The sequence below is a fragment of the Haliotis asinina genome, chromosome 1, assembly GCF_037392515.1.
Source record: "Haliotis asinina isolate JCU_RB_2024 chromosome 1, JCU_Hal_asi_v2, whole genome shotgun sequence".
Lineage (NCBI taxonomy): Eukaryota > Metazoa > Mollusca > Gastropoda > Lepetellida > Haliotidae > Haliotis > Haliotis asinina.
In genome coordinates, this window is record NC_090280.1 from 34,113,686 (window position 1) to 34,185,774 (window position 72,089).

At 39.4% G+C, this 72,089-nt stretch overlaps 3 protein-coding genes across 6 annotated transcripts; 1 reads left to right on the plus strand and 2 right to left on the minus strand.

Annotated features, from left to right (window-relative positions):
• Positions 1–3,095: 3,095 nt before the first annotated feature.
• LOC137278561 (uncharacterized) lies at positions 3,096–14,756 on the minus strand. Its single transcript, XM_067811012.1, has 3 exons — positions 14,686–14,756; positions 13,247–13,651; positions 3,096–3,667 (listed from the first exon to the last, which is right to left on the minus strand). The coding sequence occupies exons 1-3, from the start codon at positions 14,732–14,734 to the stop codon at positions 3,402–3,404; spliced, it is 720 nt and encodes a 239-aa protein (XP_067667113.1). The 5' UTR covers positions 14,735–14,756; the 3' UTR covers positions 3,096–3,401.
• A 10,899-nt stretch (positions 14,757–25,655) lies between these two features.
• LOC137290590 (uncharacterized) lies at positions 25,656–36,421 on the minus strand. Of its 4 annotated transcripts, none has more exons than XM_067821636.1 (19): positions 36,238–36,421; positions 33,380–33,527; positions 33,204–33,298; positions 32,835–32,951; positions 31,135–31,404; positions 30,896–31,024; positions 30,146–30,226; positions 29,772–29,828; positions 29,569–29,607; positions 29,349–29,381; positions 29,140–29,181; positions 28,737–28,775; positions 28,396–28,425; positions 28,235–28,273; positions 26,980–27,041; positions 26,467–26,569; positions 26,197–26,281; positions 25,981–26,050; positions 25,656–25,889 (listed from the first exon to the last, which is right to left on the minus strand). In XM_067821636.1, the coding sequence occupies exons 1-19, from the start codon at positions 36,364–36,366 to the stop codon at positions 25,883–25,885; spliced, it is 1,575 nt and encodes a 524-aa protein (XP_067677737.1). In that variant the 5' UTR covers positions 36,367–36,421; the 3' UTR covers positions 25,656–25,882. The 4 variants fall into 4 exon arrangements, with proteins under 4 accessions (XP_067677737.1, XP_067677755.1, XP_067677763.1 ...); XM_067821654.1 differs by lacking the exon at positions 36,238–36,421 and adding an exon at positions 33,748–33,847; XM_067821662.1 differs by lacking the exon at positions 36,238–36,421 and adding an exon at positions 33,690–33,724.
• Positions 36,422–37,077: 656 nt separating this feature from the next.
• LOC137271978 (uncharacterized) lies at positions 37,078–43,374 on the plus strand. Its single transcript, XM_067804359.1, has 13 exons — positions 37,078–37,141; positions 37,896–37,967; positions 38,185–38,259; positions 38,463–38,519; positions 38,991–39,050; positions 39,430–39,736; positions 39,893–40,018; positions 40,235–40,409; positions 40,577–40,701; positions 40,865–40,994; positions 41,480–41,602; positions 41,755–42,375; positions 42,543–43,374. Exons 6-13 carry the CDS (start codon positions 39,528–39,530, stop codon positions 42,585–42,587), a joined length of 1,554 nt encoding a protein of 517 aa, XP_067660460.1. The 5' UTR covers positions 37,078–37,141; positions 37,896–37,967; positions 38,185–38,259; positions 38,463–38,519; positions 38,991–39,050; positions 39,430–39,527; the 3' UTR covers positions 42,588–43,374.
• The last annotated feature ends 28,715 nt before the right edge of the window (positions 43,375–72,089 follow it).

A 72,089-nucleotide genomic window follows, 5' to 3' on the forward strand; every position in this document is an offset into this window, starting at 1 on the left:
TAAAATAACGATGTCACACCTGAGTTCACTCATTAAAGTAATTAACCCCTCTCCTGAAAATGGACTTGTCCGCCATAAACCCATACAGAAGAAAGGGCACAGAACAAGGACTCAAATATATTTGACCAGTCCTTTATAATAACAACTGATAATGATTTGACACATATTCAGTTACAGTTCATAATTCAGTCCATTTCTCACGCAGCAGCAGACTTTAGTCCATCCTTATAAGTTCGCCAGTAGCATCCAAGAACTGGAGTGGAGTCTTGACACCCTGGGAAAGCGGTTATACAGTTACAGTTGGCATTGCCAACAGAGCTAAATCACGGGAATGTAGCTGCGGCCTCAGGATCGTGTCTCAAGACCTCGTCGTTGTAGAGGACTGACATTGGAGTGATTAGTTTTTTTCTTGCTCTCTTTCTCAAGCTGACAATGAATTGCACTCTTCCAGTATCTTCTCCTGGCTGGTTGTGCTCTGTGAAATTTCTGACAAACTTTCTAAATGTTGTGTATATGCCCCTGTGTCATCCAGAGATAATGAACAAAGACACATACGCCTCTGTGTCATCCAGAGTGAGAGAGTGAGTTTAGTTTTACGCCGCACTGAGCAATATTCCAGCTATATGGCAGCAGTCTGTAAATAATCGAGTCTGGACCAGACAATCCAGTGATCAACAACATGTGCATCGATCTGCGCAACTGGGAACCGACGACATGTGTAAACCAAGTCCGCAAGTCTGACCACCCGATCCCGTTAGTCGCCTCTTACGACAAGCATGGGTTACCGAAGGCCAGTAGTCTAACCCGGACCTTCACATGTCAGATTCATTGAGAATTATATAGATTGAACATTGAGCATGTATGAGATAACACCATTGCCTTACATTGATTTACACACTTTTTGGCAATGCAGTAAATATTGCACCACATGATCTAGCTGAAAACGCACTGTGCAATTTGGAGAAATATCTTTGTTTATAATACCGTATATCGGGAAATTTTCAATGTATTACATTTCGAGTTTTGAGACTTTTGAGTCGACATAAATTTCGAGGCTTGGGGACCAACAATATACAAATATGTTTTACAATTTTAATTCCGAACTTAACGAAAGTGGCCAGAAACATCACATACCGGACCAATGTTCACTGAGCTTTCGGCAAAACTCCTCGTATTCCTACATGCATCAAGACCATGCCTGTTGAAAGTCAGCAACTGCCTATAAAGAATTAGGCCACTGTTTCCTGTAAAATTTCAAGAATTGGTCTTCATCAACTCATGCAAGTATTCTGAGTCTAAAGTACGGGATCGGTTTGTTGATGATGCATGATATCGTATCACGATTTTGTAGATGGATGCACACGGTGCCAGTCAAACGTTCGTGTCCTTTAGGGCGGTACATGTGTAGACAAAGGTAATAGGGATCAGTGCAGCGTTATTCAACACTCCCACCAATATCACGATGGGGTACACCAGAAATGGGCTTCACATATTGTAGCCATCTGGGAATCGAACTCGGTTCTTTGACGTGTCGAACAGACACTTTCACCAGGCTAACTTATTTTCCGCTGTATTGTCAGATTCGTGCAAGAGTCACGGTGACAGGTGTTCCCGTACTGCTGATTGTGTGGATTATCTCACTATATGCTATAACCAAATGTGTATATGCGCTGGTGGATACAGATTCAACACAAGGACTCTTGTATCGGTAAGAGATATATTTCGTATTGGACAGCATTGCAACGGAGATATTTAAACAATAAACTTACACAGGTGGGCCTCAGAACTTACACTGGTGATATAGTGCTGGACCTCAGGACTTACACTGGTGATTTAGTGCTGGACCTCAGGACTTACACTGGTGATATAGTGCTGGACCTCAGGACTTACACAAGTTTGGTGGTGCTGGACCTCAGTATTTACACCAGTGTGATAATGCTGGGCCTCAGAACTTACACTGGTGATATAGTGCTGGACCTCAGGACTTACACAAGTTTGGTGGTGCTGGACCTCAGTATTTACACCAGTGTGATAATGCTGGGCCTCGGTACATACATAAGTATGATCGTGTTGGATCTCAGTATTAACACAGGCGTGATAGTGCTGGACCTCCGCAGGTAGACAGGTGTGATAGTGCTGAACCTCGGTACTTACACAGATGTGATTGTGCTGGGCCTCGGTACTTACACAGGTTTGATAATGCTGAACCTCCGCACGTACGCAGGTGTGATAGTCCTGGGCCTCAGGGCCTCACGATCTAACACTTTTTAAGTTTTCCGCCTTTCTTTAAAGTGGTATGCCCATTTTTGAGTGTGAATTTAAGTAAGTAAAGAACAGTTTACTCGTTGTTCATTTGCGTTCACTTGTTTTTGTTTTTCAATCATTTTTGACACCTTTGACACTGCCATAACATTAATGTTATGATTCTTTGGAAAATAGCAAGTTTAAAGTTAAATTACATTTAAACCTGAAGTTTTCAATTTCAGGTTTAGGTTTTAAAACATTTATTTTTACTTTTGGGGGGGTATTTTTCATGTCATCATTAGACACTAATGTGGTGTGTATGATTGGTATGTTGCATAAGCATACAAGTTTGGGCAAGAATTGTCCACAAAATGTTTGCTTCATTTCAACTTTTTATCAAAAAAGTCATTATAGCAACGGCTGCTAAAAATGATTTTGGAAAATGTAGTCATGGTGGTGGCCTGTGTCAAATGTATGAAATGGAAAGGGTTGTTCGCCCTCACATATGTGGTTGTTTATAAGAGTATGTGTGTAATAAATGGCCATTTTCATTTTTTGTTTTATTTTTAGGATGAATGCTGTCATAATACCCGAGGCAACACTAGCTTGGTTCTGTTTTTAGCATCATTAAGTAATACATTTCCTTCTGACTTTGAATTATTGACTGTTTCTACTCTGTAGCTTCCAATATTTATTTCCAATAAAAAGAAATGAATAAAGAATGACGATTATTATCAGTATTTTAAATGTAAAAAAATTATTTATTTTGAATAAATTTATCCATATAGTTTCGTTTTTAGTTGCATACTGTTGACATCAATATCATTGATGAACATCTACAATTACTCAATGTCATTTGTTTACGTTTAGATAAAGGCTCATGCATAGTTTGAAGTGTAAATGATAGCTGTTAGATTCTGGTCGACGTCACCTGTCATCACTTGGCACCATCCAATACAGCAATCACGTCAGTAAAGTCTCTTGCATGTTGAAATTACTTCTGATGCCATTTATTCACAGGGTGTTTTAGACTTGGTGATGATATTTAGTGTCCCATGGGGGGCTGTTTAATAACTGATAACTCGTGCACCATCATTCCTATAGAAATTTCCGAATATCATATGCTTCACAAATCTGATAAAAATTAATCTGTTAATTCAGGCATATAATTTAATATCAGGGAAGATATGTGTCGCCCAGCCTGGTGTTGATAATAAATCTGTTCTGTTGAAGGGGGTTGTAAATAGTTCACAGTCACTGTCGACCCCGTTGAAACTGAGGCCGAAACATCTGTTCTTAAGGACACACTCCGTGATACAGAAGACTCGGGAGACGTCGGAGTAGGTCCTCAGTACAAACCCCCGGGTAAATCTCACCCCGTCAAGTTTCTCGATGTGAGGTGGGCTGGTGCAGTTGTCATATTCTGAATGTAGAACAGCACAGAAATGATTAGAACTGTGGAAACGTAAGGTAGCCACAGAGTGGTTTGGACTGTTGAACGAACTAAAGATCGAATGAATGAATGAATGAATGAATGAATAAATAAATGAATGAATGAATAAATGAATGAATGGTAAAAGTTGCAATTCATAAATATCTATTAAGTATAAGGTTCATTAATGATTTGGTTTGTTGTTTAGCACCATACTATGTGGTGGCGGTCCGGGCATACAATCTAGTGATCAACAACATGAGCACCGACCCACTCAACTGTGATACGAGGACATGTGTCTACCAAGACAGCGAGCCTGACTAGCTGATGCTGTTAGTCACCTGTTCAGACAAGCTTGGGCTGCTGAAAGATCACATATACTCTATGGGTTTGTCTAAACCTTCAATCGTGACAATTGTTTTAAAAAAATGAAAGCTTTATGTTTTCACAATCTAATGCCATTAAATTTTGTCACATGCTTTGTTTATTTTCCGAGATACAACTTTTTCCTATAGACGATTCTGTCAAAACTGCTTGTTGTGATAATAGTATGAAATCGTCCTGTTTCAAGCGGTGTCAAGCAAAGTGTTTTTGGTCATGATTAAACATATTTAACTACGAGTAGGAGATAGTCTTGATCTTTTAACATAATGAAAACAAACCATAATCTAATTCGTTCTCAAATTAGACTACAGACCGTGACGCCACATTATTGTCTTTGGCATTGCCACCATCACTGAATTGGATTTTACAGTGAACCGATGGATATTAGTCGCCACTGGCAAATTAACGATTTCTACTTGTAGACGCAGTTTTCTGTTTTTATATCCCTTCACATACAGAATCAAGGTAAAATCCTGAGCTTTTTGGCTCCTTATGAAGATTTGTTTGGTGAATATAGTTTTGTAGTTCACTTAAAGAGACTTAAACTGTTATCGCTTTTCGGTAAATATGAGTATTGAAACAACAGGGATTATTCGACGACACTTCATATTCAAGGCTCTGCTTGTATCCTGCTGAGTACAATGAGTGGGTAAGAACATTTCTATCTTACATTATAAAGACATTTGGTATAGGTCCTTTTAACGTTGAAAATAAGGACATGAGGCGGCAACCCAGCAACTGACTCTATTTCTTGTTGTTTGATAGGCACTTCGTACTTGAAAACCTTGTAAAGATGTCTACTTCAATCTCTTCACTAGATAGTAATAAAGTGCATGACATCCATACTTATGCCTATTTGGTCACATCAACTATATAACTGCGTGCTTATTCTGTGGGGGATGTTAAGATGGGAACATGAATTGCGATCGTAAGGATATGAAAATGCTAGTACGAAAAACATCAGTAGCCTTTTTGTATGAAAGTGCGTGAACAATGTACAACTCGTATAACTCACCGATGTGCGTGCTGATGTCAGGCAGGGGAGCACCCGTGGCGAACCACCTCCTCGTGGTGGGTTCTGGGTAACGCCAAGAGCTCGCCAACACCCCCGTTGTGGACCCGAGGGGATATTTGGTCCACCAACCCGTTTGCCGTGGGTTGCGGCCCTGTGTCGGTGGAGGACGGGAGTCTGGGGGGTGAGAGCACTAGGGACCTGTGACCGCGTTCCCTTTGCTCAACACACCCCTTCGACCCTTACTTCACCTAGACGGGTGGTTGAATGGGCCCGGTTCAACCAATCGCTGGTCACGCCAAGTGTTACATTTTGTAATGTAAACATTTGGAAATTTTATCCTTGTAAGTCTTGGCAATTTTTTGGACCCTCATAATTTCAAATATACACTTTCATGTTTTTGCCTAGAGTCCTATGCCCAGAAGGCGGTGACTCATGGGCCAATCTGGTGGAATGATTAAAATTTTTCTGCTGGAGTATGTCATCCGGGTATCCTTGGTGCTGCAAGCTGGAGATCCGCTTGTTTTTAGCATTGTCCTTGTGATACTCCGTGGTGGGTGGGGAGCTCGGATGATGAACCAAGAAATACTAACCATGGAATACCAAACCCCTACCAAAAAGACAAAACGTCCACTTGACATTGATCTTGATGATACTGAACACAGATCCACTAAAGCATTTGACTACTGGCCACGCTTTATTGTAATTGAAACGCAGTATAAGACACCATTGAAATTGAATCCTTTTGCGGTATCCAAGGGAATACAAGGAATTGCGGGTGAAGTAAAAACATCAGACGCTTGCGTTTAGGTGCTTTACTTGTTGAATGTAGTAAGCGGCAGCAAGCCGCGAACCTGATGGCGATTGAATCGTTTGTGAACATTCCTGTGTTGGTCTCAGCACACAGAACCTTGAACACCAGTAAAGGAATAATGCGAGACCGTGATCACTTGTTTGCTGATATGACATAATTTGATATCGTGTCAGAGATGAAGGATCAAGGAGTCACTTTTGTAAAGCGATTCAAAACTCGTAGAAATAATGAAACCCTTGAGACAAACACATACCTGTTTTCCTTTTCGTGTCCAATTGCTCCAAAATCAATAAAGGCTGGTTACTGTAACATCAATGTGGATACTTACATTCCTAATCCTTTAAGATGCTTTAAATGCCAAAGATACGGCCATGGTGTCAATACATGTAAATCATCTGTTACATGGGGCAGAGCCCCGAAAGGTTCAACAAACAAAATCCAGCTGTTAAACAAATTTGGATCGTTGGAGGACATGGATGTGTCCGAAAATATCCCCCACGCCCTCTAGAAAGGCAAGGGATAGATCTCCAATAAATCCCCCCCAAAAGATAGTTTATTCCAATAATATTGTACAGTGGAACTGCAGAGGACTGAGGACTAATTTGCATGAATTACAGCTAATAGTCCAAGATTTTACACCTTCAGCGTTATGTCTCCTAGAGACATATTTAAAACAAACAGATACATTTGACCTTCGTCATTTTAATTCATATCATTGTTTTTCACCTCCGGGTGATAGGGCCACTGGTGGATCATCCATTCTAGTCAGACAAAACGTTATTCAAAGCCCTGTTCCACTTATTACTAATATGCAGGCTGTTGCAGTGAGAATTACTTTACATGTAGCATTTACGCTATGCTCTCTCTGTATTTCGCCGTCTTCAGCTTTTGCCAAAACTGATCTTCAAGCTCTATATGACCAGCTCCCGAAGACCTGTATTATAATGGGAGATTTAAACGGACACAACCCACTCTGGGGTAGTGTGGACACATCCCACTCTGGGGTAGTGTAAATACAAACACTAAAGGTAAGTTGTTGGAGGACTTTTGTTCTGACAATGATTTATGTATTTATAATGATGGTTCCAACACATATTTACACCCTGGTACAGGGACCTATTCTGCTCTCGATTTGTCACTTACAAATTCAGAACTACTAAATGAATTCGAATGGTCAGTCCACGATGACCTGTGTGGAAGTGATCATTTTCCTACTATATTAAAAGCTGTAACTCCATCTGATGTACCTCCATCATCAAGGAGGAATTTTAAAAAGGCTAACTGGACTTTATATGAAACACTGTGTGCTGAAAAACTTAAACCCGAACGTTTTATTGACGTTCCTGATGCTATTAAATGTTTTTCTGAGGAACTGAATTCCATAGCTGATGAGTGTATACCAAAGTCCTCTGCAGTTCCACATATTCGAAAACCATGGTTCAGCGATGAATGCAAACAAGCTAGGAAGGCAAGGAAAAAAGCAGAACATTATTTCCTTCGCCATCCCATGGTGCATAATTTAAATAAATTTAAAATTTTAAATGCTAAAGGACGGCGTACTTTTAAACACAACAAATGCCAATCGTGGCAAAATTATGTATCCAAAATAAATTCTCGGACACCCATGTCCAAGGTATGGAACATGGTCCAGAAAATTAAAGGTAAGGGTACTAAATCTACTGTCCATCATCTTAAACATGGAGATCAATTACTTACTGATAAATCAGATGTTGCTAATAAACTGGGTGAAACCCTCGCTACACATTCTTCCTCTTCTAATTATGTACCTAAATTCCAGCAGTATCAAAAACAACAAGAAAAGAAAACTATTAATTTCAATTCTGATAATGGGGAAGATTATAATGAAACGTTTTCTATTCATGAACTCCATACTGCACTTGATCGAGCTCATGATACTGCTACAGGAGCTGACAACATACATTATCAAGTCCTGAAACATTTACCAGAATCCTGTCTGGAAACTCTCCTAAATATTTTTGATGGTATTTGGACATCGGGTAACTTTCCTCCTTCATGGCGTGACGCCATAGTAGTACCAATACCTAAACCTGGACGTGATCATACGGATCCATCCAATTATCGTCCGATTTCATTAACTAGCTGTGTTTGCAAGACCATTGAACGCATGATAAATAATCGACTTTTTTGGTACTTGGAAGCAAATAATCTTATCACAGACATACAATGTGGTTTCCGTAAAAACAGAAGTACTGTTGATCACTTAGTGCGTTTAGAATCATTTGTTAAAAACGCACTAATTAATAAACAACATGCTGTGTCTATCTTTTTTTACCTTGAAAAAGCATATGACACAACCTGGAAATGTGGCATTTTGATTGATTTACATGACTTTGGCTTGCGAGGTCGTTTGCCTCAATTTATTGCCAACTTTTTAAATGACAGACAATTCCAGGTCCGTGTGGGTTCTACCCTGTCTGATCTTTACAATCAGGATCAGGGTGTTCCACAAGGCAGTATTTTATCTGTCACTCTTTTTAGCATCAAGATCAACAGTTTATCAAAAGTTTTAAACGATTCAATTGATGGATCGTTATTTGTGGATGATTTTAATATTTCTTGTCGTGGTAAAAATATGCATACCATTGAACGGCAATTGCAGTTGTGTTTAAACAAAGTAGATAAATGGTGTCTTGAGAACGGCTTTAAATTTTCCAAATCGAAAACTAACTGCATACATTTTTGTCGTAAATACAAACCCCATAAAGACCCTGACCTGTCTCTAGATGAGGCGCCAATTAAAGTTGTGAAGGAAGCCAAGTTCTTGGGTCTAATCTTTGATTCACATTTAACGTTTTTACCACATATTAAATCACTTAAAACTAAATGCCTGAAAGCACTTGACTTGTTGAAAGTGATTTCAAATTCTAAATGGGAGGGGATCAAGCTACCCTTCTCCATCTGTATCGATCTCTCGTGCGTTCAAAACTTGATTATGGTTCCATTGTCTATGCTGGAGCCTACAAAAGCAACTTAAAACTATTAGATTCAGTCCATCATCAAGGTCTAAGACTTTGTCTTGGCTCCTTTAGAACTTCACCTGTTGACAGCCTGTATGTCGGCGCTGACGAACCATCTCTTGAGCAGCGACGTATAAAATTAGCTTTACAGTATGTACCAAAACTATATTCAAATGAGTCAAACCCTGCATATAATTGTGATTTCAATCCTCTGTATGAGGATTTATACAATAACAAATTTTCTCTTGTTCCACCTCTTGGTTTAAGAATAAAACCACTTATTTCTGCTGCCAGCATTGAGTTGGAAAACATAGCTCCTTCCCGTCTTCTTTCTTCTCCTCCTTGGCAGTTGGTTAGGCCACAAGTTGACCTAACATTAACGACTTCTAAAAACTCAGAAACGAATGAATTACAGTATAAACAAGAATATAATCAACTGAAACATAAATATAGCAATTATAAATCCTTATTTACAGATGGGTCCAAGGACGGTGGCGCTGTGGCCTGTCATTGGATCCAGAAAAATATCTTCTCGATTACCAGATAACAGTTCTATTTTTACAGCAGAAGCTAACGCCATACTAACAGCTCTTAAATATATTCAAAGACACCCTAAACGTACACAATATATAATCTATTCAGACTCTCTTTCTTGCCTTCAGGCTATTAAAAATATCTCTTGTAAACATCCACTTTTAATTGAAATTATTGAATTGTATAATAATCTTGCCACTAGCCAATACGACATCGTCTTTTGTTGGTTACCCAGCCACGTAGGCATTTCCGGTAACTTGCTGCCAAGGCAGCATTCAACAAATCTGTGACACCACTTCTTATTCCATACTCTGATTATAAAGTTAGCATTAGAACTTACATCCGTGATCTGATGCAGAAGAAGTGGGATACCCAAGTAGGTATATATAAATTACATGAGATAAAACCGTATATTGGTTACACCTACTTGGTGTTGTCAGTCCAGATTGGAAGAGGTTATTTTACGACGATGTCGTGTTGGTCATACTAGATATACTCATGTGCACCTTTCAAAAGGTGAGGATCCTCCATTTTGTATGCCTTGTGATGAGAGAGTCACAGTCAAGCATATTCTTCTTGACTGTGTTGAATTCTCCATCACAAGGGATAAGTATTTTACAGTTGAAACAATTAAGGATCTTTTTACCAGCGTCAGGTCTCATTTAATTATTGATTTTTGTAAAAGAAATTGATTTTGCGGTTGAATTTTGAAATTATGTTGTGTAAATAGATGTATTTTAAATTATTGGAAGTTTGGATTAGAAACTTGAATTGTTGGTGGCTGTACCCTCAAAGGGGGTTGAAGTATTGTACGGGTACGGAAGTCCCAAAACATTCACAGTATATTTAAACTTTCCATTGTTCTTAGTCGTAGTATATCTGTATTTTTAATTTTTGGCTAGATGTGTCTAAATTGCTAACAGCTGAGGGGAAGATGTAAATCCGAGTAGGGTCCATGCAGGTAGCAAAGGCACTGTAAGTCCCCATGGTCCCTAGTATGGTGATTTACCTTCTGTTGTTTTCAATGATCTATAGCCTGATTTTATATTGTATTGTCCGAATAGTGATATTATTTTTAACTTTCCACACTAGTTTTAATCTCATTTGTGATATTCTAGTTGTTTTACTGTCCTTCGCTGACAGGTTTTTATACTATACATGTATTTCATTTCAGTATTAAATGTTCTCGTCACGATATGGCTGAGATATTGCCGATGTGACGTTAAATATTAACTCACTCACTCACTTAGGCGTGGTTATTTATGAAAATCGTGAAGTCACGGGCTAAAGTCCGTTAGAATTATTTAGATTAGGATTTATTTTCATCAAGTTAGAAAATCAAAACTACTTTTTCTAGTGGCTAAATATGTCTTTCGATCATGGCCAAAAGGATTTTGCATGACGCAACTTGTAACATAACGACATCTTCCAGGGAGGCAAAGTGGGAGTCGAAGTGACATGAATATTGTAAGTAATATTATATTGACCTCCACCTCGCTTCCAAGAGTGAAATTGTTATGTTATATGCAATGTAATGCAAAATCCTACTGTCCATCAATAAAATACATATTTTACTACCAGTAGAAAATAATTTTGATTTTATAAGTCGGTGAAAACAGACTTAAATAGCGTTCATCCTCAGATAGGGCGTCGTTATTTATGAAAATCGTGAAGTCACGGACTAAAGTCCATTTCAATTAATGAGACTATGGTTTGTTTTCATCAAGTTAGAAAATCAAAACTACTTTCTACTAGTTGTTAAATATGTATTTGAATCATGACCAAAAGGGGTTTGCATGACACTACCTGCAACATAACATAACCGAGGTCGGGGTCAAAGTGAAAATACTGCGCGATAAATGTCTTCACTTGCTTAATTTACTTGGTTTGTAAATGTTCACTCACCAGTACGTAGACACTTGTCAATATACGCCTTTATATTTGGTCTCACAATTCTAATTACTTTATAACCATACTTGTATGCATTTTGAAACTTAATAAAAAGAAGCGATCTGCGAATGTATTACAGGAATGTAATACCAGGGATAATCCACAACTATATATAGGCTCCCTGGTAATATCTAGACATTTTATAGTTTGCCTATATCAATCATAATTCGCACGCACACCCTAGTGTATGTCGTCTGTATCATTACACTTCACGACGAAAACAATGATTCTGTTCAAAGTGTCGTCGCGATATGGCTGAGACATTGCCGATGTGACGTGAAATATTAATTCACTCACTCATTCTGTTGAAAGCTACGACAACGTAATAAACAGAAAATGCAAATATTAAAATTATAACAAAATTAAAGTTATAGGAGCAATGTCAATTACCTTGTTCGAGGAATGTATACTTCAATATCCACAAAAACGAGTGATATATAATTCATCTGCAGGTTTCCCAAGTGATGTGTCTTTTAACAGTCTAATATACAAAAACGTGATGTATCTTTTCAGGTTTTTCACATTGCTGTATGGTTTCATTGGTCACCCAAGATAGCACATCTGGCAACTAAATGTGCGTCATTCTTTTAAAAAAGCAATTTAGTTAGCCAATAATGAGCAATCAATCTATTGGCGGTTAATCCTTTGAAAGAAGGGTGTTGTTTTACATAGACACAGACACGACGGAGTGTATTCAGTATATATATAGATTAGTAAATGTATATACATAAACATTACCTTTTCACAAATCCCCATTTAAATCCGCATGAAAGTAATTAATGAGTTATCGGTTAATCCTTTTATAGATCCAGACACAAGAAATGCCAAGGGGGAACCTCTGTCGGGTAATCTAAGTGGCGTTATCACTAATTATACCTGTTATAAATTCGTTAACTGAGCATCAAGTGTATGATAACAAATAACGTGTAGGTTTATACCACCTAACACGGATTACAACCTACAGACAAGAAGTGATTTTGACAGAATGGTCTATGAAAACAAGGGTTGTAACTAGAAAACTAGGCAAAGCAGGAAACTAAACTAAAACATAGTAGATTGTGAGAACCAATAACTTTCATTTTTCACAACAGCTTTTGCGATTTCAGATTTGTACAAACCTGTAAACGAAATAGTATACCCCTGAACAGTAGATGAATTCAGCATAGACCCTCATATTTATACCTGCTATTACGTCACAGAGACGTGACGCTCTGATTGGTCGAAATTTCGTTTGCCGCTGAGAATTGTGCACTGTTGTCAAAAAGGTCGATTTAAGATAATTAAAGATCGAAGTGACCAGTTTTAATGACGGGGTTTCATTTATAACGATATCAATGTGTGATTTATGCATTTGAACCCCTCGAGTATATGTGATCTGTAATGAGTTAAGTCCGCTGCGTGTGACAACCAGGGGAGGCTAAGCTACGTTTACGATGCATGATGTAATAAGGGATTCTAGGGTTCGAGTAGGCCCATATAAATAGGATACCTTGCACTTCTTGAGCCAGCAGTATGTGACAAACATAGAGTACTGGAGATTTATGAAGTGTGTAACAGGGGTAACAGGGTCTTATTAAGCCCTCTGCGTTCACAGCAGGGAATTATTGGGTCTGTTAAGGGATGGTAGGGACCATGAAGACATTTCAAGGATATTTTATTCCTATTAATGTCTCTTAGGGATCTTTAAAATCCAAGCGGAAAAGTGGGAATATATAAGGAAAACAGGATTTATCAAATTTGGACAATCTGCTATGTAGGAGACCAACGGGATGTGACCTGGATACATTTTCCCCATAACACTCAGGTTGTGACAAGCATGGAGTACAACTGACTATTCTGACTTAAATCTAGAGAAGCTGCATGTTGAATCAACTTACCGAAAATAAATGAACCGCTCGGCGCATTCACAGTGAAGCTGTCGACGCCAGGAACTGTGTACCCAGCATCGCTGAAGAGAATGTCAGCATCCTTTAAGCTGCCACGACCAACTTTAAAATGCCCGTCTTCCCAAGACGTCCAAAACTGATCAAAGCCAGTTTGGGTGAAGACTTTCCCAGGGACGTCTGCATGCGTCCCAAATACATAGAATCGGTTTTTAGTGTTGGCCCAGCCTCCAAGTAGCATTCGGTACATCTCTTGGCCTCGGAAGTACAGTTTAATGTTGAAGTCCCAGCGCGCCATGATCCTGAAGGTGATCCAGTCCTTTCCCCGAATATCAAAGCCAAAGATCATGGGGTTGACAAATTCATTGTACCCTTGTGTGGTGAACGTTACTGAGGAGACTGTAAGGAACATGGCCGCGTATGTGAGTAATATTTATGGAATCATAGTGTGTGAATATAATGCCCTAGGTAACAGATCTAGAGGAGTGCAAGAGGGATTCGATGCGGATGTCAATACACACTGTTAGTTGGGTGGTTGTTTGGTTGGATCTTTAACGCCGCACTCAGAAATATCAACCGTATCAAGGCGGTCTGTAAATAATCGAGTCCGGACCAGACAATCCAGTGATCAACAGCATGAGCAACTATCTGCGCAAATGGGAACCGATATGTGTCAAGGAAATCAGCAAGTCTGACCACCCGATCCCGTTGGTCGCCCCTAACGACAAGCACAGTCGCCTTTTATGGCAAGCATGGGTTTCTGAAGACCTATTCTACTCCGGATCTCCAGGGGTCTTTAAATAATAGAGTTTCCGTAGCAACACCAATGACAAAGATAGAGAAAAGATAAATGGGGTTTTACGTCACGTTAAAGGTTAATGTATGACTGTGTGTAATCTGACGTAGAAAAAAGCAAGCAATATTGCATACCTGTATCATAATGTAACTGAATGTAAAGCAATGTTTCATAGAGATGGTGAGCAATATGATCATGGGTTACTGGAGATCAGTTCTAACCCGGATTGTCATGTGTACTGGCGAGGGAGTTTAGTTTTACACAATACATCAGTAATATTAGGGTTCAGACACCAAAGTAGCCCTTACATATCGTACCCATGTGGGGAATTGGTCCGAGTCTGGAGCAAAGAATCCAACTACTGACATTATGAGCATGATCTAAGCAGTTGATAAAGGACGACTTGAATCAACGACGTCAGCGAGCCTGACCCCCGATCCCGTTCGTCATCTACCTCAAACGGGATGGGTCTCTGAAGACAGCCGATTTTCAGGATTGTGTGTAACTTTATATAATGATGTCAGCGAAGCAAAACATGTACAGACAAATCTAAAGCTAACCAAAGGATTCAAAATGGTTTCATGAATAATACCTAAAAACAGATGCATTGTATATACATAAACAACATGATACATACCTGTTACGGAGAAATACATGGATACCATTAGAAACACTCCACACGACATATTGAACCGTTAGGTATCTGTAACAGACAGTGAGTGAGTCTTACGCCTTTTTTTACCAATATTCTAGCCACACCATAGCGGAGACACCAGAAATGGGCTTCACACATGTGGGAATTCAAACCCGGGCCTTCGGCTTGACGAGCAGACGCTTGAACCACTATATAGAGTATAATTAATGAAAGGTTTCATGCTGCTTTTGTTCACGTTCATCTGTTCATGAACGACAGTCGTAGAGTTCATTTTGACTTCGTATGAAGCAATATTTCAGCTTCATGAAGGTGTCCAGTGATTGGCGATCCCATTAGCCGCCTCCTACGACAAGCATCGTTTGCTGAAGACCGGTGTCCGATCGTCCATTACTCGGTTGTCTTAACCGCCGGTTAACTCCTAACGTTCGCTAACCGAAAGCTCAGTATGCTTTGTTCAAAACATAGTATTGCCGTTAGCTAACGTCGCCGTCAAAGATTAACAGTGTGGTTCAATTTTTTGGTTATCTTCCACACATCCCATGATTCCGTTTTCTGCTTACTTCCGGTTTAAGAAAAAAATGGAAACGCAAGACGTCGCCTGCACAAAAGACATTTTATTCAGAACCTGTAGCACAGCTACAGATAAAATATGATGAATCCATAAAAATAATATTAATAGTAGAAACATGTCAGCGGTTAGAAAATGTACAAATAAACGTATTACACACAGGAATTACTCTTAGACGGCTGCAGTATTAAAGAACCTTTAAATTCCCACAAGACCTATCGCCCACGTTTCATTCCTCAAATTGTCATGGCTGAATGACCAAGTCGTGAAGACGCTATCAATATCACCTTTCAATTATTTGCCAAGTCTGTCAAAAATTGTGATGTATGACCACACGTGGCCAAATCTTTTAAATCAAGCAGTACTGATGTTGTGAAATTGATACGATTAGTTTTTTTTTATCTGAAATATATATTCAGTGCCAATAGAAACGTAATTTGTTAATAGCACCACCAAGTAAATCTTGCTGTACTGTAGGTCTTCGGAACAGCATGGCCGAATAGAATCGATCTATTATCATACCATAGTGTTGACAGAAATCTAATGAATAATACAGCGCAATATTATCGGAACGCCTTCCGAGACGCATATACCGAAAAGATGTCTTGTATAGATGAACATATTCTCATTAATCAGATGAAACCGAGTTTTGAACGAGCATGCCCCGATCGTAAAGGATTCAGTATAGTTTGCCGTAACGACATAACCCAATGACAGAAAATGCGTTCAAAGTTACTTTGTGATAACATTGCCTGCCTGCCTGCCTGCCTGCCTGCCTGCTTCGTTTGAGGAGACTCTAACACGGTTAAACACCTTACTTCAACCAGTCTTTGAAAAAGTATACCAGGCGCCATTAGAAACGTGTCAAATGAGATATAGCACTTGCAATGAAAAGTTTTCTATATTTCTCTCACTGAGTATATTACAGCAACTCTACAGTAGCAGGGGTTTACCATGGCTTACAAACTGGACGTCAAGGGGACCCCTAATACGGGTCAAGGGGATCCCTAATACGGTCAAAGGGACTTGGTTTGTTTCCATCGCAACTTCGGACAGTTTACTGTATCAGTCGTAATCTTACAATGAATGAATGAATCAATCAATCACTCAATCAATCGCTCAATGCATGAATGAATGGCATGAAGTATATGTCAATGAATGAAAGAAATTAAAGAAATAAGTACGTATGTGAATGAATGAAAGAATAAATGATACACCACGGCCAACTCTTCCCAAACATGCTAAAGAATGCAAAACTATCGTTAGATCGCATGTGTTAACATCAGCTTGTTACAGTCTCCCTGGTCAGACATAACAATTGTCAGACAGGTTAAAACAACAAACTGTCTGGTTGACTGCACGGAGGAGATGACCAAGCCAAGGAAAACACAAGTACACTGTACTCCATACTCTATCATGGTCTTCTTTACTTCTTGAAGATGGACGTTTTCTCACTGTGGTCTATGATGACTTCGGTGAAAGGAAACACAGAATTTATTCACCGTGAAAAGCAGAAAATAGTTGAATCCGCCCACGATTTTATCATAAAACAAAAAGCTTGATGTTTTTTTGTACAGAAAACTAATTAACTTATCAATAAGATTCTCACAATTGCTCAGAGTTTATACAAAGAGGGTCGCATGGTTGTTTAAGTCTGAGTTATAACCATTACACACGGAAGCTGGTCCTTTCTGTATTTTGTGCACAGCATTTATCCGCAGAAGTGGTTTAAACATATTTTTATTTGAAAATGTGATGAAATCGGGATAGGTGAACAAGCTAAGAAGCTTATATTAACGCCGCTCCAGTACACTGAAGTGTTCCATTGGGTGGACATATAACATACAGCTATTGGTAGGTGTTGGTTATCCCTAGTAACCAAGTCAGTTGCTGCAGAAGATCGTATTACATCTAGCTTCTCTTATATTCAATATATATGCATAGATCATAATCACTGAAAACGGTCACTTTTTAAATGAAGTGATGTAATGAGCTGAGAATATTACTATTTATTACGTCATTCAATGCACCATTGTCGTATAAAGTTGTTTTAACATCATATCCTTTAGTATAAAAATACATAGTTGACCTGAGATTCGTATAGTTGTGACAATTAAGGGGATAGTGGCGAACTTCTTCGTTATCATGACCACATGAACACTTGGATGTTTCCGATATGTGCCGCTTATATCTGTCCGCGTTTAGATCCGTACAGCCGAGCTTGAGGCGACAGTGAATGATTTGACAGAATCTCGTTCCAGCGCTGAAATCAAAGCAGTTAAGAGTTTTTGGTGGGTTTATCATCGTTCTAAATTGACTGAGGGAAACAGCATTAACACATCCATCAAGCAATGAATTCCACGACTTAATCGCACTTGGCAAAAATGATTGTGAACATCTTTGTGTTCTACAGTTAATACTTTGAATAGAAGTACTTTTCCTAAGATTATAGTTGCTTTGTTCAAATACTCTTCCTGGTACAAGGTTGTTCAAGTAGACTGGAGTCAGACAATTATACATTTTATAGAACGTTATGAGCTTAGAGCGGTGTCGTCTTTCTTTCAGTGTATTATAATCGGTTTCCCTGTATAGTTTATCATGACTTGTGCCACTAACCGCGCCGCATATCGACCGTAAAGCGTCTAAATGCAGGTTCTCCAGTACGTTTGCCTGTTCAATCGTGCAAATACACCAGACATGACTGCAGTAGTCAAAAAGTGGTAAGGATTTATATAAGGTGTTTAGAGTTGAGGAATAATCATAGATTTTCCTTTTAAACGAATTATTGTTCTGTACGGGTTCTGTTATACTGGGAAATATCGAGCAGTGGTCACTACATATGGGATCTAATACACCAGAATCTCTGAAAACGTCGACGAAGGATACAAATATTAAGTCGATCAACGTTTTGCTATTTTGGGTTATCCTAGTAGGATTTCTTATTATTTGCCGAAGGCGGTAGTAACTTCCTATATAGTCTATTTTTTATTATTACACTTAAGAATATCAATATTAAAATCACCGGTTATGATTGTCTGCATATTAAGATCAACTGCGTTATCTATGATTCATTAATCAAGCTCCAAATTCGGAGCTCCTATCAGATAGTTTCTTGTTTTACATTTAATTCGTATCCATAGTGCCTCAAGCCCGACTACATCCAAATCATTCATTAAAGAAGCACAAATAGTGTCTTTCAGCGGAAGTAAATTACGTAACCATCGATAGTCACACGTACCATAGATGCATGGACAGATTTTCGATTCTACGATCGATTAATTGCTATAGGAGAAACAATTGCAATCCAGCGATAGTTCGATTCATCGATAGAGCACTATTAACCTGACAATGCATAGAGAGGAACTAATTTTAAAAATATTTATGTCATCTCTTCTAGGTCACTAGTTTTGTAGATCAGTTTATAATGCACGTGTCTACCAATATCATTCACACAAATCTGGAACACTTGTAAGACCAGAATTGTACCATGAGGCCCCGAGACCCAATCGATAAATGTTACAGAGCCTTCCTGGTAATATGAAGATCCCGAAAAGTATTGGCATTGTCGTGCTCAGTTAATTCAGGGTGGATCAGTGATCGTGTGGACAGTGGTCGTGACTAATGGGTAAAATAGTACACATACTAGGTGCTCCTTATAAGCCTGGGTATCTTAAACGTATAAACAACTAAAGTACAGTTTACCATATTTGAACCGCGAGTTTGAGTGTTCTTTATATTCGGGTTTCGGCATTTGAATCCCGAATTTGAATATCTTTTTCAGATTCGGTATTCGAATCGAGAATGTGATTTTTTGTTCACATTCGGAATTATGGGGAACAGTGTCAATATACATTACCTCACCCCTTCAAATGTAATTTATAGGTGTTCCTTTGAGCAATGGTTTTACTTTGGTTTGAACTTATCGGTGGTCTGAATTTTGAGCTTGATAAAAAAGGAAAATGTTATGAATTTAATATCATTTCCTTTAGCACAGGCATCTAGACGCTCACTCAGTTAGATACATTGGGTTTCTGGTCACTAAATTTGTTGTTTATGGACACGAACCCGGGCTCTCAAATTTTCTGGTCGAGCAATATACTGTGCTAAACAGCCTGAGCATGTTATGACATATATATTCTCCCAGAAAGAAACGCATAATGAAAATTGCAATGCCATGTAGCAATGAAATTAAACGTGATTCGTTTTAGAAAAGGGTTTGCTCTGTTTGTGAGTTCTATGGTGTTTATGTCTTGAAACATCACAACAAAACGCATCATCCGTAAAATACCCGACGGAGTTTTTAGCAGCAGAGCGGGCGTGTGGTGTCACAGAATACACAATTCACATGCAATGCACGTGAAAGTTAGAGATCAAATAGTCACAATGAGGGGTATAAAAGGTTGACCGCAGTCTGTCGATTCTTCACTGTATTTGTAATATTGTTGACGAACGGAACACGCCACGCCTAGGTGAAGCCAACCGTCACATCACCATTGGTCTCTTTGAAGCTTCTTTCTGGACGCTGTATTGTATCTTTTCTGCTTTCATCCCCTACATTTCTGAGTAATGGACACCGAAGAGGTTAAACTATTCCCGCCGTGTTTTTGTTCTTCCGCAATGATTCCTGAATGCAAAATGCAATACGCAGACACGTACAGTGTCTGCTCGTGCGTGGACCCAAGTTGACTGATCTCATTATTGACGTCAACATAAGATTTCGCGAATTCAATATTTGTATCTGATCTAAAAGGAATCTATCGATTTTCTATTATATATAACACCTGACACGTTGATTATCGCTGTTATCTGACATAAAAACAATACCTAGAAATATTCTATGTCTTCGTGCCGTTTAATGACAAACACATCAACGCGCATCACTGAAACACAAAAATATATTTGCAGTGACAAGCCTTCGAATAATGCACTAAGAAGTGTTGTACATCGTCACGGTAACCAAGAATATGGCTTGCAGTTACCCGTTCGGTTAGTGCCAATCAGCAGCTCAGCTGTTCAAAGGCTCTCTGTTTTTTCCCCGACCCTATGTCAGTCTCATACACGGCGCATCATATTTTCAATCTTCCTGGGATCATTCAACTCTTGCAGCCACTGGGTGTCAATCTCAATAACAGGTCGTATTACCAATCTCAACACCTTGGGGTCATGCAACCTTTGCTACCATTAGGCGCACCGAGTTAATGTGGCTTGCCCATTCTCACGAGATACCCATTCACAGATGAGACACATGTTGCTCTGTCCGCATTTAGGCGTTCAGGCGTATTCAGTATATTCGTTATTATAGGTCTTTATGACATTTTTAAATGAGCTATTACACAGCCTTCCTAACAACAACAATAATAATCCATTCATATTGCGCGTTTATCCATGTACATTGCATGCTGACATATTACACCCTGTCAAAGAGTAGAGAACACTCGCTGTTGAGAATACAACCGGTCGCCTGTCAGGCGCTTAAGGTTCAAATTCAGACTACCATATTATATTGGGTACCGAATTTTACTGCAGGGTGGACAGAAGAAATTTCGAGCTGTCATTTGCCTACGGCGAGGCCACAAGGGTCCTGTGCGCTTCGTTGTCGGGGCAGGACTGAAGTCCCAGAAACTCTCAGGAGTCAAGCTGCCGACCGTGACTCCGCGAAAACCGTTTCTTAAAGGTCACATGCAACCAGAAAATCGAACATAAATAAAACACATTTATCACTTATTCATGACGTATAATATACATTGCCGCTTGTGAAAAAACAAATAAACGAAATTATAGGCGTACAATCGTGATTCAAAGGTGCAATATTTTGTACTTGGGCTCACTTCCCACGAAACGAAGCCCACGGGAGACCGAACCCAGTCATAGCGGGTGGATGTGCACTCAAGTGTAACGACGGCTTCCGATTGGCTGGTTCATTTGCTGTTACGCTGAGGGCTCATTGTGTGTACAGAGAGATAATCTGTTTGATTGGCATTTTAGAAGTATGGCGAGTCACAAGAAAGTAAGATTCTTTATTGATAACAACTTATTTTATTGTACTTGATGTGTCGTTTCAGCAGCGATTCATATACCGTTGTCAAACATAGTCTGGAAGAAGTTGTTATACATAAAGAATGTATATAGAGATGTCGGGTTTTGTAAATTCATATTCTCTGAAGTTGCGTTCGATCCAATAAAAAATCGTCTCAGTAGAGATGGTGAATTACTGCGTAGCTTGAAACTGTCATTCGTCCAAGTACAAACCAGGACTTAAAACTGACAAGAGCTTGCACCAGTTTCCGTCAGATCCAGTCATCCGAGAAAAATGGATGTAGTTTGTTTGCAACCCACAGACATAAAAACACGTCATATGTACATGTGTTTGCATTTTGCCTAATTACATAATTTAGTGAATCGTTTGAACTCCGATTTTGCTGGCTTTTTTTCATCCCGTTTGTTTTCAACTTTATAGGTTGAATTGGCATTTTTGATGATTTGTTTCGGTAAGTGTATACCGAAAGGTATCAGAATCTGCAAAGTTGTGTTTTTCGTTGCATGTGGCCTTTAACTTTCAACTAACTGTCACCTAAGCTCTCCGCATAGAACCACACACCCCTAACTGTACTGTACATATTAAACTATCGCACAAAAGAAAGTTATTACCGACTACACGTGGCTAAAAAATGACTCATATGAGATTTATGAATCAGATATTTTTTCACAAACCGAAATCATTTTCCAATAAGTTGACTGAAGATTCTTTGCAATGGTGACCTAGTATTTGTCACAATTCATTAGAAAAGGAAAGTGTCAAGAGGTCAATATTACAAATCACACAAATCAGAGTTCATTAAAGAAGAGTATAAAGAGGCACACAATGATACAGGAATAACGACACGTCATCAGTGGCAACAGTGACCATCCTGGCCATACATAAACGCCAACACCCGTCCCATCATTGACGTCGTCATCCTAATGAGTTAACCAGTTGCCTTGCTTTTGAGCAACAACTCGTGACGCTTTCTTTACAGGACAAATCATTGTGTACTAATATATATTCTGCCAGAATTAGAGTTATCAATTTTAGCATCACCAACTACTCATGTAAGTATTTCTCGTCTAAGGTCACAAGATCGCTGCAATTCCTACACATCGATTAATGAACGAATAAAGTGTAAACCCGGTGGTTTACTTTTACCGAGAAGTGCCATTTTCACCTCCTTTATGGTCAAACCCGAGGCAAAGAGTAAGTGAGTGACTTGAACTTGTACACTACTTTTAGCAACATTAGAATAATTTCAGGGAACACCAGAAATATTCTTCAAAGATTGTACTTAAGTGGGGAATCGAACCTGGGCCTTCTGAGTGACAAACGAACATTTTAATCGCTGGAAACCCAACGCTTCGCGATTATTTACAGACCGCCGCCATATTGCTGGAATTTTATCGTTAGTTAGGTCGGTTGGGTGGTAAAAACGTTGTCTCATGACGTCGCGGAAAAGGGTTCGATTCCCCTCATGGGTGCAATGTGTGACGCCCATTGCATCGCAGCTCGATTATGTTGCCGATTACGTTTCTCGGTAAGGGTATTCGAACCCAAGAACCCAGGCTACTGATACAATGACTAAACACTGCGAAAAGACTTATTCAGGGCATCTGACATGGTTCATGAAACATATGTTATACAGACCCATCTGTTCCTCTGCCTTCATGAAAGGTAATATTAATCATCGGTTCATGGTCATATCTAGACTAGTAAATCTCCACAAAAATCAAAAAGGACAAAACCATGCTTGATAACGTTGTTCGAACCTCTACTGAAACGTCCCTCTCACTGCAATGAAGGAATTGTTCATCCATGTATTGGTATCTGTCCACACTGCTAATATATCTCAAGGAAGAAAATCCGACTTACCTGTTTGTGAGGCCGCTCCGTATTACTGCCGCCGCGACTAACGGGTACGTTGTTCCAAAGCGTCAAGCTAGCCGGCTCTTCTGTCAACACAGACAGTTGTAACGTGCGCTCACATCCTCGCTGAAGTCCGATCGAGCTGGCGCTATATTCGTTCGATCATGTGAGAGACAATGTGAGCTAGAACGGCATATAGGTGGTGCTGTCGTGTATAGCGAAACAAATACGTAACGCTGACAAGATTATTGCCATGAGTGTCAGGGAATGATGAAGCTCAATGAAAATTGGCGAATACTTAACACTTTTTACACCAAAACGTAACTGTTCCTAACTGTACGATGTATGTACATGCTTTTCAGAAAGATGACTCATGATTCTATGTAGTGCAAAGCTCTAATTCAATGTGTAACACACAATACTAATTATGTATTGGCCTATATAGCACAAATAGAATGTAATAATATAGCAATTATTCAATGTAATTTACAGGATCGATTCAACGTAACTTTGCACGAATGCAACGTACTGCATACCACTAATTCAGTGTAGTAATGTAATAATACAGCAATTATTCAATATAACACATACCACTGATTCAGTTTAATATAGTGAATGAATTCCATGTAGCCAATTGCAGGAATATCAATGTAATACATAGCAAGGCTTAACAGTCACATATGTAGATACAAATACATGTAATATATAACAGGAACTTGTTGTAGCATATGGCACAAATCTACTGTGATCGATAAAAAAATTCAATGTTATATACAGCGCGAATTTACTGCAATATATATCTCTAATTCAAAGGAATTTATAGCATGAATCTACTGTGATATATAGCACCAATTCAATGTAATATATATCACGAATCTCCTGTAATCTATAACACTTATTTCATGTAATATATAGCACGAATCTACTGAAATATAAAACACTAATTCAATGGCATATATAACACGAACATACTGTAACATGCAACACAAATTAATCAACGTAATGCATGGCAAGAGTCCACTGTAATCTAGAACACTATTTTATTTTAACACATAGCACGAAGCTACTGTAATATATAACACTAATTCAGTGTCATATATAGTGTTACATGTATGTATGTGTTCACTCGGAATACCCTAAAGAGCAGTTCCTTCACCCTGCCTTGTTGATTTCAGCAATCCATATTTGTCGTAAGAAGTGTTTACTGTTCGCGTGGTCAAGCTGCCTGACTTGGTTGTTTCCTGGTGATGTAGTAATATAAACACAGGACAGCCATTTCCGAATAGATTTAGATATTATCCCATACACCATGTCTCAGATATGCTGCAAACGGTAAAGATTAGGACTCATGTAAACGTGAGGTATGCCAGGGGGTGCTTAACTAAGTACCTTGTGCATATGATACAATCTCGATGTAGCCATACACATATTCTAGTATTAATCACTTTCATATTCAGTATGAGCCAACTATACAAGTAAACCATTACAGGACACCCTTTCACCTGTTCCTGTGTGAACCGGTAATTGGTTCTTGAAAGTCTTTCTTGTCATGCACAAAACGGGATCTTGTGAAACAGTCCAGGAAGCTGAAGCCAACCTTGTGTGATTCCCCTGTGAGTGTCTTATTACCGACACACATACACTGATAAATTCTTTATATTATGTGGATTGATTTTCAAAACAATTGTTCCACCACACCATAGAGAATTAATTAGGAACATACAAGTGTTGACGTGGTTGTATTTTACTCCATCACTCTCTGATCTTTATCATAATCGAGGCATTCTTTTTTGTATGCTGGATCTGAAAACCTTACACAGTCATTTAATGGGGAACGTTTTTTGAGAGATATATCCGATAAAGGCTTCTGTGGGTGGGTTCTGACAATTCACCTGCTCTAGTGAGTGGGTGAGTGGATGTAGTTTTAAGGCTGGGCGGGACAACTTAGGAATGGCCAGCCAGTCCTAACTTGACACACAGAAGGAAGCATGCTACAAAAACATTTTTTATATCATTGGAAAGATCTCGAGGAGATGAATCCAAAAATATAATGTGCAAGTGTGTTCTTGTGTTCATAAGCTCACAAATTGGCTTTAAAAATGCATTTCTGCAGAAATTTCTGGCAGAAATTTTTTTTTCAGCAGAAATTTCTGGCAGAATTTTTTTTTCAGCAGAAATTTCTGGCAGAATTTTTTTTTTTCTGCAGAAATTTTTTCTACATACATTTATTTATTTATTTATGATATGGTCTATGTGCCTCTGTTGCTTCTTTAGTCACTCTAACTGGACAATGGTACACTGCATATGTATATGGCAGATGCATAACATGTGAAACCTCATATGTGACTTTCACAAATTTACCAGCCATTTCATGAGGCCAACCAAATAAAGAATTACTTGGTGAAATCCAACAATTCACTCAAGATGAGAAATATTATCATTGAACCCAGATTTAACATCAGTAATGGGGAAAAAATAACACAAGCAAGATTGTATCACATAATTCCATGTATTCCTTCATGACCAAGTTACATATGCTTCACATGTATATATTAAACATACACATTAACAATGGTTCGACAGGTTACAAGAATTACATACGAATAATTAAACTTATGTAGGTGAGGGAGAAATAATCATGACATCTATCTTTAAATAGCAAAAGGCACCACTTCAGTGATTCATTCCGTCTCTGTACTTCAGAACTTGAGATTCTCTCAGGGTCTGAAAAAAAATCAAAGATTTATGACAGCTTATTTTAATATGTAATGGAGTGGATTCATATTGTATAAGATGACATAATCTGATTACTTACGTTATCTTATCAATATACTTGAAATGAATTCTTTTCTTTGTCTTGTCATTGAATTCAATCCGCACATATTCTGAAAAAAAAAAAATCAAAAACACAATGAGTCTTTTCACTTCATTTATAAATACATTCAACATGCTTTAGAAATTATTAGACACAATGTAATAAATATGAATCATAATTTGAATAAATAGGCTATTTATGTAGTGTCAGAAATACCTCCATCAACATGCTCGACATGGCCAGGATATCGAGCAGCTCTGTGCACCAACCATGGAGCCTCAACTTTGTCACCAGACTTCAACTAAAGGAAACATGTACAATGTATATTCATTCTCATAGGATATCACAAAGTGTAAAACATCACAGTGAAAATCACAAGCAAAACAAATATGTAGCTTGTTCACAGCTCTTAAGTTTAATGTGATAAAATCATTAACATGTACAGTGAGAGGGAATTCAATGCATTACACTCAAACGTGTACATACCTCAAACCTAACATTCCTTGTTGGGAGCCACTCATCCATGTCATAACCAGTCCAGTGTATTTTAACTCTTTCCCTCTGTACCAATAATACTTTGGCTTTATACCTGTTTTTCATCAAGCGGAAAAGAGTTATGATTTATGGAAATAAGAAGGTTCACACAAATATTTAACTTCACTGTTTCATTTCAACTTGAAAATGCTCCACTGACATATTCCTGGTTTCATATTTAGTCGATATGACAGCAAAAGAAAGCTTATGCATGTTCATAAAGTACTAACATTTAAGTCCTATCAACTCAAACCACTAAAACTTTCTACCTGAAAAAGTTAACACCTCTTTTCATTTTCAATTCTGAAATGTTCATATCCTTCTTGAACAATAACTTACACTACAGACCAGAGCTCAAGTAACTACTACATAAGAAATGAAGTAACTGTAGTAATAACCAGGGAGGTGAGAGTGATATTTGAGAATGTGAAACTTCCTTGAACAATCATAACAATAATAACATACCAGAAGCCGTCATTCTCTAATGCCTCCACAGTCAGTCCAACCTTGAACTTGCAGGGGGCCATCTGTGGGCAAAATATCCATGATATACATGGTTAGTACAATGGACTAGTCAGCTAACTGTCTTTTTTTAGTTGTTTTCAGAGTTTCTCAGTTAATAATTCACCTAGCAATATCTTTCACACAAGTTGCTTGAAACACTGATACTGGTGAGCCATAATATATATATACTGGGTGTTGGGTGACAGTAAGTCACAGCTAATAGAACCAATACACCACACAACACTGATACAGCGTTGTCTGTCATTGAACCATGAATTTCTTTTTCCAAGTTCTTATCTGTCATCTGCATATTGGCAGTTATGTACAGTAGGGGATGATTAGAGTGCAAACAAGGGATTTATCAGGCTGTCATCTGGATGCACTATGCTATAAAAAAAGTCCTATAGTTGTTACTGACCATGGACAGTTCTTCAACAGGCATGAGGGGGATATTTCGGTTGCTATAGAACTAACATGTTCATTCATATGTTGCATAATTCCATATCTGCACAGCATAATCCACTTGTCCACCATTACAAGAGTATGTCACCTCTGACCCAGTTTACCTCAGACCCTCCATGAAATGTCACCAGATGTTATGCAGTTGTGATGAAACATGTCCAGGGGTTCAAAAATTGTTCAAAGCCACTTCCCACTTGGCAAATAACTTTTTGAAAGTAACTTGTAACGAATTTGCTCTGATTTCTTATTTCATGATGATGTAAATAAGAAAGAATACATCAACGTGGCATTGGATGTTATTGTTAACTGGCCTATTTATCGAAGAAGGATAACTTGAATTATCATTGCCCCATTCTTAGCAGATATGAAATGAAATCCAAGTTTATTTTCAGTTTCAAACCATAAGTGGAAATTATCTAGTGGCCGACAAAGAAGTAAGTCATTATCTGATTGTCCGAAATGAAAACTGACTTATACTGTGTGTCGGGCAATGGGATTTTTAAACCCCTGATGTTAACTGCACTGAGTCACAATATATGTTACCTGCACTGGTGCAGTCCAACAATGGATTGATTGAGTATGGTTTTAGGTCATTTTTACCAATATTCCAGCAATATCATTGCGGGGGACACCACAAATGGGCTTCACACATTGTACCCATGAGGGGAATGTAACCCAGGTCATCAGTTCATGAGCAAATGCTTTAACCACTAGGCTACCCAGAAAATCCTCATACATGTACAAACTAACTCACCTCTTTATTGTGTCTCCTCTTTTGCAAATAGGACTCAGCCTGAAAGTAAATGTTGTTTTACATAAGAATCATATCAGTGACAACCTACTGGTATTCACCTGTTACAAAAAGTAGGCCTTTTAGCAGTACATCAATATATTTATCAACATTTATCAACTTACCATTTCCTCAGTTTCTGCAATCCTTGATGCCTGAAAATATATTTATCCACATGTTATTTGTCCATCTTATAGAAGAACATTGTGATAAGAGCTAACTAAAGCAGTGTTAAACCATTTGTCTTAAAAAAATACAGGAACATCTTGGATAAAATAAAAATTAATATATAGTTGAAAGCATCATTAATTCAACTCTCAGCGTACATTCATATTCAATATATATGTATGTATGTATGTATGTATGTATGTATGTATGTATGTATGTGTATGCATGCATGCATGCATGTATGTATATATATATATATATTATTCAACAATGCCTGTTAAAGGAGTCTATAACTTACCTTTTCAGGTGCTTTTTTCTTCAAGCTTGTTTGTAGATTCTGTTAAAGAAAATGTAATACTTTAAGAATATGAATGACATCATTGTTGTTTTAATATCACTCCATAATTTACCAGACATTCATACTTGTTTGTTTAACTACTAAAATTTCACTGGCACGTTTAATCAGAACACAGCAGAAAATGAACAAATCCCAAAAAATGAAAGACCATGTTTGCTGTTCTTCATTAGTGGTGTTACAGTGTTACGGTTAACCTAAATATTTGCAAAGTAAATAGCACAATAGATCTAGTTATTCTAGCCCAGATTTTTATGACTGGCATGTGCATGTCCATCATAATCAAATTACTAGTCGATCATTAAACATTTTGTCTATTATTACTAAATATATTAAGAATAATTACCTTTCTACCATTTCTTGATGCTCTTCCCTTGTAAGGTATCACCTGAAACGACGACATAAACACTGCATGAACTGCATTTTCAGGCCAGAAAGAAACATAAACTGGATTAAGTGTATCATAACTTGCATCATTTAAATTCAGTTTATATTGACAAACCATGAGTGTCTCCCTGACATTTAACATGCAAAATAAGAATCTGAAATACTTACTGGAAGCTCTGAACTTTCCACGCCAGGGACATTCTAATGAAAACAAACAGATACATTTTACCATAGTTGCCAATAAAATTAGCCTCAGATCAATCAGTGCCAGTTTATATAAGCAGGGAGTTGAAATCATTTCAGACACAACAGCAGGAAGAAGATTGTCATTAAGAGTAAACAATAATATGAAATTTATGATGTGGTACGAGTGGGCTGACCAACTAACCTCCAGACGTTCCCGTGCCGATTCCTCATGAAGTAAATCCTGCAAAATGGGAAAATTCTGTCAAAAATGCTAATTATTCAGAAATGATATCATTTCTTCTGAGTGATACAGCCCCAACAAAATAATCCATTTTTCTGATCTTTATTCACATTAAATCATGTTAGCTGACATGTTTTCATTGAGAAGGAATAACTGTAACTCACCTGAACTAGGGTTATTTGAAAGTCGTGGTCATCATCACTATCATTGAATGCATACACCTATGAACAAGGAAATAAATAGTTTACAGTGGGCATTATTATGTATAGTTTAAAAAAGATATAATATCAAAGAGAAAATTAGTTACAAGGCATCTTCAAAGTTCCTGGAATATTACTGGGTGTGCATTGAACAACCAACAACTGATACAAGTGACATGACAATACATAATACACAAGCACTCATAATTCATCTGGTGGGCATGTTGTCATGACTTGATGCAACATTTTGAAACCTTGAGAAGACATGACAGGACGGTGTTCAATTAAAAGTCATTATTGACTTAAGATATTCAGTCCAATTACAAACTTATCCTCACATCAGGCTCAGGCAATCTCTCTGCCTCTTGCAAAGTTTCTTTACTCCGATGCTGTTGTAACTGCTGTGATTTCTCTTTTCTCTGGAAGTGGCAATTGTATTTCCAGATTAGGTATTCTTCCATGTTTTTTTTTTTCAAATTTCCTGTAATGGTTGTTATTGCACACACAAAAATGGAGAAATGTGTAATTCTCTGATGTATATTCATAACTTTGAACAAGCTTGTAGTGTTTATGTTATATAAATTTAATGACAAAACCAACCATGTGAAAAATATTGAAAAATATTGTTAATGTAAACAAGTGCTCTAAAACTGTTTTACTTTGAGAAAATATGGTCAACTGCTTGGTTGTTTCATTGCTGCGACCAATCTTCAATTACTTTAATCCATCAGGTCACCACCAGTGTTATCAAAAATGATACACAATCAAGAATGACACACAATCATCAAAGTCACAGATTCTCACAACCCAAAGTCTTTAGTGACCCTAATTGACCTGCATACGCTTCTGGGGACTATTTGTAAGCATGATCAGACATTGGGAAAGAGAACTTTGACAATAGACCATTTTAAGATCACTAGACATTTCCTTGACAAATGCCATTGTATCAATAGTAAAGCTCAAACTTTTAAAGGGCCATGTTGTATTCTAATGTGCAAAATGTCCCATGTCCCCTGCCTTTCCCAATCCCTGCATGATTCCCAAACGAATCAGAAGAATGAATGAACATTTACACAAGTGAACCATACCATCTTATCCAGTTCCTGTCTTAGAAATAGGTTCTGCGTCCTCAGCTCCTCAATCAGTCTGTCCTTTTCTTTCAGTTGTTCTTTTAATACCAATACATCAATAGCTGTGTCCTGACTGATTGCAGCTCCCTTCAAATACAACATACACATCAATTTATTCTAATGCCACTTGACACATAACCATATGAAGTTAACTGAAGGAATTTATTCAAATGTCAGATCTGATTCTGTTCTGTTACCTTGTTTGCTTGTTTAATTTGTTTCAGTTGAAGATTGAATTCTTCTTTGGAGATTTCACTATTTCTGAATTCTGTCAATTTTCTGTAAAGGGTTGCCTCATCTTTGAATGAAACAGTCTCCAAGAACAGACATGTGTTCACTTTAGTATGTTTCTGCTCCTTAAGTTTGCCAAGGCTGAATAAGTCGATGATCTCAAGGATGAGGCGATAGCATCTGTCGGATGTTGCAGCTACTGCAAGGTGAACTTTGAAACGACCACCGAAATGATGCTGGAAAGGGACAATTAGAAAAGTCCAACATTAAAAAACAATGGATGCATATATTTAAACAGGGAGCCTATATAAAGGGGGAGAAGAAACTCCTCGAAAAGCCACTGAATGTATGTCTCGGGGCGTTACCAGTGTAGCCAATATGGTGGCAGTGTAGTATTTAAGACTGAGCCCGGTTTATTTTCAACAGCTGATTAAGTTTGCTGAGTGTTGTAACAACTGAAATCCTACATGCAGAAGATTTTGTCACTTGTCCCTTCACTTCAAGTCAAATAATTGGTATTAGTGTCGTATTAGGACAGTAGATTTGTAGTAAAGTTTCAACTCGGTATGTTATAGCTCACTGGCTTCTATTCTCGATCCACTGCGAAGATAAACTCAGTTGTCCCGATAAAAACTTCTTTCACACTTTCGTTTAATCTTTAGAGGAAAAAATTCCTTTAGCTAAAAGGTATTTGCAAGTAATAGTGGCAGTTTTATCACTTAAAAATTGTTAGGGTGTAACTGAGGTGTGTGAAAAATATGAGATTTCGCCGATCTGTTCTGATCCGCCACTGAAATGCTACACGAGATTGTTTGAGTGTTTCTAGTAATTACTTCAAAAACATCTTTCACATACACATTTATTTCTTATGTGGGGAATATACTTGAGATGTGTTTGCAAGTAAAAGTGATAGTTTCATAATCTAAAACAAAATGTTAGGGTATTTGAGGTGTGTGAAAGATATGACATATTGCCGATCTGATCTGATTTGTCATTGATGCCTGAGGGCTATAGTTCCATAACTTCTTTCTTTCTTGTTGATCTAATTATTTGACAAAACTGGAAAGGTGTTTTAGAATGCTTTGTGACAGTTTTATAATTTAATTTTGAGGGCAGTGTGACAGTGTCAGTTAACATTTTGTCAATGTCAATTCCATTCCCCACATGCAATAAGATATCTGAATTAATTATTAATGTAAACAAAAATGTCTCAAAGTAGCTTTTTTAAAAGGACAGCTCATGTTAACACATGTGTTCTCACGATATTTTTGCTTTCTTTAACATGTTTTGAGAGTGAAGGCCACAGTGTATCATTTATGCTTTCATTCATTCACATATGTACTTCTTTCTTTTATTCTTTTTCTTTCTTTCTTTAATTCATTCACATAATTCTTGGTCTTAATTCTTACTAGAATTCATTCATTCATTCATTGTAAAATTCTGACTGATACAATAAAGTGGCTGAAGTTCTGTTGCGGTGGGAACAAGCCAAATCACTGTGTGTTGGAGCATGACGAGGCACATGTTAATTAGTACATATGGTAAAGAAAGCAAGCGAGTGACCTATCCCTGTTGTACAGTATCCCTGATTTAAAGGATGAAGAACACGAAAAAAGGACAACAATAGAGTATAAGTGAACTGCTTCATGCTCTTAGTGACACTTACAAGTGATGGATCTGTAGGTTTCAAGGTTGCTTGGCACTGTTTTCTCCATTTCATATCTGCACCGCCAAGAGGGGCTGTCTCACTTTTCCCTGATCTTGGGTGAAGGTTACGAAAAGCCTGGATAAAATAATAATGCAACATTTTACACACTATGCAATCGTTAGTCCAGGAAGTATGTTTGGTCTATTGTATATAGATTTAAAGGGTGGGGACTTATCTAAAAATTTGTTAAACCATCGTAGGGATGTGATAAGGATCCCATACCTAATTTGGCAGCACTGGACTGTAGAATGTATTGACATTGCATTAAAAGGGGTTCTCAGTTTTGAAATAAAAACATGAAAAACTTACCATTAACGAATCACTTACCATTACTGTAGCTTTGAAATTTAGGGGTTCTACATCTGTAGGAGAGGTTTCTGCAGGAGATGCATCCAGAGCCTGGTTTTGAATCAGGTCAGCTCCTTAAGAAATAGGAGATTAAACTGATAATATTGTAAAGAACTAAATTATAGTTCATTCAAACAAAAATAAATATTTTCTACCTTGATATGTAACTTTATATACACCCATCAACATGTCAAGTGTCTCCAGAAAGTCATCGGAATCTTCTCGTTTGGACAGGTCACTCCATAAGTTGTCAGTAACTGCATACTTGTGTATGGGGCACTCAATGTCGACATCATCATGAAGCTGAAATTAAAATCTTCACATTTAATACATCTACGATAAGAATTAAACTTGTACCTGCACATGCAGGATCACCATCATAAGCACTACAACCTGCGGGCGATGTTGCCCTCTGTTTATACATGTAGGTATGTCGAGTTCTGATGAGTGTTTGTAAACGCCTACTTCAGCAGCGAAAATGTGTTCGTATCCTTTCGTGTTGCCTGTGGAATAAGGAAATGACCTGAAAGTCCGACAGCCTCTTTCGGTGTCCGATGTAAAAGGTTCAGAATGAAAACATGACAAGACTATACACATTCCTGCATTTACGGAAACTTTACGTGTAACTGGAATCCAGAGTAGTTCTTGAGTTTCAAAATAGGAATCGAAAGACGAAAAGAAAATATCTGGTCATCAGTTCTGCTCACATGAAGAGAGAGAGAGAGAGAGCGAAATCCCAGCAAAAGTTATCATATGGCTCACCATTTGTTATTTTGTTATGAGTAAATGTGTTTTGTTATGAGTAAATGATTATTTGCATAATCATTATTTTATATATATATATATCCCATTAAAAGTTATGGCTTGTGGATAATATTACGAGGATGACAGTTGTACTTGGGTAGAATGAATGAATAAATAGAAGTACAACTGTCATTCTCGTAAACATAACTAGAGAGTTACAGTGTTGAACGTCTAACAAGCCATATGTTGAAATAAGAACAATTATGAGAATGTAATTGTTTTCCTGTGAAAAATTAAAGCGTTGTAACTTGATGGTAAAATGGTGGACGGAGTCAAAACATTTTCTGTTTTTCACAGTAAGGTGTTTTCGTGCACTAGGTCATCTCCTCTGTCAGCCCCCACCCCCATTAGGTCGAGTGGAATTGTTTAAACGAACAAGCCCTTTCGACCATGCCAAATAAGCCTCTTAACTCCTCATTTAAACAACATACCTGGCTGGCAAAAAGAGGAAACCCCCATTAAGAAATATCACTCAAAAATAAGGGGTTGGGGGCGGGGAGGGTCACTGATTTTGTACATGACATGCAGGGGGTATAAACATAAGTGACGGGGGGCATACACATTATACACGCGGCCCCATAAAGATTATCATCCCCTACCCCAATCCTGCCCAGGAACGATATGTTTGTAATGAAAGTGACAATACCCAATGAGGTAATTTAATTACCTAGTAATTGCCTCGGCGCCGCATAGACAATTACCATCTTGGGCATACATCTATAACATGTTTTGTTGTTTCAGGTGTCGTACCCGGAACCCTAAAATTTATTTTCCAGATGTCACGGGAAGGATAAAATGTAAATTTCCCGCCAAATCTAAAGATACGGTGACAGGAAGCATTGTCCATGTCGGGTGTAGATAGGTATCGTTTCAAAACATCGTGGTAGTAGATTGAACATTTATATTCTTTGCTTGTTTAGAACTTTATTCAAGTGGCGTTTATACTTCAGATGTATATGAATTATGAAAGCATTAGCGTAATAGTCTCAAGGCATAATCCATGAGTAGATGGATTTCTTTTCAAAACTTTGTTACCCAGCTGGAACAAAACGTTTATGAAAAGTTTTCCAGTAGTTTCATGATGTATTTAAAAAGTTCTTTAAAACGGTATGAAATCGTCCGGAGTAACGTTATGAAAACGTCATCAAGAAACAAAATCCAAAGTTCTACACACCTATGTTTTAGAGCCATTGTTGAAACACTGGCGAAGTTTTCCCTACGTAAAATTGTTATTGAAACTTTAGAAGTGAATAAAAGCATGTCTCCGTTCTCTGCAGGCATGCATATGACGTGAAAATAATGATTATGCAAATACACCTGAACATAAATATTTGTGAAATTTATATGTTTTTGAAAACTGTTCTGAACATTCTGCTAAGCTGAATAAGATGTGTTATAATTACTGATTTTTGTACTATTCCATTTTCTGTAGATCAGATAGTTCTTATAATATTCGTTTACTGCTACGTAGCATGTAAGTTCAGCCTTCCCTGAGTAGACAATTTGCTGACGGACTCAGCAGGGACTAATATCAGGGGATAATATTAAAAGCGAATATGAATGTGTAATGAAGAATGGACGTGAAAATGTGTAAATTACTTGATCTATATTTTTGTATGTTCCCAAATGAAAGAGCGTCCGTGTTAATCCTATTTTCTTTGTAATTTGTCAAAGCCTCAAAGTAGGGCGCGCGCGTTTATTCAGCCATAACATTGCATTGCAGGTACAGTTAAAGGCTAGGCTCCCTGATCCGAGATGCGTCATGATTTTTGCCCTCTCGACAACGAACCGATTCAGATCAATACCAGATGGCGATATTGTTCTTGACCTCAGGCATACATTAAGATTTCTTTACATTGATCCACCAAAGCTATGTTTCATATCTAATGAACTTTCTTGTCACAAATACTTGAAATACTAAATAGTAACATACATCAATAGGAATCACTCCGTGAAGCTTACATATGTTTCTTAAGCATTTATGTTGTTGTTTAATGGCTGTCTCCCCCCCCTCCCCCCACACCCCATCCAGAATTGGCTCTAGTGAAATAACAAAGACACAAAAAAGGCACCCGACGCACAGTACGAAAACGTTTGATTGACTGTTATTTACTTTCCTCTGCATAGAAGTGCCAGTATGAACAAAACAATTTTATACGATATGCTTTGGTAGGCTTTTCTGTAAATCAAGAATACCATATCGCCTCACCTGTATAGTAACTGCAGTAGGTTGCCCAGACGGTTTAACGTTGCTGACGGCACATGGTTCGGGATTGTTGCTGTGGCTGAAATACAAAGTACTGTTTTTCACAGAAAGAGACCAAGTTGCCCGTGCCATAGTGCATATGACTGTTCATGAATGCGTTGTCCGATTCACAGACTACCCGAATATATCCCAGCGGCATGACAATGGTTGTACAGGTGAGGTACTGAAGATTACGTTGATTGAGGAATGTAGGTTTACTCTGCTCAATGCAATTATGGGTTACCATCAGTCAATGCAAACGACACAACAGTGAATCATGGAGAAGGTAATTATAAATACCTGGTGCAGCAGCCAAATGTCCGCTCTTTGAAGTTGCCGACAAACAGGACGCATCGTTAATTGGAGTTCGCAAGACAGCGTGTACACAACTTCTCCCCAGATTATGTGGAGATTTACCGTGCGTAAGTCAGGCATGACAGTTTACGAATATGCATCCTCGTGTTTGTTTTGCAATAACAGTAATGGATGCCCCACCTTTCTCATTGTACAGAGGTGATGTGTACATATATATAGTGGCATGAGCAAAGTGGCAGTATTCAGGCTTTGAGAGCGTTCAGTCAGACGGTGAAAAGAGACTTAATTTGTCAAGTCGGCAAACAACTGAAAGAAGTATCGGGGTCCATCACGTAACTATCAGCTCAGCTTCGACGTCGTTGCAATGGGTGAGTGTATCTAATTCTCAAACAACATCTGCAGTATGCTTGCATGGAATTCTTTATAAATTTATAATAAGATCCATTTGACGCTGTGATTCATGATTTTTTTCAACCGTTTACAGATCATACTAACGTCATCACCAGTAAAGAAAGAAACCACCATTCTTCGAAAAGGAAAGGCACAGAAAGAGGTAAGATAAATGTTCAAGGGATAGATTGTTTGAAACGAAATGGATGAATGACTTGAAAAAAAATAACAGTTTAATGCGATGTTTTAAACTGATACTCGGTGTGATTCTCATGGTTTCGTTTCGGACGTTAGTACGGCGCTCATTTTTTACAATTATTCACAACCACAAGACGTGCGAGATATGAACGTTGATTATTGGTTGGTATTGCATCAGATAGCACTCGGTTGCTAACAGGGATACCATGTAGGGGAAGGTGGACGTCGAGGGTGACGCAGAGGTGTCAACTATTGGGCAGTGGAGGCAGGTTTACTAGACGCTATCTCGGTTGAGTAGTGGTTGATCAAAGTCTTAAATTTCGAAAGAGATTCAGGTAGTACTATATTTTCTACTGGAAATACCAATACAGATGAAAAAGGTGCACGTTAAGTATAGGATAACACAACCGTAGAGAACGTAACCAGAAATACGTTTCAAGGATTAATTAGCAAATACTAATGAAATGGTGAAGCAAATGCGCAAAATGCTGAGATCTGTGTCAGCTGGCCACAATGCTTATTCATTACCTGCAATACACAAGCAGGTGTGTCACGGCTGATACAGGTGGTTGTATGGTGAAATACACACCTGCCCAAATGAATGAAATAAAGTATCTTTTGACAGGATTGAATCAATATGCTTCATGTTTTCAACAAATTTAATGAAAGAATTGTATACTGACATTTATTGAAATAATAATAATTTTATTTTTTCATAGGAGGCCAAACAGTGAAAAGAAGACTGGTCAAATTTGAAGATTTGACAAGTGGGACAGATAAAAAATTCACGGGTATGTTCATCCAGCAAGTCAGTATTTATCTTGTCAATGTGGGTCCAGTTTCTAAATTTGTTTCAGTCCATCATTTAGGGCCCATGCCACAACTACTTTTGACTGAACTTTTTTCATATGGATGTATTAGCATGTATCAGCTTAAGAGGCATGTATTTAAAATTGTTGGTTTATGCAGAATGACTTTTTTCTAATCATTCTTTCAATCATTACATAGGAGGCCAAAAACCTGTGACGAGAAGACTGGTCAAATTTGAAGATTTGTCAAGTGGGCCAGGATTACTTTCCTCAGGTTTGTTCATTAATTTCAACAGAGATGTCAGTAAGTTGTCGACCTGACACTGCTGCAGGTATTTTCAGTTTTTTAACGGGCAAAGGCAGGTAAAGCAAATTTGATTTCTAGCCTTGTGTAGTTTTAGAGGCTGGGGGTGTGCTTTGTATCAGAGGGAGAATATAATTTTTACAAGTAAATAATGATATATTTTTTCTTTCTAGGAGCAGAAAAGACCCCACCATTTCTGAGTCAGACAGCTGTTGACACTGCAATCCAAGGTATCATTTTTAGTGCCATTGCACAACAGACATGAATCGAAACCAAAAACATGATGTATATCATTGATCATGCAATTCAACTTTCTATCATTGTGCCTGTATATAGAAAATGTAGACGTGGCACACAGTTCATTCCAAGCACAAAAAAGGGACTGAGTTCATTGGAAATGCATGAAATGTGTATGAATGTTATCATGAAGAGAAACTATGCCAAAAATGTTGAAAATATGCCCAAAATATAAACATCAAGATGATTTGCTAGTGTTTAGGGTTTATTGCATATCAGCAGATTTTTGGCTAGAGTGATGCCTGTTTTGTCTTCACCAACCCATGCATGTCAGTAGGCTGACCTACTTGACAGGCGAAGATAATACTCAGTCATTAGTGTCCTTGTTCTGTGTGAACTGCTTGAATATTATGGAGTGTGTCAAAACAAAGCAAACAATAATTTTCTGTAATGTTTTATTTCAGTGGCACAATGTTCAAGAGAGGAACCATATTCTGACAGACAGCCCTTGAGATCTGGTCCGAGTGAGTGTACAATTAATCTTCTGTAAAGGGTTTCAGTGGTTGTTTTAGTTTTTATTGACATAACGCACTATTGTAGCTAACTGTTCCGCCTGCAAACATGTATAGATATTCTTTGAAAACCTCAATATTCGAGAGATTTATCATAACTGGAGAGAATAAATCTGCTAGCAGCCATGAATGAAGCAGTTTCTGGTCTTAATGTGGTGATCATGTATGTTCAATATGGATATTTCTTGACTGTATATTTTCACTGAATGGATAACATATATATGCCATGTTGGGGAATCAGGGTCATTTATGATAGAAAATTGAAGGAATATAGAAGGACATCAGGCTGGACATTTCTTCAGATATAGTTAACATTAAAAATATTTTGCAGGGGAGAGGTCAAAGAGATGCGGACAACGAGAACAAAAGGCACTAACATCACAAGACATTAGAGAAGCTCAGGTCACCAAGTGCTGTGTGAAACAGTGCATGAAGAAACTGTCTTTTGATGTTATCTACCAACTCAGATTGTCATTTTGGAGGAAGACCCAAACCAAACAGAGCTGCTTCATCAACAGCCACTTGAGAGCTATCTTCAGATACCAAGAAGAAAGACTGTCAGATGTTTTCTTCACCCTTGAAGGACATGAAGTTTGCAGCGTTTGTTGGTGTACTGTTTTCAAGATCAGTAAAACCAGGTAAGTTTGGCATAATTGTTTAAGGTATTCATGTCAGGAGGAAGAAAATACTCATTTCTCATGAATTTCTTCGGTATACTAAGTGATGATATTTGTTTAGGTAGGGATTGTGTTAAGTATAATGTTGTGATTCATAAATGAAATTTATTTTTAAAGATTTTTTCATCATGGGAGAGCTGTGAAGGACTGTCTACCACCAAAGGTTGATCAAAGATGTGATCAAAACTATGATTCACAGACGTACCTGGAGGCTAAAGTGTGGCTGGATCAGTATTTCAAAAGGTTTGTTTGCATGTACATTTCTAAAGCATCATCATGTCATCTGTATTATTATTTGTGGTTATATTTTTATGACAGGATCTAGTGTGTGGATATACTATGTTGATAACTCAAATCAAATCAGTGCAAACTGTCTCTTGTTCTTCCTTTCCCTTACTATGTCCAAGGGTCATGAGCAATTTTGTCACTGACAGGCAAAATATTTTTTTATGTTGACAGACATGGAGACCACATGCCACACAAGACTGAAGTCCAGCTGCCATCATGCCTTACAAAGAGGCAAGTCTTTGACACCTATGTTGAAGACACCATTGATCAGGACAAGCCGCGGATTGGGTACAGTCGTTTTAAGGAGCTCTGGAGGGAGTTCTTCTCATATGTGAAAATACTGAAGGTAAATAGGGTATACCAACTTGTCAAGATGTATTTGATTCATATTACTTCAAATAGCTACTGTGATACCCCTGTAATTTTTCAGTATGTGCACCATGTTCTCACAGCGTGAAGTGTTATAGTGTAAAAGATCACGATGATGTTGAAACTGTTTACTTCTTGTTCCAGGCAAAGGATTTCACACAATGCACTCTGTGCATCTTATACAGAGATGCACTACAGAGAAAAAACTTGGGAAAGGGAGAAGTGACGACCTTGAAAGAAGCCAAACAGGGACACTTAGCTTTGCAAAGGTTTGTTATTTCTGTAATAATCAGTGAAAATGTAGTCTCAGAAATGGATGATTTTGCATCATAAGATATTAAACATGAGAGCCACACACTGCTTTGTGTTTGTTTACAGGTTCAGTGTATGCAAGTATGTTGTTTTCATATTCTAACTGTTTTGTGTTTGTAGACTACTTAGAGAGAAATATTATAAACATGGGGATAAGGCAAAGAGGTCACCATCTAAGTATGTGTCCCTCATCATAGACAACATGGACCAAAACAAGACGAACCTTCCTGTATTCCCAGAACAATCAAAGGTATGTGTGATATATTGAATCACAGGCGACTTTAATCATTCAACAACTGACACTCTCATTTCAAAAGCTAAATATAATGAATTTGTCCTAGTTAATGTATCTATCTTGTGTTATGAATGTTGATATATTTCCTGAAAATACTAGTATTTGACAGGTATTACAGTACAATAATTTTCAAACATTTCAGATTGATGGCAGCCTGGCACATGTCAAGCACCACGTGACAGGTGTTGTCGATCATGGGAACCAGTCAACCCATGCTGTTGTCTGGAATACATGCATTCCAGGTGATGCAAATGTGACTTGCACAGTGCTTCTGTATGTCCTCAGTAGAATTGCACAGGTAATACTACTATATATCTTCAGTATGAGTCATTGCCTAATTAATCAAGAAACATTTTAAGTTGTAGTTTCACATTTGTTCCTGCACAAATACTTTAAAATGGTATCTAATTCATTTACTGCAAACATTTACTACATTTCAGCTGAACCAAGGACATCTACCGGAAACTCTGTATTTGCAAGCTGACAATTGGCCCAAAGATAACAAGAACAAGACCCTCCTGTATTTTTTGGCATTGTTAGTTAAATTGAAAATCTTCAAAAAGGTATGTGTTTACTTATACTTACTTATTTACATACTAGTACAGTTTTGGAATGCATGCAATAGAGAGGATCTTTAATATTCTTTATTAGAATCTCAGCAGATTTCAAATAATCCAAACTTGAATGTGTGTTTATTAGTGGTACTCTTTTCCAGGTGAAACTTTCATTTCTTATGGTGGGGCACACCCATGAAGATGTGGACCAGCTGTTCAGCGTCTTTGCAAGGGAGCTAAGACAAAGACGTGCTGCAACATGTGAGGCTCTCCTACAAGTTCTTGCCAGCAGCAGCAACCCCAAACCCACTGCAACTGCACTAGATGGTGTCTGGGACATGAGACAGTTGTTTAGCAACTGTGATTCCCCTAAAGGACACAAGGAAGCACATGTGTTTGTGTTCCGAATGGAAGGGCCCTCAGTTTCCATGTTGTACAAAGATTGGCCTCTGAAAAGTGAAATGTACAGAAAGGTGATATTAGATTTCCAGGTTGACCTGTCAACACTGACACCTGTAACGCTAAACAAGGACAGGGTAGATGACACGTGTAAAACCATGGAGAGAGACTTGCCCAAATGGGTGTCATCTGCAAGGTTGTCTGAAGAGGAGGGCTTGTGGTGGGCGTCCTACATTAGGAAGATGGGGGACATTCACACACCAGCCATCAAGCTGTCCCACTTCAAGCCATTCATGCCTGCCCCAAGGGAAGAGAACACCCTCCCAAGGAATGTGCAAGAGGCATTAGAGCGAAGCAATGAGAAAATGCAGAAGCTATCAAAGGTATTGCGTTATAATTTTTAAGAATACATTGTAATCTGTTGTACATTGAATGTTAAAAACATCCAAACATCAAGATGAATTGTAAACTTGTTAAACAGCTAAGCTTGTACTGATTTTCACTTGTTTTTGTATGTCAGTTCTTATTATCCTAACTTTTTCCTTTGCAGGTATCACTTACAAAGCATCGAAGGCAAGCCTCAGCACAGCTCTAAGATCTGGCCTGTTGATGATGTAAATATGCATAGGCAATGTATATATATGCACAGAACATTTTTCTTTGTATAACCACAAGCTATTTTTCCTCACTGTTGATCTCTTTCATTTACCCCAAAGTAGATTTGCAGATTTTTGGCATTTACATTTTTCCTGGTTTACGGACAAATAATTTATACATTTTGGCATCCATCAAACAGGTCTTGAAGTGGTGCCTTTAGCAGTTGGTAGATTTTTGGCTTTTATATTTTTCATGATTTCCATGGAGGCAATTAGCACATAGTCACTTTAAATGCCAGATGACTGCCAGATGATGTGATCTTTCAAATACAAGGGGCCAGGGAGATTTGTCATGTTCTGATGACCCATGGAATTGTTGTTCAGTCTGATATTGGCATTGATATCTCCTTGTAAATATCCCTGTCTAGGAATAGACATAATGGACTATAATGGTTATAAATTTACTTCTTTTCATGAAATTGTCAGGTGTTTGGATATACTTATAGATCCTACTTATTGATCAAGTTGTGCTTGAGGTGTAGATTGTACATCTCATTGGTGTAATGGTTTGAATGCAAAATTTCATTAAAAAAGTAACACAGTATTGTTAAAACTGTCCCATGATACTTTATACATTTTACTTCTGATGACATTAAACTGTTACTATAATCTTTGGATATTCAGATCTAAAGTAATGAAGAAATAACTGAGACTGAAGCTCATTACAAAAAGTCACAAAAGTACTGATGTCTGCACAAGAAATCTTTGTATTTTTATATATGTCCCTCACCCTACGATATATGTAAGTTTCATTATATATTGATATGGTTTGTCCAAGGGTTAAATTTCTGTTCTTTTGTTACATACACCAAAGGGTTGTTTAATGTTTGGAATATATACAAGTGTAGCATGTGTAACCTTGTTGTCTATGGCATTTATGAAGCAATACATGCAATTGTTTTACGACCTTGTTTGTGTTATATTTCCCCGTTACTGATGTTAAATCTGGGTTCAATGATAATATTTCTCATCTTGAGTGAATTGTTGGATTTCACCAAGTAATTCTTTATTTGGCTGGCCTCATCAAAATGGCTGGTAAATTTGTGAAAGTCACATATGAGGTTTCAAATGTTATGCATCTGCCATATACATATGCAGTGTACCATTGTCCAGTTAGAGAGACTAAAGAAGCAACAGAGGCACATAGACCATATCATAAATCTTTTATGTATGTAGAAAAAATTTCTGCCAGAAATTTCTGCTGAAAAAAAAATTTCTGCCAGAAATTTCTGCTGAAAAAAAAAATTCTGCCAGAAATTTCTGCAGAAATGCATTTTTAAAGCCAATTTGTGAGCTTATGAACACAAGAACACACTTGCACATTATATTTTTGGATTCATCTCCTCGAGATCTTTCCAATGATATAAAAAATGTTTTTGTAGCATGCTTCCTTCTGTGTGTCAAGTTAGGACTGGCTGGCCATTCCTAAGTTGTCCCGCCCAGCCTTTTTTACACAACCCTTAGCCATAACCAGTGGGTTGGTGTTGCTGGTGTGGGTGATGTGTAATCAGGTCATATTCGATTATGATATGTTAAGCACCAAAGACTGGAGCTGTTGGAATGTCGACTGTGAAAGTTGAAGTCATTCTTCTTGTCAATTAAACTTGTGTGTTTTGAGCAGGACATCTAGTCTTTAAAGGCGCCTCTTAGATATTCTTCTTCATTCATTCTTAAGGCGGGTAAATTAGTGGAAGGATATTGATTTATTGATTGTGATGCGATAATGGATCATAAAATACCCAAAACTTCACTCAAGCTGCAATGATCTTGCGTTGAAACACAAGCTGCAAATGGCTTTTAAAAAAATGATGAACGCCTGGCATGCTTGCCTAAAAGGCGACAAACGGGATCGGTCGTGTGGTCGGGCCGTGAGAATGTTCAACTGCAATACCCCGGGTGATTTCTGTTACACATCTTCTTTTTGTTAAACATGATGAAACATTTCTGTTGCGCAACAATATGTTGCAAAGCATAATAAAACATTTACACATTCTCGTGTTCTGTTATATGCTCTAAGTAATAAATAATCATGTTGCTAACCTGATGAAACATTTCTGCTACACATTTCCATTTGCTTAGCATATTAAAACATTTCTGTTTCGCAGCTTAATGTTTTTCAACACCATAAAACATTCTCATGTTGTTAAATACTATAAAATGTATCCGTGACACCGTTATCATGATGTTACAGTTCCCCTCAAGGGGAAGAGTGTTACGGGTGTGTATTTTCTGTATATTTTGTTATTGATAAAGTAATAATTATTGTTGGGTCACAACGTTTAGTGTTTTGAATATTGATTATGATGGGTCACATTTCATATAATAGGTGGTCAGCACTTTTAGAATTTTGGCAACAGGCTTTCCGGAAGTACTTTGGAGTTATCTGCCCTCAGCTTTCTATTTGTTGACTTCTGGGAGACATTGTTCTAGATCTCTCCACGTTAGTGGAGATGGTTGTAAGTGCTCGAAAGTTCCAGAGTGACTGAAAGTACATATAAATGCTAGCTGCCGTTTTGGACACGGACACACATCATTGGAGTATACATCATCAATCGCAGCTAACGCTTGATCTTCATAGCCGTCGTCAGACCTCTAGCTGTGTTACATTTCTACATAACTGTTTCTCCCTCGCACTAAGACTTTGGTGAGTTTTCTACATATTTTGAGACCCATTGCCTTTGAAATCCGTGTTGTGAAATTGACTTGTGACCTTGTATAATATAACTTGCTCACTTAATTGCTTAAGGGTCACATGCAACGTAAAACACAACTTTGCAGATTCTGTTAGCTTTCGGTATGCACTTACCGAAACAAATCAACAAAAATGCCAATTCAGCCTATAAAGTTGAAAATAAACGCGATGAAAAAAAGCCCGCGAGTTCAAACGTTTCACTAAGTTTCCCCCAGCGCTGGGGGAAAAACTGGTTTCAACAGCTGTGCTGCTCTGATAACGCATGCGCAGTGAATAGGTTCGCGGAGTTTGAAACAGTATGCCTGCCCTGAGTATGAGGTCGTGAGCAGCAGTGTAACTGTGTGTACACAAACAAGTCAATAATCTACTCGTTACGTACAAAACACTTGTTGATTGTGGTAAGCAGTCTCTGTGACAGAGAAAGCTCAGTGTCTGGTTTATTCACACCTATATTTCTGCCTACCTGTCTGCTAAAGACAACACGCGGTTTGACCTTAACAGCTATCAGACTATACGACATAAAGATTTATGACTCGTGCACCCGAGTCCCGTCTCTGACACATTATGTAATTAGGCAGGTGTGATACACATGACATGTTTTTATGTCTGTGGGTTGCAAACAAACCACATTAATTTTTTTTTCGGATGATTGGATCTGACGGAAACTGGTGCAAACTCTTGTCAGCTTCAAGTTCTGCTTTGTACTTGGACGAATGACAGATTCCAGCCACGCAGTAGTTTACCATCTCTACTGGGATCTCTTCATGGATAACTTCTTTTAGTGTATATGATTGTGTTTGACAGCAGTATATGAATCCACGCATCAAGTACACACAAAAAAGAAGTTGCTATCCATAAAGAATCTTACTTTCTTGTGACTGGCTATACTTCTAAAATGCCCATCAAACAGATCATCTTTCTGTACACACAATGAACCCTCAGCGTAACAGCAAATGAACCAGCCAATCGGAAGCCTTCGTTACACTTGAGTGCATATCCACCCGCTATGACTGGGTTCGGTTTTCCGAGGGCTTCGTTTTGTGGGAAGTAAGCCCAAGTACAAAATATTGCACTTTTGAATCACGATTGTACGCTTGTAATTTCGTTTATTTGTCTCTTTAAAGAAGCAATGCATATTATATGTCATGAATAAGTGATAAATGTGTTTTATTTATGTTCGATTTTTTGGTTGCATGTGACCTTTAATAACACAGTATTTGAATGTTTTAGACTTGTCTTTGTTTTGTTTTGCTGGTTGACAAGGGGATTTCTAACACCTTTTGTCACGGCAATTTCTTAACCGCAAAAAATGAAATAGTGTAACATACACCCATACTCTGTGTTACATGGTTTCAGATTGCAAAACACTAAAAGACATTTTCTGTGAAACATTGTCATGTCATTAAACATAGTTCCGTGAGACACTTTCATTTGTTAAAACTATACAACACTACGCTTGAACATATATATGACACACAGCGATGCTGTGTGTTAAATATTTTCATGTTGTAAAAGACAATAACACAATTTGGTGACAGATCTTCACGTTCGTTAAACACAATCAAAAGTTTGGTACAAGGTTTCAAGCTGTTAAGCACTGTAAAAAGAAACTGTTAGAACAATATACATTTTGTTGTACACAGACGGACAGACAGACACACACACATACACACACACACGCGCAAACACAAACATGCTCGAGCACACACACAATCTGTTACACATCTTCATCGTGCAAAGTGTAATAATATTTCCGTGATACTTTTTCACGTCATTAAACACAATTACATGGCTTTGTACATATCTTCATGTCGTCACACACACAAACACACACACGAAATCCGTTACGCCTCTTCATCGTGCTAAACACAATGAAACATATCTCTTACATATCTGCATGTTGTCCAACTCAATAAAACACTGTTCCGTTACACATCTTTATGTTGCTAAACGTTTCTGTTGCCCCTCTCCATGTTGTTCAACGGAATAAAACATTTCCGTTACACATTTTCATATTCTGTTATATGTTTCATACCGTTAAACACAATAAACTAATTCTGTTACACACACTCAAACCGTTATGTTACACATGTTAACCTTGATCAAACTACAAAAGTGTCTCATACACCCCAAACGTGCAAACGCAAAACACCATTTCTAATCTATACAAGACTCAGGCATTCAAACAGATTTCTGAGAAACAAATACACAAGCTCTGTTAATTCAGCACGCTCCATCTACGTTCATGATATTCAATAACTTTTTCCAATCCTCTGATTTTAATGAATCTGTTTCTAAACAGTGCACTAATGGATGTCACAAAGGAATTATTTTTCATTTTCTTCACATCAACATGGAAAAAAAACGGTCGTTCATAATCAATAACAAATTTCTAAGCATGATGGAACCTCGAAATGAATGTTGAAACTAACGCAACAGTGTTAGCTTAGCTTTTCAGTTTCAGCGAAATCTGTAAACACATGGGGTTTTATCGCGTTACCAGATTGTCGGGGTTGTTGTGGAAAGATGTCAAAGTTTAGGAGAACTATACTACAGCGTTGACCACAGCAATACACTGTTTGTCCGCATGTTAAATTTTAGTGTTATTTTCTGAGTAATATCAGGGAAGGATGTCGAAACACCGTGACAAATAAGCCTCCATGATCGTTTTTATAAATAAAATCCATACTGTTGTTAAAGTTGTCCTTAAGTGTTACTTGTTTACAGTAAGGACAATTAAGAAATCATTTAATGGATGTTCTCCCCAACCCCGTTAAAAGCACATGATAATAAGTCAATTTACAATCAAATTGATTTTTGTCAAATAGAACTAATTCTTATACCTAAAATATGGTAACAGTGTGGACACACAAATTTAGTAAATCAACCTTTCACTTACTTGCGATTAAACTTTGACTAAACGTTTAGGCCCTACTTACTACGCGTAAGTTTGTTATGATAGATGGAAAATATAAGAGCGGCTTTGCGTCTGATAAACAGGCGATAGGGTAGTTTTGTGGTCAAAGTGCTCGCTCGTCATCCCAAAGACCCGGGTTCGATTCCCACGAGTGTACACTGTGTGAAGCCCATTTCTGTGTGTTCCCCTGCGTGATATTGCTAGAATGGTGCTAAAAGCTGTGAAAAACACCACATTCACTCGATCCCGATGACATACTGAAATTTGAAACTTTAGTCAATCCAAAGTAGGCAACCTCTAAATTAAAATATCAGTGGATCTGTGTCCATGCTGACATATGAAATTCTGTAGTCTTGCCAGATAAAATATACTATAAGTATAATTTATAAAAACAAGAACAAAAAAACAAACAAAAAAAACAACAACAAAAAACAAACAAAAAACCCAAAAAACCAAAAAAACAATAATTCATGATATTTAACTGTGAACAATATTGGGTGAGATTCTATGAATATTAAAAAAAATATATAAACGTGTGCTCTGGCGCCATCTTTGTCATAAAACAGGCCATGGCGCCAAGCAAAAATGAGTCAAAGACACTGTATGATAACGCACATTCTGAGTCTCTTAGGAGAAAGTATATGAGATCATTCAGAGGAAAGCCGTAAGAGCTGAGAATTATGATTTCGCAATTATTTTGTCTTTATGGAGTAAGACAATCACCTTTTCTTGGAAATTGTGACACAGAAGTATATTTTATTGGCGAGGTTATTTAGAAGTGTGAAACCTGCTGAAAACGTTAAGAAACCAATGCCATGCAAAGGTAATCTTTGACCAAGACAGTTGTCCAGTTCTGTTTATGCAGACTATGCGTTTACTTGTCTAGCTTCTCGTAAAGAATGGATCTTCTGCAATACTTCTTGTTCAAGAGGTGACTAACGGGATCGGGTGGTCAGATTGCTGCTAATGCAGTTGATCACTGGATTGTCTGACTCAAGCTACTGACTTAAATCTGGACTCGCCAACCGGCTGACACGATGACAGAGACATAGTTCGAACAGCGTCATTGCAATATTCAGTTTTATTTATTTTTTAGCTGTTGGAAAATATGGGAAGGTGGATTTGGGGTTAATACTAATAATTCATTATCATAGGTATGGGGGAGGGCCAAAGTCCGAAAACTCTCAGGAGTCATGGTGCCAAACACCTTCACCTATATAGTGCCTCTCAGAGCTCGACAATGCGACTCTTTCGTATCCAGTGTTAAACACATAAGTGCACACACCGTCACACTGGAGCTATATTACTCGTTAACAAAGTTGCATGATTGTATTTGGATTTACAATGTGATTATTCCTTTAACAGATATTACCTCGTGCCAGCCCTTACATGATATGCACATACAGATGGTTCGGGTGAAATTCGAAATTTACGGTGGAACGTTTTCATTGTGTTGCTGTAAATGTTAGTGATAACAAAGCAAATATGTATGCATGGCCAAGTAACACTAACTCCCAGCTTAAAATGGACAAAAAAGTAATAACGAATACATTATACCATTGGCAAAGTGGTCAGATGTAAGACATATTTTGGATTACACCTCACGGAGACACAGATTTTAGTACTTTTGTACTTTTTATTAGTCTGAAGTCATCCATGATTCAAACCTGCGTGCTCCACGTCCGGCACATAATCGGTAGCACCAAACGTCAGAGACCTAGCTAACCCACTTGGCCATCAGTCCTGCTTTTTAGGGTATTGCGGTACCTATGACCTATTGGTTCAAAGGAGCCATTTGATCTGGACATAACAATCATCTTTGAACATCGCGGATAACAGTTACTTCAGTACTAGATGAAATAGCATATTCCATGCCCTTCAGCAATATTCCAGCTGAAGGGCATCCGTCTGTACACCAGACAGTTCAGTGACTGACAACATGAACATTAATCAGGTGTTCCGATAACAACGGCATGGTTGCTGAAGACCACTTCAGGTTTCATTGAGAAGCAGAGAGCTCAAACAAGTGAAACACTCCAGTCAGACATTTAAGCACTAAACTAATTCTGTAGAGTGCTGTTGAACACAAACCTTTTCAAAAGCGAATTTTAGAATAAATGTGACATACATAAATGTGAATATGTTTACCAAATGGAAATAACTTCTGCCCACAGGAACAAGAAATATAATAGTGCCCAATTTATTGCAATAGTGAGTGTGTTAAAGTTTACCGTCCCATCGACAACAATTCAGCCATAATTACTGAAGCAAAGAAAGGAGCTTCCAAATAGTGCTAATCATTTGAGAAAAAAAATTAAACTAAATAACTTGTGGGGAATCCTTTGAAGGGCATCCAGAGGTGATGAACATGAGTGAACGATATTTCTGGATATCAACTTCTTTATGTTGGTGCCGCCTAAAGATACACATGATTTAAGGTAAAGGGCATTAGGACACTTGTCTTGGTATACATGTAGCCGTGCTGCCATAGCAACATTTGAAATAAATAACTGAAATCAGCACAAAAAATAACACTAGCAAAGTAATATTTCAAATGAGTTTCATTTTACGCCGGTTGCAGCAATATTCCAGTAAAGTCATGGGGGAAGTGGGACTGGGGACACCAGAAAAGGGCTTCACACATTGTACCATGTGGAGAATCTACCCGAGTCTTCGGCGTGACGATGAGTGAACGTTTTAATCTCTAGACTACTCCACCGTCCCGTACCAAAATGAAGAGGGGATTCGAACCCCCAGAGTCAGGCATATAATCACCAGTCAACCGCCTAACTAGTCAGTCCGACAACAGTTAGTCAAGACTGCTTACTTTGTGTGCCTCTCTGCTAAGCGTAAATTAAGCTCCCACAGGACTCTACCCAACAAAAGCACATAAATCAGTACTTTGCTAAGAACAAGTAATCCCAAAATTTAAATAAATGTTGACTTATGGAACACATAATCGTAACATGAAAAGTGGGAACAAATAGAAACAGTATTATTTTTAGAAATAACTTGGCATTAGATTTACACCAAAACTTGTTTGGTGCAGGACATAACTATGTTTACCATCTCGAGCAAGAAAGCCAATTTTATCAGTTAGTAACTTATAGGACAAACTGTTATGGTTAGCAACTTCTTTATTGCGTGATTGCGACGTTTCGATACAGATTCTTGTACCGTTGTCAAGCAGGAGCTTCTTGTACCGTTGTCAAGCAGGAGCCCTGTGCATGGACTGTATATGTGTCATTGCACAAATATGATTTGAAATTGTTTTGAGTTTCGGCTTTGGCACTATTGTGATCTTTAAGTTTTTGATTGTGAATTCTAATATGAACTTTGCCTAGAGTCTTATGAGAGAAGGCGATGGCTCATGGGCCAATCTGGTAGTTTAATTATTTATAATTCTTCTACTGGAGTATATCATCCGAGTATCCTTGGTGCTGCAAGCTGGAGGCCCGCTTGCTTTAGCATTGTCCTTGTGATACTCCGTGGTGGGTGGGGAGCTCGGATGATGAACCATATGACACCAATCATGGCTTATGAAATACCCCCCAAAAAAACCAAACGTCCACTCGAAATTGATCCCGTTGATACTTCTCATAGACCGTCTCGTATCGATTGAATATTGACCACGTTTCCTCGTTATTGAGACTACTGACAAGACACCATTGAAGTTGAACCCTTTCGCAGTATCTATGGGCATTCAAGGTATTGCTGGGGATGTTAAGAACATTAGACGCTTACGTTCGGGTGCACTGCTAATTGAGTGTGGCAAGAAACAGCAAGCAACCAATCTGATGAGCATTGAATCTTTTGTGGGCATTCCGGTCACGGTCTCTGCTCACAAGACCTTGAACACAAGTAAAGGTATCGTCAGAGATCGTGATCGGTTGTTTGCTGACATGTCCGAACTTGATCTAGCATGCGAAATGAAGAATCAAGGCGTGCTGTATGTGAAGCGCTTTTCAACCCGAGAAAACAATGAAACATTCCAAACGAATACCTATCTGTTTTCTTTTTCATCGCCAAATGCTCCCAAATCAGTAAAGGCAGGTTACTGCAATATCCAAGTTGAAACCTACATCCCCAACCCGCTCAGGTGTTTTAAATGCCAGAAATATGGACACAGTGTGTCTGTTGTGTGTGCTCACTGTGGTGAGAAGACACACACAACAGAAGATTGTGACAGTGACTTTAAAAGATGCACTAACTGCTCAGGCGACAGTGTCCAATATGGAGAGAGCAAATGGCGATTAACAAAATAAAGTTCACCCAAAATATCTCTTTCTCTGAGGCAAAGAAACTGGTGAAGAGATCTGACCTTCAAGAAAGTTACGCTACAGTAGCAAAATCCTCATCTGAATCCAGCTCTAAAATAACAAAATCATCCACAGGATGCCAAACTACCTTGACTTGGGTCAGTTCCGACTCCCCACAGGTTTTATACCCTGCTATATCATCCCAGACTGAGGAATCACTTCCTACTACATCAAAGTCCTCTGATCATAAGTCATCTTCACAGTCATGCTCTGAGTCTCATTCAACAGCTGATAGACAACAAATTGTTAAAACTAAACCCAAACCTAAGTCTGATGCTTCAAAACAACAAAGTGGCAGAGCTCCTAAAGGGTCACAAAATAAAATTGAACTGTTTAATAAATATGGGTCTCTTGAAGATATGGACGTTTCTGAAAACGACCATTCTAGGGTACATAGCTTGTCGCCCTCCAAAAGACTGCGGGGTAGATCCCCAATAAATCCCCCCAAAAGATGGTTTATTCCAATAATATTGTACAGTGGAACTGCAGAGGATTGAGGACTAATTTACATGAATTACAGCTATTAGTCCAAGATTTCACACCTTCAGCGTTATGTCTCCAGGAGACATATTTAAAACAAACAGATACATTTGACCTTCGTCATTTGAATGCATATCATTGTTTTTCACCTCCGGGTGATAGGGCCACTGGCGGATCATCCGTTCCAGTCAAACAAAACGTTATTCAAAGCCCTGTTTCACTTAATACTTATATGCAGGCTGTTGCAGTGAGAATTACTTTACATGTAGCATTTACGCTATGTTCTCTTTATATTTCACCATCTTCGGCTTTTGCCAAAACCAGTCTTCAAGCTCTATATGATCAGCTCCCAAAGAACTGTATTATAATGGGAGATTTAAATGGACACAACCCACTCTGGGGTAGTGTAAATACAAACACTAAAGGTAAATTAAATTGTTGGAGGACTTTTGTTCTGACAATGATTTATGTATTTATAATGATGGTTCCAACACATATTTACACCCTGGGACAGGGACCTATTCTGCTCTTGACTTGTCACTCACAAATTCAGAACTACTAAATGAATTCGAATGGTCAGTCCACGATGACCGCTGTGGAAGTGACCATTTTCCTACTGTATTAAAAGCTGTAACTCCATCCGATGTTCCCCCATCATCAAGACGAAATTTTAAAAAGGCTAACTGGGCTTTATATGAAACACTGTGTGCTGAAAAACTTAAACCTGAACGTTTTATTGACGTTCCTGATGCTATCAAATGTTTTTCTGATGAATTGAATTCCATAGCTGATGAGTGTATACCAAAATCCTCTGTAGTTCCACATATTCGAAAACCATAGTTCAGCGATGAATGCAAACAAGCTAGGAAGGCAAGGAAAAAAGCAGAACATTATTTCCTTCGCCATCCCATGGTGCATAATTTAAATAAATCTAAAATTTTAAATGCTAAAGCACGGCGTATTTTTAAACAGAACAAACGCCAATCTTGGCAAAATTATGTATCCAAAATAAATTCTCGGACACCCATGTCCAAGGTATGGAACATGATCCAGAAAATTAAAGGTAAAGGTACTAAATCTACTGTCCATCATCTTAAACATGGAGATCAGTTACTTACTGATAAATCAGATATCGCAAATAAACTGGGCGAAACTCTCGCTAAACATTCTTCCTCTTCTAATTATATACCTAAATTTCAGCAATATCAAAAACAACAAGTAAAGAAAACTATTAATTTCAATTCTGATAATGGGGAAGATTATAATGAAACGTTTTCTCTTCATGAACTCCATACTGCTCTTGATCAAGCTCATGACACTGCTACAGGAGCTGACAACATACATAATCAAGTCCTGAAACATTTACCAGAATCCTGTCTGGAAACTCTCCTAAATATTTTTGATGATATTTGGACATCGGGTAACTTTCCTCCTTCACGGCGTGACCCCATAGTAGTACCAATACCTAAACCTGGACGTGATCATACGGATCCATCCAGTTATCGTCCGATTTCATTAACTAGCTGTGTTTGCTAGACCACGGAACGCATGGTAAATAATCGACTTGTTTGGTACTTGGAAACAAATAATCTCATAACAGATATACAGTGTGGTTTCCGTAAAAACAGAAGTACTGTTGATCACTTAGTGCGACTGGAATCATTTGTTAAAACGCACTAATCAACAACCAACACGCTGTGTCTATCTTTTTTTATCTTGAAAAAGCATAAGACACTACTTGGAAATATGTCATTTTACGAGATTTACAGGACTTCGGGGTGCGAGCCGTTTGCCTGAATTTATAACCAAGTTTTTAAATAACAGACAATTCCAGGTCCGTGTACATATGGGTTCTACCCTGTCTGATCATTACAATCAGGATCAGGGTGTTCCACAAGGCAGTATTTTGTCTGTCACTCTTTTTAGCATCAAGATCAACAGTTTATCTAAAGTTTTAAACGATTCAATTGATGGATCATTATTTGTGGACGATTTTAATATTTCTTGTCGTGGTAAAAATATGCATACCATTGAACGGCAATTGCAGTTGTGTTTAAACAAAATAAATAAATGGTGTCTTGAGAACGGCTTTAAATTTTCCAAATCGAAAACTAATTGCATACATTTTTGTCGTAAATACAAACCCCATAAAGACCCTGAACTGTCTCTAGATGGCACGCCAATTAAAGTTGTGAAGGAAGCCAAATTCTTGGGTCTAATCTTTGATTCACATTTAACTTTTTTACCACATATTAAATCACTTAAAACTAAATGCCTGAAAGCACTTGACTTGTTGAAAGTTGTTTCAAATTCCAAATGGGGAGGGGATCAAGCTACCCTTCTCCATCTATATCGATCACTCGTTCGTTCTAAACTTGATTATGGCTCCATCGTCTATGGTGGAGCCTGCAAAAGCAATCTTAAACTTCTTGATTCTGTCCATCACCAAGGTCTAAGACTTTGTCTTGGGTCCTTCAGAACTTCACCTATTAACAGTCTTCACGCTGAGGCCGATGAACCATCTCTTGCACAACGCCGTATCAAATTATCTTTACAATATATCACAAAACTTTACTCTAACGAATCTAACCCTGCATATAACTATCTTCAATCCTCTGTATGAGGATTTATATAGCAAAAAGTCTTCTCTTGTTCCACCTCTTGGGCTCAAAATAAAGCCGTTTATTGCTGCTGCTGGTACTGAGCTGGACAATATAGCTCCATTCCTTCTTCTTTCTTCTCCCCCTTGGCAGTTGGTTAGGCCACAGGTTGACCTAACATTAACTAAATTTAAAAAATCAGAAACGAATGAGTTACAGTATAAACAAGAATATAATCAATTGAAACATACATATAACAATTACAAATCCTTATTTACAGATGGGTCCAAGGACGGTGGCGCTGTGGCTTGTGCTACGGTCATTGGATCCTGAACAATGTCTTCTAGATTACCAGATAATAGTTCTATTTTTACAGCAGAAGCGAACGCCATATTAACAGCTCTTAAATACATTCAAAGACACCCGAAACGTAAACAGTATATAACATATTCCGACTCTCTTTCTTGCCTTCAGCCTATTAAACATATTTCTTGTAAACATCCACTTATAATAGAAATTATTGAACTGTATAATACTCTTGCTACTGGCCAATACGACATCGTCTTTTGTTGGTTACCCAGTCACGTAGGTATTTCTGGGAATGTGATGGCCGATCTTGCTGCAAAAGCAGCACTCAACAAATCTGTGACACCACTTCTTATTCCATACTCTGATTACAAAGCCATCATTAGATCTTATATCCATGATCTGATGCAGAAGAAGTGGGACACCCAAGTGGGTATCAATAAATTACATGAAATAAAACCTTACATTGGTTATACCCACTTGGGTTGTCAGTCCAGATTTGAAGAGGTCATACTACGACGATGTCGCATTGGCCATACAAGATTTACCCATAACTACCTGTTAAAAGGTGAGGATTCTCCATTTTGTATCCCTTGTGATGAGAGAGTCACGGTCAAGCATATTCTGCTTGACTGTGTTGAATTCTCCATCACAAGGGATAGATATTCAATGTCAGAACCATCACGGATCTTTTTTCCACTGTTGCTTCTCATTCAGTTGGTTTTTTAAAAGAAATTGAAATTGGTTGAATTTTGAGTAATATGTTCTGTAAATAGATGTATTTTAAATCATTGGTAGCTTAGATTAGTAATTTGTATTGTTAGTGGCTGTACCCTCAAAGGGGGTTGAAGTATTGTAAAATTATTGTCCTCCTGAGAGGGTACGTAAGTCCCAAAACATTCGATGTAAATTTAAGTTTACCAGGTTTTTAATCGTAGTATTCTTGTCATTGTAAATTTGGCTAGCATTTCGTAAACTCACCAGCAGCTGAAGGGATGGTGTAAATCCAGCTAGGGTCCATGCAGGTAGCAAAGGTACTGTAAGTCACCATGGTCCCTAGTATGGTGATCTACATTCTGTTGTTGGCGATCTATAGCCCGTGTTTTATAATGTATTGTCTTCTTTAATTACAATGTTTTAGTTTTTCATGCTGGTGTTATATTCATGTCTGTGATATTCTAGTGTTTTTTCTGTCCTTTGTTGACAGGTTTTTATATTACACATATATTCCATTTCAGTGTTAAGCTCCCGTCACGGTATGTCTGAAATATTGCCGATGTGACGTTAAATGTTAACTCACTCACTCCTTGGATATTGATTGGTTCATAGAAAGGCAAAATATATATCACCAACAAATACCATTACCTGCCAAACAAACAAGATGGACCACAAGGCTTCACACTCTCAAACAAACATATACCAATAAATACTGTCAATAAGATGACGCCAGCATGTACACTGATCATGTGTTTTATATACAATGGGCAGTATATAACCCATCCCTTTAGCGTTCAGATTCAAAACTGTATATATTATCATTTACTCACACTGGCAAATAAGGCATTGTTATATAGCACTATGTAGTTGTTTTGATTTGTTGATAAGCCATATTGTTAGAATTGATCAGTGATAACATATGTACCATCACATGCAATGAAACAAAGTTTCAACTAAGCATAACCCATAATTGAAAGTCATGTTTCCATGGCCTATCAATTCTTCTTGTGCTCAGGCATTTTTTTGTTAAGAATCTAACATCCCTTTAAATTCTAAATAAGGGTGTAGTTCAAAACTAAATTTGCAGTAGAGATACCTTCGTTTGGGAGGTGCTACCTTAGTAGCAGTTTCCAGATCTGCGGCTAGGGCTTTCTATTTTTCTAATTTTGTTTGTAAATATCAGAAGAAACGTAACACAGTATTATCCGTACAAAAAGCTCCTGCACCATAATTTAAAACAAACAGCAAGTTCTCTTTCAGAAGTAAAAGCAAATAGCATATGCATTAGAAAAGACAAAGTGAATAATTTTATAGTAATTTAATCTCTATTTACAGAAGCCTGTGTTTACATTAATTTCTTTTAATCTTAATTTATCCTACCTCGCACACACGTATGGCGCTTTCTTATTAGTTGAGCGCTCTTATCTTATTTTCAACGTACCCTGCTTACAAGCGAACAGAATGGGAATGCCGAACAGAATGGGAATGCCAAACTCACTTGGTACTTCATGGTAATAATTCTTCATCTGAAAATAACACCCAAGTTATTACCCATGGTTTGCAAATGCAAACTTATGGAAGGTAGATAACTCTAAATCTGTTTTTCGTGTTGACTGCAAAATCTAGCAATGGCTACAAAAAGATTTGTACCCATGCAGGAATTGGGAAATAGAACTTTGACAATGGGCCATTTTCAGGATATTAGCCATTTTCCACCATTAGCCACTGCCGATGTATCAACAGAAAACTTTAACATTTTACTGGGCCATATTTATATTCTTTTGTGTAAAATGACCCATGATAAAAGGAATGATAATTGTAAACCCAAAGTCACTGTGTTCGGCAATCTGATTGGTTAAAAAATATGTTCAAATGGTATTCGATTCCCGGAAACTGCAAGACTATTCGCTGCGTATTGTCACGTAGAAACATCGCGAACAATTGTTTTGTTGTGTCATCAACAGTAGAGACGTCATTCAAATCATATTGTGACCTAAAGGTAGCATGACGTCACAAATGAGCTGCCATGGGAACCAGCCGAAACGTCCAGCTGATGACGCTTTGCTGTTGTACTTGATGTAAAAGAGTGCAGACAGTAAAACCCTGACGACGTAGGTTTCAAATGGAATATTCCCGTGCTTCAAATACTCAATAACACCCGGAAATTGGCCAACACATGATGGTTATCTCCTAAATGATTACTTGTCCTTCGGGGTCCGTGAGTTGATGTACCATTGATCATTGTTTGATCAAAGGTACATACACCCATGGGCCCCCGAGGGACCAGTAAAGAACTGATGATGTGACAATTATCATACAATGTATTACATTCAGTTTACCTCAAGTTGTACATACCGAATTCTTTCGGTCCGCCGAGAAGCAGTTGGTCGATAAATCAGCCACTGTTTTGTTTTAGGAAAACTCAACCAATGCATACTGTGTCTTTGCGCCATCAGTGTCAGTACTGTAAGTCATTTATTGCACGTTAATATTTTCTTAAAACTTCCATCCTGCCCACCCGACCAAATAGAAAGCAACGTTTGCCACTAAAAGCACCAAGTCCTTTGCCTCAAATGTGTGGAGTAACAAACTACATGTGTAGCTAGTTCTTTAAAGCGGATTGGTAGTGACCCAGGGTTAAAAATTCCTCCTATCTATACCAACAGCACTTTTAACAAAAGTCAACAGGAAATGACTAACACCCCCATCCCTCATAAATGTGAAATAAACAATTTATCATTTCCAAGTAAATCATGAAAACTATTAATGCAAAAAGTGGTGACGTAATCCCTCGCCGCAAATTATCAAATTAAACTTAAATAGTAATTAAAATGAAAGTGGTAGTTTAAGATAAAATGATATGCGCCTTCCCAAGACGAAGGTTGGAAAATGAACAAGAAACTCCAGTGTCCAGTTCTTGAGCTATCGTGTTGACAAGCTTAACACGCAGATGAAGTGTCTCCGTGACCTTGCACATTAAGTGAAGGTCACCAAAATCTACTGCGCCCTGCCTCCTCCCTTGATGAAGCTTTATGTCGAGTTTGAAGAAACACTTTGACGGTGACTCTGTAATGGTGTGGGGGTGTATCTCCTATGACTGTAAGCTCAAACTTATCACCATTCAAGGGACACTCAAAGGTCAGGGATACCAACAGGAAGTACTGGAAGTTGCTGTTGTCCCGCATTTTGATAACCACCCCCTCGCCAGTCGGCAAGTATTTATGGTCAAGTTTAAGTAAGGGATCCACCTGTTCAAAATCTACATGAATTAGCTCAGGTTCTCCTTGACGAATGGCAGAGGATTACAATGATGCGCATTCAGCGTTTGATTTCCAGCATGAGGAGGAGGGTTGCAGCAGTTATCCGTGCGAGGGGAGGATACACCAAATACTGATGTCACAAGTGCTGTTGGCTTAGGATCGAACAGTGAACGTTTTTGGGGACGTTGTGATCTTTGAACCACAGACATTGTCTGTGTGACCATAGTTTTGGACATGATTATTGATGACGTTTTTAGTGCACTCACATGACCGCCAATAAATTACAGCCGAAAGTAGCAGCAGTGTTGGTAGTTGACGTTTAGTTAACGTTCAGATAACGAAATTATAACTATGTGTTTGGTTTCCATATCATAAATGACCAGTGTGTTGTGTTAAACACAATCTTATAGCATGAAAATGGGTGGTGTTCATGTGTATATTTGAAAGAGCAAACCATCTGATAATTACTTAAGTTCAGCTTGATGCTTTTTAACTAAGTCCAAGTTATACAGGAAAAAAATTATGGATAGCAACTTCTTGAGTTTATTTTCGTGCTCTGGACAAAATGCCCACCTCTCTCCTTTGAGACCAAATCTAAATCGTTTCCATGGAAACCGCAAAATTTATGGTAGAAAACTGCATGGGTAATGAAAAGATACTTCCTTCACAGCAACCGTTTGGCACAATAACTGCACTGTTGACAACGACTTTACATGAAAGATGTTATGATTCACATAAACTCAATTTTCATCTTGTTTTATGGAAATAACAGCATCATCTGAATGAAGGTTTTCAAATTGTGTACAGAATAGAACATTTGCTGTCACAGGACCCTTCCAATGCTCTTTCATGCATCCTCTGAAACAGGATTTGGACTGAAAAACAATGGTTCTTCGTTCTTCAATTTCCGAATTACCTGTGGGCACACTGGCTTTTGAAGAAGTTTATTGATAACCTGCAGATGATTTTCAAAAGAAAAGCTTGACTGGATTGGACCAAATCGCCGGACATCACTGCCTAAATGGGTGAGAGGATGTACATTAGAATTAAATTTGTCATTCACAAAGACAGAGCCAAAATGCTGAAAAAACATGATGACCCATTCTTCCACATAATCACACTATCGTCAGCAGAGCTGTGTACTTGATAAAATTGTAATTGCAACATGAAGCATGATGAAATGAGCGAACACCTCATGAGACAATTTCCTCTTGAGTGCTACTTATCCAGTATAAAGTACAAAATTCCTGAATTCTGTGACTTTGGATCTGTCAACCTGTGATAAGGAACGACCTTTGCTTGGAAATTCTTGTGGCATGAAGGAATTGAAACTGACCACGCAGTCAGATACTAGACGCAGAATATGACCGCCAGTTAAAGGTCACTTTATCCACAAGAGAATCAGGTGATGAGGCTTGGACGCTGTCGTCTTCTTCTCGTCAGCCATTCCAGGTCTCGACCCAAGTACAGATGTGGGTCCCTATTCTAGCCGTATTGTCTAGAATCATTGGAATGTCTGATTGCATAGCAGAAGACAACTCTCCTTGCTCACGGAAACCAAAGGTATTCCACCAGTCGCTTGCTGCCCAGCACACCATAGAAATCTCTTGTATAGTCGATAGAATACATCCCGTAGCCGTGTAGCAGGCGTTTAAGAATCTACGTCTGCAACTCGCCAATGTGTATTTTGGAAGCGTCTATCTTGGCTACAAATAGGGCCTATTCCTTCTCTTCTGGATAGAGCTCTGGACACATTTGTTTCGCTTTCTTTCGGGTTTCTCTCTCTATTCTGGCGATGGTGCTCCGTATTGCTCCACAGCTGTCTTCTCGTATTGCTATCGCGTGTACAATATTGGTTGGCACATGTTCTGGGCTCGCCAAAGACTCTGTACTAGCTTGTACTGCAATGGAGATTCTGGAAATGACGAGTTGTTTTTTACTACTTTGTGTAGTAGTTCTAACTGGAAGTTTTCTTCTACTTTAATTGAGAAGAGTAAAAACGCGAAAAGGTAGTACCAATCCTGGTATTTCTGACCATTGTTCAGCTCTTTCTAAACACACTCGAGTGACCAGGGAGGATGATGCAGTCTCAAAACTTCAAGACAGACCCGTTAACAGATTACATTACTCTCAGTAGCGCAATCGGTTGTGGTGTGGCCTTATTGTGGACAGTTGTGCAGCTGTGCATTGTGCGTTTGTATCCCGTCATTGCCTCCTGTGATCCCTTGCAACTTTCGTGAAGCAAGGGCGATGATGAATCTTGCACGTTGAGTGAAGCAAGTGATCACGATCACTTTTTCGATCAAGATCATATCAGTTGGGTCTCTGAAAAGGGCCTTTCTGAGCATTCTCAAGGGAGAAATGCACATCTTTCTAATTCTCACTTGGGTCACAGTGGCTGCAAATGGACCCTTTCATATTTTTTCATATCTGGCCGGGGAAATGATAAGTGGTATACATATCGTAGTGATGACTTAAGTAGTATAGGGAATGGGGGTTCTGGCTCACTTTCAAGAAATGTCTCTACAAAGCCTTATTTACTAAATAAGGCTTTGGTTGGGTCATTAGCTCTTGCTACTATTACCCCTACTATAAAAAAGTTGGCGGTAATTACTGTGCCTTGGTTGGAGGTAACACTGTGCCGTACGGTACGATCAATAATTCTTCTCTTACAAATCCCCTACCCGGCCCATCCCTCAAGTAGTACAAGTTAGGTTCGTCGGCTTTCATATCCACTTTATCTATGTTGTAAGTTTTGACTGACCATATAGGATCGGTGGCTCGCTTACGGCTATCGCCCTCGTGTTCCCCCGGCTGGTATAGATACCTCACTAAGGCCCCATCTGGTATCTTTTTCTCGTTCCCACGCAATGGAGCGGCCGACTCTGCAACTATTGATTTTAGTTTGATAGCGTCTGCCGGTTTCTTACCGGTGAGACGGGTGACTTCATGGTTGATTGCAGACACCACCTTGGGTAACCTCGTGACCCATTCAGTCGATCGTTTTCCAGGGGTGGCCATCTCCCTAGCATACTGATGGCCGAACAAGCGCTCAGCCAAAGTCCTATTAAATCTCTCAACTATGGCTTGGCTGCGATGGGCTCCGGCCGTACCACGCCTGACCTTTGTATCGTGTTTGGCTAGCAGTTGTGACACGGCACCCATGAACTCCCGTCCGGGATCAACTTGCAGCTCTGTTGGCCACGTCAGCGGGCTGCGTTTGTATATGCGTTCTAATCCTCTGGCTACCTGGGCCGAATCTTTCGTGGTCAATGGTTCGGCTTCCTTGTAACGACTGGCTACGTCCACTACGGTTAAGGCATACTTGTACCTCTTGTCGTGGGGTAGGAACAGTAGGTCTGCCTGGTGAACGCTATTAGGTATGTTAATACCGAACCTCCTTCTAGGCACGTAGCGTGGTGCCGGCAAATAGATCTGCCACAGGGCTTGTTTTTCAAGCCACGCTTTGGCTTCCTCAGGGGGTACTGGCGCTAGTTTAGCTAACTTATCTACTGCGCTAACTCCTTTCCAGTACCCACGCGGGCTGTAGTAAATAGCCTCAAATTTTTTCATGTCCATACGCGTATGTGTTTATCCCATCAATAGCTATCCAACGTTTCGTGTCCATAGGCGACAGGGACGTCTTGTTTATAGTCAGTCCGTATATCTTATGTCCATCACTTCTAAGTGTGTTCATTTTATGCCTAAAGGTACGGGTCTTGAACAGGGCTTCCTTGAATCTGGCGTGTTTGATGTGTTGTTTCACCACATACTTCTTAACCCCCTTAGCCTTCCGGATCTCACTATTGTCGGCTTTCAGTATGGAGTACATCTTAGGTCTCAAACCTATGTACTCGGCTATGGGCGTGCCAGCACACTCGTCCTTCATTTTACCTAGGACCTTTTTATTTACCGTACTGTGTAGGGCATGGGTCTTAGGGTAGTCGCTGGTGTCGTATAAATCGAGGTGGTTTTTCATGTCCTCGTACACGTCCTCGGTTCGAATCTCCATTAGTAGGGAATCCGTGTCAGTGTACAGTACTTCACACCTGTCGCCGTACTGTTTCTTGAGCTCGTTGTAGTAAAAGTCGTACATCAGGTGTTTGGACAAATCGAGGATGCTCATCCCCACGTAAACAGGCCGGTTGAATTTTATGTGACTTTTCTTCATGTGTAGGGCAACCAGGTTGTCTGTGAATATCTTACTACGGTTGAATGCCGGACTGGCTATCAATTTCCTGAGCTTGTCTTCCTCACTCGATCGAACCAGCTTCACGGTTACGCCTTTCCTCAGGTTTTCCATAGTCTTACCAAACACCGAGTTATTCATGAGTTTGTAGAGATTTTTCTCAAAATCACTGGTGGCTTTTTTTCGTAGGTCTGTGTTCATTCTGATGTAGGGCTCCATCCATGGGCTCTGGTCGAACATGAGCACCCTGTGTATTTTGGTCAGCCTCATACCCAACGACAGGTACAGCTGTAGGTTGCGATAGTGAACGATATACTTGGTCTTATTCATTAAGTTAGGCACGAGTTTTTCAACGTCTGTCACACGACCACCTGACAAGTTATGTTGGTACTCAGACATCCAGTCTGTATTAACCCTCATACGTTCGGGTGCAAGGGGATAGCTGTTGTGCGATGTGTGTAATTCTTTGGGATACTCTAAGTCAACTTCGAGGATATACCCTTTGTTCGAATCTGGTGCAACCTCTATAACATCAACGTGGGGTACCCATTCGAATCCCCCTGTAGGTAGATACTGGCTCATGGCCCAGCCGTACAGGTTGTTTGCGTCGAGGTAGATAATGTGATTGGTTGGTTTGTTAGGATCGTAACCTTTCACGTATTGATTATTTGCTTTCGCGTATCGTTTGGATGCCATGGAAATCCCACCTCGCAAGCCTTTCTCAATGAATAGGTGCATGTCGTAATCTGTGAGCAATTCCAAATTAACTCCGGTCTTTTTAAGCAAGGCGTCCCACGACAGACCTGGGCTGGTGTAATACCATGCGGGGTCGAGTTTATACTGCTTTAAACAGGTCCGCCTGAACGTTTCAAACACGTCGGCTAACAGCAGTACATCTGTCCTCAAGTATAGGTCGTGATAATCACCCAGGTTCTTACAACCCAGTTTATTCCATACGTTAGTCGCGTGCGAGTAATCATCTCGTGAGACGGACGCCTCATTCAGCTTGCTATAAAAGCAGTCAATAGGGGGGTAGTCTGGTCTCGGTGAACTTGGCCCAACTATCCATGTACTCATAGGGGTACACACCCTTCCTCATAAGCAGGGGTCTAGTCTCGGCGTCTGTGTATCGATCGGTGATAGGGAAGGTATTGTTGGCCTTGACCAGACTGTCGAGTGACGACAGGAGGAACTGAAACGAGTCAATGAACCTAAGTCCGTTTAAGCTGAAGGAGATGTATCTCTCCATGTTGTTGGGGATGCACGTTATATTACCATCGATTTTCGCGATGGCCTGCATGATCAAGTGTGAGTCGTACCCTCTCAAGTTGTGAAAGACAACGGGGATGTTTATTGTCTTAGGGTTGATTTTAAGCTTGAGGTTGCACGCGTTGTGAGCGGCGCCTCTATACTTACCAGTTATGTGACAGTGATCTCTCACCGAATCACCGTTAAGTGGTGAGTCGCACACGTGACAGTGAGTGCTACTAGCGTGAGCTAGCCTGTCGGCTAGGGTCATACGCATGGGAGCGATTTTATACAATGCATTCCTAATAATTTTTTCTTCCTCATGCAAACACTTTAGAAACCTTTCAGCCGCGTCAGGGCCCCTATACACTACCGGAGCTTTCGTTTCCCCGTCACAACGGACGACAATGTATCCAAACGAACAGGCTTTATGCTCTTGTGTCTTGTGGGTGAAGCTACCCCCACTAGGGGGTGTGGGGGAATCCCCACCCACAACTAAGGCTTCGAAGTCGGCGTATATAATATAAGGTACAGACATTTGGTTCTTGTGGTTACTGAATTTTAGGATATTTTCACCTTCCTTAGGCATGTCGACTCGTATGGCCGTCTGCCCCACACCTTGACAATTATCCCGGTGGGATTCTAATAATCCCTCGTTGGATCATGAATATATTGATAACTTGGCGATCCTTCACCGGGCTGACCCTGTGTACTATTGTTGTGTTACCTTCGTGCCCAAAGACATTTATAGCCAGATTATTCTGTTTTTCTACTTTAGTGATCTGGGATATTGGGGTGGGTTCATCTATACCATCCCAATTAAGCCCATCATCTTGGGGACAGCTAGAAAGCCTATCTGAATTCTTGCCAGCTGGAAATAAGGCTGACCTGATAGCTAACCTCAGGCAATCGTTTCCTCTATTCTTAACGTTTACTATGGCATGTTTGTTCCTATAGTAGGGAGGCAAGGCTAGGTATGACCCGCCTCTGAACGGCACGTAGTTAGCTATGTCTAGATAGATATTATCGATTTTATCTACAACCCACCCGGACCCCAAGTGTGTGTAGCGTTCTAGGTATTCTCGTATCTGCTGAAAACTTGTATCGATTGATGCGTCAATGGTCTCTGCATGTGTGACGACCTCTTGTTGACCTCGGAAGTAAGGCTGAACATACTCAGTGGTACTCCCAACCTGCTTATCGAGCGACATTTTCACTGTGATCTGAAACTTGATACTTCCTAGGTTATTTAGTTCCTGGTTGACCTTATCAGCTATCAGAGGCTTGATATCTATAATGTCTATGTTTCTATCAACGTGCATGCGCCAACCTCTCAAATAGTTACCTACAGCGCGCTCAGTGCTCACGAACTGTAGGTCAATAGCTCTATTCTGCTGTAATAATTCTAAAAGCTGTGGTTTTCTCATACGGGAATACCCGCCTAAACCCAAATCGTGTGCCTCGGCTTTCAGTTGTTTTACAGTGGGACGTGCTACGGGGGCATGTGATAACAATGCGGTTAACCCGGCTCTCCCCAGGTTTGAATAACCCGTGTGTCCAAGCTGTTTTGCTTGAGCTTTTAATTGTTTTACCGTAGGAGGGGCTTCTAAACCTAGTAATCTCAACAATGCTGACTTCCGCATTCGAGAATACCCGATGACACCTCTCTGTTTTGCGACCCGCTTGAGCTCGCTTACAGTAGACATCGTGTTTACACCTAAGAGAACTAATGTCTAATTGGTTCACAGTAAGGGGAGGTAACTCTTAAGTGGCTATCTTGAGCAGTCGCCTACGTTCTTTTATATAGCCTTTTTTATTCTCGTAGATGAGTTGATGTCTGACTACGTTCGCTCCGTGAGCTTTACATAGACAGTAGTGTCCTTTAACCCCGATACCACACACAGAACACGTGTAGTTAGGACTTCCCATATGGAAACAACAGAACCCCTGATTCCTGCATTTCCTACCACAGGCCTCGGTCTTCCCCATAAGTATGTATTCGCATCGGTATGGAGCGGGTCTCATGTTTACTTATATAGGTGTTTTAGTTTAATTGCTTCGCAACCAACGCAGTAGCTGCTATACCCAACACTATGAAGCCCAGTTCACGATTCATTTGTCCCTGGGATGGTGTGTAGTACTGAGCGAGTGTGGGTTTATTGAGCGGTTCCAATTGTTTACCAGTTATTAGATAGTATTCCTTCATTGCTTCATCGACATCGTAGAATGTTTTAATGGCATGGTTTTCACGCTTGAGTTGTTCGTTAATAAAATCGATCCTCTGGAGGCGTTTTTTAACGTACTCGTCCTGTGCTCTTTGTAATTTCTCAGTAGCGAGATCGTGCCGCTTCCTTTCTTCCTGTATTTCAGCCGCGTGATCATCTCGTAGTTTCGAGAAGAGGAAATTACTCCCGGAAAATGCCAGGGCATTCACTAACGCCCCACCAACCATCATAGCTATCGTGGCCATCCCTATATTTATTTCATTATATTATCAGGTATGATCCCTTGTTTTACTAGGATGTCTTTTGTGGCCATCGCCATACCAAGGTTCATTATGAGCATACCCATATCCTGCAGGTTGAAATCTAGCTTGATAGTTGGTTGTTTAAGCACCATTTTAGTCAACCGAGCGTACCCTACTGCTAGACTGGCTACCACTGTGGCGTGGTATGCGTCGTTGACGAACGTTTTCCCCTCAGACATTATGTATATGATATAAAATATTAAAATTATAACATGATATGCGGGTCTACCATGGGCGTGGGGGGTGGTGGCTCACTGTGGGAGGGTACCCCCACGTATAACCACGAGATAGCCAAGGCAGCAGTTACACCTACAGCCAACAACAGTCGGGTTGGGTTGGTCACTTTATGTTGGTTACACCACCGTTTTTTACCGGCAGCTACTCTCTTAGGATTCTTCTGCCTGGTTACTGTTGGGGGTACCCCCACTGAAGGGGTCTCCACCGTCACCTCGGGACTCACTGTTGGGGGTGGGGTCTCCTCCACTGGGGTTTCCTGTGCAGCATCCATCTATACTATTATTATTATTCTTTCTCTCAAATTGACAATGTTTTGCCGTGATAATCGCCGCCGTCACTGGAGCCAACAACATACCATATTTGTGGTACAGCCCGCAGCTGATAGAGCTCACGGCGTGTTCGATAAAAGGGTCTTTCTCGAGGTCCTCCCACAGGTAAAGTCGGCGCTCTGGTGGAATGGGAAGGAAGTGTGACACAATACCGGTGTATATCTGGGTCATAGCCGATCCTATTGTCTTTGTCATTTCTGCTCCGAGCCGGGACTCGTATCTAGCGTACAGCTTATCGATTTCTTCGGCTGACATTTTGTGAATTTTATCCGGAGTGTAGTCTCCAAAGTAATGTTTGGCTTTGCCGCCAACAGCCAACGCCACCAGTTTCTCTCGCTTGTCATCAGTGGGGCCTGCGGGCGGACCCTCCAACGACAATTGTTCGAGCAATTCCTCACACTCCATCTTATAATATAACAAGTAAGATTTAGTTTTAACTATATAATACCCGATACAGGCAAAACACAGAGAAATGAAGGTTAAGTTGCACACGACAAATACTTCAAATATCATAGCTTTGCTTAGCTTTTGCTTAGCTTTGCTTAGCTTTGCTTAGCTTTAGCTTAGCTTTAGCATACTATATATGCTACTGGTTGGTCGGTCTTTAGAACGAGCTTAGCGTGTTTAGTTTCAGCGAGCTGTTTCTTCACCCGTTCCCGTTCTAATTTACTCATCACATCGTTCTCTCTCAAACACTCCTCGAACGAATCCCTATCCTTGCAGTGAAATAAGGCCACCCATCGCGTCTGCTCCCTGAGGTCTTTCAACACCGAGTTGAACTTCTGCGTTAGCACCCAGACGCTGTGATTTGCATGCCGGCCGGAGAAGGCCAGGTACGATAGCATGTCTCTCTTTTTTGTTATCTCGCGATTAGCGCTGCAGTCGTCCAGTATAAACAGCGTCGGTTCCCCTTTAAATTTCTCGTGAAGAGCTTTCAACCAGTCCTGCAGGCGTGTTCCAGGGTCGATTTTGTGTACGTCCGGGTCCGTCATCACCCAAGGTCGCGCGTACGTTTTATTCATGCTCAGAGTAGGGCACATGATAACAATGTTATCGAACACATCCTTGTAGTAACCCTCCAACATATCCAACACGAAAACGGTCTTCCCACAGCCAGTCTGCCCGCACACTATGGCGCAGTGTGGGTCAGTGGGTAACCCCAGGGGGTCTCCCCCATCAGTAGATGGCTTGCACGAATCTCCCATTGTCTATATTAAGTTGCGCGTCCATAATAACGTACAGATATAATTTCAACTTACCAGCGGTTTGAGCCTTCTTAGTAATCTGGATGGTTATCCCTTCGCTGCCGTTATCTATACGGCGCCCGCTACCGTGCAGTTTATCATCATCCGTGGATCGCATGTCCAACCATAGGGCGTACTTAGTGGTCAGGTATTCACCGATCTGCACGGAGCCGAGGTCCAGGTCCTTTGTTATGTAATCCCCCACTGGTAGCTTTTTTATCTCATCCCACTGCTGGTGTGGTCTCATACCATGACTGAACAGCTGGTTGGGCACGCCCTCGATAGTCACTTCCACCTTTTCAATCTCGGGGTTAAAAAACTTCTCGCTGTCCCTCCGGAATGGATCGTAATCCTCCACGGGGACGACCAGTATACCTTTCATCGATCGCGCCGGCACGTTCAGGTTGATATTCCACACAGTGTCGCTCTTATCTCGCACGACTGATCTATGCCTCAGTACGCGATCGTACAGGATAGCCATCTTCCCAGAGTACTGGTTTCGAACCTGCCTGGCCAGCTCAGGGCTAGTGACCATGTCGAACTCCAGAGAGATGTTGTCTATAGCATAACTGGCCTCATCACCGTTCGGCGTACGCACTACTTTGCTATAGTCGTTAAACGTGAGCTCGTATTCGAGCCTATCACCCAGCGCGGCCTGGTAAAACGGCGCGTGTCCCGTGAGCAACTCGAAGTCGAGCGGCACGCAGAATCGATTCCCGTATGCTAGAGCGATGGCCTTTTCATCGTCCGATAGCTTGTCTTGCTGGTCTGTCGTGAAGACGTATCCTATGCGTGCCCGGGTTGATTTGCTGATGCCCTGGTACACATCATTGACTCGTTCTCCCTCGCTTTTCCAGAGATCCTTGTAGCAGTGAAACACGTCGCTGTCGTCGATGCTCAGCACCTCGTTACCGCTGATCTTGACGGTCGTTTTCTTGATGATAGCTCGACCCACGTTCCGCACTAGCTCGCGTTTGTCGTTGTCGGAGGTCAACGTGATATTGAACGCCAGTCGAACAGTGCCTGGTACAATGAGGTCATTCTCACCAAGGTTTGGAAATCTAGCCAGCAGAGTTTGATTCTGGTCTATCTTGCTGGGATTGTTGGTGATGGTCACCGACTGTCGCACGGCTCTGGCGCCTAATGGCTCTCTCAATCTTCTGAAAGGATCTAATTTTCTGCCGTACATTGTTATATATAAATAAAATATATTTAAATACTAATGGATGAAGACATAGATATGACGGAGATGCCGGGCGCTAGTGCCCAGGCATTCGATGATGAGCAGGAGACCTCATTTACTAGTTCACCACTGAACCAAGAACTCTTGGCAACAACGGTAGATGATTATTACGAAAGTTTAAGAAGAGATAAAAACTACGTTGAACCACAGGGCCGATACCTTGATAATTTTTTTATTGATACAAAGGGTGTTCTACGCCTTAAGTCTGACCCAGGGGTTGACCTCGTTAACAAGCGCAATAAAAAACCACTGGCCTTGTCAACTCTAGCCAGCCGCCATGGTGTCGAATTTATCCGTAAAAATCTAAACATGAATGATTACGGTGGTGCAATACCTAAGACCGTTGTTGAAGATCTGCAAGCTACCAGATCCCACCTCACCACTAGAGATGAAATGACACCACAGCGTGCTACAGAAGCCTCAGACAGCATAGAAAAACTGTTGAGCACCTACTGGGACAAACCGTTACCGGGGTTTGACTTTCCGGTAAGGGAACTGCGCGGCTTGGACGAAGCCGTGAAACGCGTGCGTGGAGAACTCGTGAACAACATGGGGAAACTGAACGAAATCGACGAGCACATCGCTAGGGAAAAAACCAAACTCAACGAAACTGAAAACGATGATATGAAGCGTCGTATCAATGAACGACTACGCGATTTAGAAGACGAGAGACGTACACGATTGGAATCCGCTTCCTCGAATCGTGAACAGCTTCGATCCCAGATCAGTCGCATTCGGGAAACAATCGATAGAATACTGAATGAGGATACAACTTTAGCCAACAGGATTCGGATATTGTTCCAGGAGCAAGGGATCACCATCGCCAGCATTCTGACTGCATTGGGTTTCATCATATCAACCCTGGTGGTGTCACTGGTGGGAGGAACCCCTGTGGGGCCTGCCGGCGGAGGGGGAACTCCCAGCGGTGGTGGGGGTGTTAAAGACTGGATTAAAAAACTCGGGGAAGGCCTAGCTAAACTGGCTGGTAAAGCCGCCGAAGCCCTTCCCGGCATCCTGGGTAGCATCGTCTCGTGGTTGTTGAGCGCTCTGTCTAAAACTGCCATGTGGCTCAGTCAAAACCTGTGGGCAGCCATTGTCGCCGTGGCGGGTCTGGTGTACGTAGCGGCTAAGAA

Excerpts from the sequence above, each read along its gene's own strand:
- LOC137278561 (XM_067811012.1), bottom strand. The coding sequence starts at position 14,734 with ATGTCGTGTGGAGTGTTTCTAATGGTATCCATGTATTTCTCCGTAACA. Across the intron at positions 13,652-14,685 it reads CATGTATTTCTCCGTAACAG|TCTCCTCAGTAACGTTCACC; the intron begins GTATGTATCATG and ends TGTTCCTTACAG. Across the intron at positions 3,668-13,246 it reads GAGCGGTTCATTTATTTTCG|AATATGACAACTGCACCAGC; the intron begins GTAAGTTGATTC and ends TTCTACATTCAG.
- LOC137290590 (XM_067821636.1), bottom strand. The coding sequence starts at position 36,366 with ATGGCACGGGCAACTTGGTCTCTTTCTGTGAAAAACAGTACTTTGTAT. Across the intron at positions 31,025-31,134 it reads AAATTAAACAAGCAAACAAG|GGAGCTGCAATCAGTCAGGA; the intron begins GTAACAGAACAG and ends TTGTATTTGAAG. Across the intron at positions 26,282-26,466 it reads CAAGGAATGTTAGGTTTGAG|TTGAAGTCTGGTGACAAAGT; the intron begins GTATGTACACGT and ends TGTTTCCTTTAG.
- LOC137271978 (XM_067804359.1), top strand. The coding sequence starts at position 39,528 with ATGAAGAAACTGTCTTTTGATGTTATCTACCAACTCAGATTGTCATTT. Across the intron at positions 40,702-40,864 it reads GGACACTTAGCTTTGCAAAG|ACTACTTAGAGAGAAATATT; the intron begins GTTTGTTATTTC and ends TTGTGTTTGTAG. Across the intron at positions 40,995-41,479 it reads TATTCCCAGAACAATCAAAG|CTGAACCAAGGACATCTACC; the intron begins GTATGTGTGATA and ends ACTACATTTCAG.